Source organism: Quercus robur, chromosome 7 (assembly GCF_932294415.1).
Source record: "Quercus robur chromosome 7, dhQueRobu3.1, whole genome shotgun sequence".
In the NCBI taxonomy this organism is placed as follows: domain Eukaryota; kingdom Viridiplantae; phylum Streptophyta; class Magnoliopsida; order Fagales; family Fagaceae; genus Quercus; species Quercus robur.
This window is the reverse complement of record NC_065540.1, coordinates 43733740-43790031: the sequence shown is the minus strand read 5'-3', so window position 1 is coordinate 43790031 and position 56292 is coordinate 43733740. Positions and strand designations below refer to the sequence as shown.

Sequence of the window (56292 nt, the reverse complement as noted above, 5' to 3'; positions counted from 1 at the left end):
GATGCCTCAGTTGGCTAATAGTCTTCACCTCAGTTATATATTCTTTCTTCCCCTGCTTGGACCCTCTTGAGATTTTCTTCACAGCAACTAGCATATTTAAATCAATTAAGTGCCCCTTGTAAACGGCACCAAACCCTCCTTGACCCAACTTCTTCTCATTCGAGAAATTGTTGGTGGCTGAAACAAGATCTCTGTAAGAAAACCTTCTTGGTCCTCCTACTCTTCCCTCAAGTTCATCATTTATTGATGTTAAATTTACTGTCTCTACTACTTCCTTTTTCTTTCCTTTCCATATCAACAATATGACAAATGCAAAAATTGCCCCAACTATCAGAACACCACCCGAGACTGTTAGACCAACCACAAATCTTTTAGTTTTCGCATTCTTTCCATTTGTTTCTTTTATATCCAAACTTGAACTGAATTCCCATGACTGAAGTCTATGTCGCTCTGAATACCAACTTGTAGCAGCCGAAAATCCAACTTTGACCCATTGTGGGAGAACTTTCATCAGATCAATTTCATAAAAAAGACTGGTATTCTCCTGAGCATTAGAAGTTGTTTGGTATTTCCAAGAGACACTCAAATTTTTAGTAGAAGAATTGTAGATTATCCATACATCAGCAGTATCTCCACTGTGTAAGCTGGCATTCCAAGGGGTGTAAACAGCAGAAGCAATTGTATTGTTGTTAATCCCGACATGCTCAACCGGAGGATCCCATTCGGGGTCTGCGAAAGAGTCAAACTCAACTAGAACAATTTGGTTCTGAGCTGAATCATAGGTTGAGGTGTTGAATAGGCCTAGATATCCCCCAGCTGAATTTGTCGGGATTTCGAACCCAACAGGGGCTAGAAAGAATGCTAGCCCATGGCCGTAAATGTTCATGCCTTGGGTGTCAATAAGGAAGGAGAAATGTGTACTGAAGTCAGTGAGCTTTCCTGTGTCAGGGTCCCAAAGTGGCACCTGCTTAGCATATATTGCCTGACCAACTCGGTTTGCATAATTAACTTTGTTCATTTCAATGGCTCCAAGTGTTACTACAGCATCACCTAGACATAGTATGTTGGAGGGATCAGGCTCAAAGCGAGTTATTTGGAAATAAACTGAAGAAACAGTGGGAAGAACTAGAAGGAAGAAGTAAAGAGGAAACATGGTATGTCTAGGTGGGGAGAGAGTACGAACTATTGCGTGGAAGTCGCACCTGAATATTTAGGTTATATCAAGATATGATTCTAATTTTTATGAATGATGATTCTAAAGTTTCAGTCACCAATAATACACTTTTAAATTTAAGTGAATGGGGTTTGATGAATTTTCACATGAAACTACATCCCTCGAATAAAATATAGAAAGATTACGCTGATGCCTCGCCGGCAAAATGGCGTCAACGCACTTAATTTAGTGAAAATGATACAATAAAACAATACTTCTGATTAGTGATTAATAGTTTAGTACTAATAAAATCATCCAGAAGTATTTTTAAGATAATTGATAACCTTGATTATTGGTATTCACCTGTTACGCCACCTTCGACACCGGCGTCTGGGTAGATGACGCTTCAAAGATAACCTATATATTATCAGTAAGTCTGCTAAGACTGGTTTGATCATGTCAAAGAGTAGGAATTCATCGGTCAATAAAATGTTTTTCTTTCATTTTGATATTCTATTTCTAAGGCCACCTGAAGTTTAAAATTCATTGTTACAACCCTTACTCTTCAGCTCACATACCTAGGCAACAATACAGATTTCTTCGTAGTGAAACTAAGTTCAATGTTCTACCAAGTCTGGTTTGATCATGTCAAAGAGAAGAAATTCATTGGTCAAGAAAATGTTTCCTTAATTATGATATTAAAAATTACAGGACCAGCATTAGGTCTAGGCCTAAGGCCACTTATATTATGCCTAAAGCTCTCTATTGAAAAAACAAAAAACAAAAAAGCCTTAAAGACTATAGCCTCTTAACAGGAATCCTTTGCTCTTTTTGGCCATTTACTACAAGATGCTTATATGGTTGAATACTTGAATTCTCTCATGTACGATGTCAAGGTAATAGTTGTTCATGGTCTTGCAAGGTATGCTAGCTATCTTGTGCCTTAACTTTAGTAGTAGTTTGGATGAAAGAAGTTCCACTAGAAATTGAAGCTGTATTTCTGGTTGATTTGGCCTCAAATTTATTTTAATTGAAAAAATTACAAAAATGCATAGGTGATGATTAATTTCCCGTAAAAGACTTTCACTTTTGTAAACCAATCTCTTACATAGTAGATTGTTAACATTAGTCACAAAATCTCACAGGATTCCATACCAACAAATTTCTCTCTCCAATACCAAAATCAAAATTGGAAATAAAATTTTAGTTTTCCTTGACTATATATCCACCACCTTAATCAAGGTAAAGTGGAACTCAATAATTATATATATATATATATATATATATATATGGGGGTGTTTGAGGACCGAGGAGGATCAGACTGTGCAATAGTTTCGATAGTCCATGCCCGAAGGAGTAAATAAGCTCCGAGGATTTCGCTCACTCGAGGATGGCAGTAAAATCAAGACAATTAGTATCTTGTGAAGGCCTAGGGAGAGAAGAAAGGACAATAATGGGAAATAAACTGAAGAAACAGTGGGAAGAACTAGAAGGAAGAATAAAGAGGAAACATGGTATGTTTAGGTGGAGAGAGAGTACAAACTATTGCGTGGAAGTGGCACCTGAATATTTAGGTTATATCAAGATATGATTCTAATTTTTATGAATGATGATTCTAAACTTTCATTCACCAATAATACACTTTTAAATTTAAGTGAAGGGAGTTTGATGAATTTTCACATGAAACTGCATCCCTCGAATAAAATATAGAAATTACGCTAATGCACAATGGCGAAGTCAAGATTTCAGTCTAGGGAGGGCAAGATTAAAAGACAGTATTAAAAGAAAAATAAGTTAAATATATTAATCCATAACAGTAACAAAATAAATTGTAAATAAACAATTGTAATTACAAGTATATGTTTTATATTGTTAAAAGAAAGAAACAAAAATAACCAATTTATAGTTACTAACAGTTGAAAGAAGAGATTAATGTAAATCTGTAAAAAAAAATTTAGAAGAATAAATACGTAAAGTTTAGACATCTAATTTGATCCCTTAATATAAATTAAGAAAAAAAAATTCATCTATAAGTTTTTTTTTTATAAAAATTTTATGAAATCTAAAAATATTAAAAATATAGCAAATAGTTGTAAAGTTGTATATATGTCTTATTGTCTGATTGCTTCTTAAAATATGTAAAATTCAACATTTATTTCTCTATCCTTTTAAGTATTTAAAATTTAAGTTTATAAAAAAAATTCAGATTTTGAAATTGTAAAAAAGTTAAGAGATAACAGCATTTCATCATTCATTTATGGGATAAGTTATTTATGAGATAAGTAAGAAAGGCAAGTACAGTGAAATAGATAAAAAATAAACGGGTAAAAAACATGATACAATACAAAAACTAAGAAAAATAATAATAATATGAGGTTAGGACTTAGGCATGTCAGGGAGCTTTATCCCTTATTTTTGGTCTGTTTCTCTAAGCTGGGAGTAGGGCTGCTCCATTTTTATTTTTTATCAAAGGGGTCAAAGTGTCAAACTCTTTAAGAATGTATCACCAATACAGTAACTGCACCCCCCCCCCCCCCCCCCCCCCCCATGCTGCCTCCGCCCCTGCTGATGCCTCACAGGCAAAATAGCTCAACGCACTGAATTTAGTGAAAATGATACAATAAAACAATACTTCTGATTAGTGATTATTAGTTTAGTACTAATAAAATCATCCAGAAGTATTTTTAAGATAATTGATAACCTTGATTATTGGTATTCACCTGTTACGCCACCTTCGACACCGACGTCTGGATAGATGACGCTGCAAAGACAACCTATATTATCAGTAAATCTGCCAAGACTGGTTTGATCATGTCAAAGGGTAGGAATTCATCGGTCAAGAAAATGTTTTTCTTTTCATTTTGATATTCTAGGCCTAAGGCCACCTGAAGTTTAAAATTCTTTGTTACGACCCTTTCTCTTCATCTCACATACCTAGGCAACAATGCACATTTCTTCATAGTGAAACTAAGTTCAATGTTCTACCAAGACTGGTTTGATCATGTCAAAGAGAAGAAATTCATTGGTCAAGAAAATGTTTCCTTAATTATGATATTAAAAATTACAGGACCAGCATTAGGTCTAGGCCTAAGGCCACTTATATTATGCCTAAAGCTCTCTATTGAAAAAGCAAAAAAGCATTAAATACTATAGCCTCTTAACAGGAATCCTTTGCTCTTTTTGGCCATTTACTGCAAGACGCAAAGGTTCTGTCCACATTTCTTATATGGTTGAATTCTCTCATGTACAATGTCAGGGTAATAGTTGCTCATACTCTTGCAAGGTATGCTAGCTGTCTTGTGTCTCAATTTTAGTAGTAATTTGGATGAAAGATATTCCACCAGAAATTGAAGCTGTATTTTTGGTTGATTTGGCCTCAAATTTATTTTAATTGAAAAAATTACAAAAAATGCATAGATGATGATTAATTCATCGTAAAATACTTTCACTTTTGTAAATCAGTCTCTCACGTAGTAGATTGTTAACATTAGTCACAGAATCTCATAGGATTCCATACCAACAAATTTTTCTCTCTCCAATACCAAAATCAAAATTAGAAATAAATTTTTAATTTTCCTTGACCATATATCCACCACCTTAATCAAGGTAAAGTGGAACTCATTAATTAATTATATACATACATATATATATATATATATTTCATAAATCTGACTCTTGAACCCATAATTTATTTTATTCTCAATAAGGAAAATCGAAGTTACAAATTATAAATGAAATCATGTTTAACAAATGTGTAATAATAATTAACCAAACAAGAAATATACTTTAGCCCTTTTATGTAGTTTCTCAAAAAAAAAAAAAAAAAAAAAAAAAAAGAGCCGTTAGCCGTGGAAAGATTTCAGTGTAGAACAGAACACACGACGGTGTAGTCTGTGTCTCTTTTATTCATTTCACCATCAATCAGACAATAACAAGAACACACCTTTGTTTGTTCAATCTATTAACCTCAATATTCCTTCGCTTCTCCTCTCTCCCTTCACAACTTCCTCTTATTCTTCACACCCATCACCTAAATACTCATTCTTCTTCTTCTTCACGGCTATGACATTCATGCAAGGACCTTCAAACTCTGAAACAAGCCCATGCTTCTCTCATTGTCTCAAAAGGTTTCCTACCCATCTCTGTTGCCTCAACTCTCATGAGCTTCTACGCCCAATTCCAGGACCTTCACAGCGTCGTCCGTGTATTTAATACCTTAGAAGAACCTCATACTATTGCATGGAATTTGATCATTAAGTCCCATCTTGATTTGGGTCTTTTTCATTGGGCTTTGCTGTTATATAAAACAATGAGACGTCTGGGTGTTGCCCATGATAGTTTCACGTTTCCAATAGTAAACCAAGCGGTTTCATCGCTTCAGAGTGATGTAATGTATGGAGAGATGGTCCATTGTGTCTCAACGAAAATGGGGTTTGGATTTGATGTTTATTTTTGCAATACCATGATTGAGGTTTATTTGAAATGTGGGTGTGTAGATTATGCCCGTAAACTGATTGATGCTATGTCACAGAGAGATTTGGTTTCTTGGACGTTGATGATTTCAGGGTATGTTAGTGACGGAAGTGTTGGTACTGTTTTCAATTTGTTCCAGGAAATGATGGTAAACTCTGAACCCAATTCAGTGACTTTGATGGCAATGTTGCAGGCTTGTTGTGCCAGTGAAAGTTTGATCCATGGGATGTAACTTCATGGTTATGCAATCAAGAGTGGGTTGGTAATAGATGGGTCAGTGCAAATCTGTTTTAAAATGTATACTAGGACAGGTAGTGTTGAAGAAGTCAAAAACTTTTTCAGCAAGATTGACAGAAAGGATGAGGTTTCCTGCAATATTCTGATTTCCTATTATGCCATGGAAGGGGATATTGAAAAGTTAGTGAATATTTTTTGTGAAATGCGGGGTAGTAGTGCTGCACTCAGCATTCAGAGTTTAACATTACTTATATCAGCATTTGCGTGTAGAGATCTTTTTCAAGGAGAACAGATACATCGTTTAACCATTAAACTGGTTTTTGTGATGATGTGTTGCTGACTTCTTTGTTGGATTTTTATGCCAAGTGTAGGAAAATAGCGGCATCAGCTCAGTTGATTAGAGAAATTCCTAATAGAAACAGTCTTACGTTTAGGGCAATGATGTCAGGTTTCATTCAAAATGGATATATTAAGGATGCCATAAATTTGTTCCGTCAAATGCAAGCTGCAAATTCTGAGCCCAGGGCTGAGATCTTGAGAAGCATTGTTAATGCATGTACCCATCTGGGAAGACTGCAATTGGGTAATGCAATGGCAATCAATGGCAACTTTATAAGGAACTTAATTTACAGATCTATGGAAGAAACTATGCACCTGGAAACCTCTGTCTTAAACATGTATGTAAGATGCGGAAACATTTCATTGGCTAGAATGTGTTTTAACAATATATTGGTCAAAGAGTTAGTAACCTGGACAACAATGATTGAAGGCTTTGCAACTCATGGGCTTGGTTTTGAACTAGAACTTTTTGTTCTGATGCTGGGGGAAAGAATACAACCAAACTGTCTCACCTTTTTGAGCTTACTGTCTGCTTGTAGCCATTCTAGTCTTCTCAAAGAAGGGTGTGAAATCTATAATTCCATGAAATGCATATTTGGCATTCAACCTGATTTGGATCATTACAATTGCATTGTGGATCTTTTGGGTTGATATGAAAAGCTTAAAGAGGCCATAACCATAATAGTGAAAATGGTGATTTTTCCTGATAGAAGGATTTGGGGTTCTCTTCTTGCAGCTTGCAGAGTTCATTGAGACATAAAACTTGGGGAATATATGGAACAAAGGCTTTTGGAATTGGAACCTGATAATATTGGGTACTATACTTTGTTGAGTATGTACTGGCCAAGTGTTGGACAATGGGATGAAGTTGAAGAAGTAAGGAGGGTAACGAATAAGAAGGATCTCAAGAAGAAACCAGGGTGGAGTTGCCATGAGGCTAAAGGGATGATCCATGGATTTGTTTCTGCAGATGGATTACATTATCAAATGGAAGTGATTTACAAGATATTGGCATGTTTAAGTAGGATGATACAGGAATATATATAGTAATCTTTGGCTAAACTTATCAATTCAGTGGTGCATTCCAATGCCCATGTAGAAACATTATCCTGGTTTTGTTTCAATGTCCGCATGTTCAAATAGGAGTGGGCTTAAATGACAGGTCAACTTAATCTTAAAGATGCAGTTGGCAGAAAGGAAGAGAACTAGAATGGCATTGGCGCATTGCCCTCCACTGGAGACACACTTATTTTGCTTGATCCCAATGCCAGAAGATTATAAGAATACCATAAGGTGGCCAACCATAAGGGATTATGTGTGGTCAAGTACTGTGCATCATAGACGACTTGACAAAATTAGGTGCATGAAAAGAATCGCTTTGGTGGTTCCCATTTTAAACATAAGCGACTGAGAATGTTAAAAGGTGCACTTGTTTTCCGTACCCCTATTTTGTTTAAATGTTTTTCCTTTTCTCCAATTGTATGACTGGCTATGTAGTTAGCATTTGATACTGCTTTTGTTTGTCAAGCACTGAAAAAATGTTATCTTACAAGTAAATTTGAAGTCACCATTGGCATGAATTGTTAGAACTTTCTCATTAGAAAAAATATATTTGTTGTTTGGTTTTATGGCGCATATAATCATGCTTGCCCCCCACTCCCCCACACAAATAACGTTACTAAATAGCCCCACCCCACGTAATGTCTTCCCCAGGAAGAGAGGGAGTGCTGATGAATAACAGTCTGAAAATAACATTTTAAGTCCTGCTGATGATAATTGTTTTGATTTTTCCTATGACTTGTTAGCGTGTATGGTACTTCTCTTATGGATTTTTATGTCACCTAAATAAGATATCCTATTTGGCACTAAAATTTGATTTCAACTGGAATTTCCATTTTGTCATTTTTTCTTATTGATAATCATATCTGTAATATATACCATCATGTTCAATGTTGGAGCTTTCCTGCTTCAAGAAATTACAAATGGGAATTTACGCAATGTTATTTGTTATTTTTTCTAAGGAATACTTAATGTTATTATATATAAGCAATTATTATCCTTGTTTTGGGAGTTGCACCCAAAAAAAGAAATAAGCTAACATAATTTTCTCTATTATATCCTGTATCTTAGTCTACCAATTTGTCCCTTTCCGTCTCCTAATACTTTTGATTCATACTATGAAGATGCACCTAACCTGTGGCTAAAAATTTGTCATCATTATAGTGGAAAAATAGGTACAAAACTTTTCGTCATGCTAACTCATCAGCGTTTTATCACTGCCTATGTTCATATTACACATACATACATGCATATGTTTGTGTGTGGCGCATGTGTATTTGTGACTTTTGTATTTTGTTGGGATCAATATGTTGTTTTTGGTCATATATGTTAAACATAACTGAATTTTGTTGTACATTCAGGTTAGGAAATATGACTACAAGGGAGTGATCTGCATTATGCTTACCTCTTCCCCTTGGATATACAAACAATGTCCTTTACTCCCAAGGATGGGCACGGGAATCATATTTGACTCCTAGGGTTTGCAGGCAGGTTTTAGGTGGTGAAGCCTTGGGTTTGTTTTGTTGTTGCTTTTGTTCCTCTTTTATCTTCTATTTTCCTACTTGTTCTGCATCAGCCTGTGTCTCTTTTCTGATCACAAAAACAATTCATAAATGGGAAAAATCACCCTGCAGAACATTAACTGCACTTTCTTTGTGGATGTGGACTGAATCTTACTTGTTCTGCTGCAGTTTTCTATGTAATTGGCTTTGGTTCTATTGGCTGCTGATGTTCTGAACCTTGTTCAAGAAATTTTTGTGTATTTCTTTTCTGAAATGAAGCCAGGTAGGTGATGCGTAAGTTGTTTGCATTTCTATTGATTTCCTTTGCTGCTAATGTCATTGTTATTTGGTTTAATGAATCCTCGTGTGAAGTTTATTCAAGTAGTAATTATCCAGAACTTCTCCAGGTTTTTTCTTGGTTATTTCATAACTGATGAAATTGATTGACATAGGGGTCCCTTGTTTTCCCAACCCCGAGCATTTGATTGATCTTATCGCTCAGTTTATTTTGATGGAGTAGGATTACAAATCAGTTTTATCCATGAAAAGTCTGTCCTTGTACATTGCTTAAGTGTTTGTTCAACATGATAATCTTGTCTTTCCTCAAAACTGTTTTTGCAGTGCCTTCTTCTACAGAAGTGTCTCATGTTGACATGTTCAATTTATTCCACTACATTGTGACCATCATGATCATCACACCAGCTGTTTGATCCTGGATTTGTTGTTTGTTTTACACACAAACACAGGTGACTTAGGACAAGGGGGACAAACATAATCTGATTTAGAACTGTTGGGGCAGATCTGGTAATACTTCTGTTTTGAGGGTTTAGGATTAGGTTTTGGTGATAAATAGGCTAGAAAATAAGAGGGATAATAGGGTTTCCAAAGGGGGACAAGGATTAGTAGGGTTTAGGGATGAAACAACTTCCTGAGCATGACACCTAGGGTTCCTTGGCATCACACCTCAGAGGAGGTTGCATCACACAAACCATAAAGAAAGCTTCATAGCGATTAAATTCTGAAAAACATTCATCACTAACCTCTCTACCTCAGTAGAAAATACAACAACTCTTTAAATAGAAAACTAATACCTAATCCTAGTTGAACTAGGATTTCTTAAAACCCTAATAAGACTTGGACTTGGACTTGGACTCCTTAGGCTTTTACTACTAAATAACCAAACTTAAAATAAAACTAAAGTAAGACCCAATGGACATTAGCCCATTCCAGAATATTATGAAATTACACAATTGCCCTTGATACATAAAATCAAATAAAATATAATAAATCCTTCACTCTGCCTCCTGCATCAACAGGTCTCCATGGTTTGTACGCAAATGTAGTGTGCCAATGTGATACTTTGACAGAAAACACACAAATTATTTCACCCTTTTTATTATTTATTTGTAAGTTACACATGTTACCAATGCATCTTGAACCCATGACCTCACCTCCACTTTACTCTTACAAGGGTAGGAGGAGCCATTTTACCTAGAGCTCACTGGAAAAGAATTAAAACATCATTAATTATTTCACTTGTATTTGGGGTGGTTAGCTTTTTGGTGAAGGCTTAAAAAAAATCAATTGAGAAACTGACATCCATTTGCTTAAAACTATCTAAATATTTTCTCTGGCTTGTCTCGTGAAAAAGTTAGAAGCTACTATAGCTGAGGGGACCAATTGTTCATTTCCCTAAGCTTATGTTTTAATGGGATGTGGGACTGGTAAAACCTTTGTCTCATTGAATTTTCTTTCTAGTGTATTTTGGTTGACACATAAGGAAGTGTTTTTGAAGAATTTCTCTTCATGTTCTTTTTAAATCTTTGTTGACAGTGCCACTGAATTTACAACTTAACACTTTCGATCTTTAGCTCATTTAAGTTGTCTCTATCTTTTAATGAATTTTTTTTTTCCATTTTTGATGTAGGGAGTTTTCTTCATGTTTTGGTTGGGTTTCAGTTTTTTGAAGTGTCTTGTGACCTTAATCTTTCTGGTTTTATTTTAACTATGCTAAAAATCCTGTTCTCCCAATTCTTTTCATGCTTGTTGTAGGTACATGTTTAGAACTGTTCTCAAGTACTGTGAGGCTGTAAAATGAGCCAAGTGCGAGTGCAAGAAGCTTGATCAAAGTTTACTTGCCTTGTTTGTTAAGAGGATGACTGAGCTTGAACCATGCTATGAGCTTAAACATCGTTATGCTCAGCTCGTAGCTCATTTTCTGGCTTGCTAGAGGGTCTCCATCATAGATCTGAGGGAATATTTTCTTCTCAAACTGATCTGATTCTTTCATTTTGCGAAATGAGCATAGACTGAACATTCTTCTCAATTTATCTGTTTTTTTTTTTTTTTTTTTTTTGTTTGGTTTTTAATCTATTTGGGATTGGAGTACAACATCGACAATGCTGTGGCTCCGTTGGCTTTTCATGTATAAGATGGATTTTTCCCTATCTGGTTCCCCAACTGCAAATTACTATTGAAATAGTAGCCATTCCTCTGTCATAAAAAGCCATGCTTCCCTTTAGCAACTGTGGGTGAACATGAGGGAAAAGCACATGTTGAGAAGCCTTTAAAAAATTATAAATGTACACATGAGATGATAAAGGCCATCACAGGTGTTGCTTCCTAAGTTGTGCAATAACCTGACCCTTTATGAAATACCCATCAGCTTTTGAAGTTTAAAATTTCAAAAGATCAAGCATTAGAAGGGTTTTTTTTTTTTTTTTGGAGCTTACAAGCAGCTTGGAAGACAGTTAAGTATTGCAAGAGCTGAAGTTCAACCAGAATATTGAGACTGAAATCAAGCTCAAGCCAATCTTTAGTTCTAGAAATTTTTTTGTAAGTGCTGAGTCTTAGTAGTAGGAAGTTGTGCTTAGCTCAGTTTGGTTACACTCTTGATTTTATGATTGGTAATGTATTAGCGTACCAATTGTGTGTGAGTTCAAGTCTTTCTTTTTCATAAAGTGAGTTCAAGTCTTGAGCACTGCCATTATATGCAAAAAGTTATGAATGGTAATGTATGTGTATATACTTGCATTGACTCGACAATTAATCTTCATTTTTCTTTCAAGATTGATGTGTATTGTAAATATCTCCTTTGCTTTCATAGTTTAATCTATGTGAACTTTTTAAATATTCAAATTCTTTCTTGCTATCATTTATTAAAATTTGACACTTGTTTCCTTCTAATTGGTCTTTGTAGTTGTTTGTTGTAGAAGTGGCTGCTTCGTGAAAGTATTCTGTGTAGGCTGCTTGCACAAAATAAGGGGCCATCTTTGAAGCAAAGGTACTGGTTTTCTAGGTTTTAAGTAAGCAAGGATACTTCAGGAAGAAAGGTGTTGATCATTTTGTGACGAAGCAGGCTAAACTTTGTCAGACTGGCCATAAACAGGCTAAAAATGATTCTGTTACTAATGGTGTTTAATGTTGTGTGGGATTTAGAGGTTCGACTTTTTAGTGAGCAAGAAAGAATGGCATTATTTTCAAAAAAAAAAAGAAAGAATGGCATTGTTCCATTGTTTGGCTGTTGTAATCTCGAGTTTATTGGTTGTGTGGATTATAGGAAAAGTGGACATATCAATAATGGATGTTTTGGAGAAATGTGGTGTTTGAAGATGTTTTGGACATCTATATATATCTAAAAACTAAGACATAAAATTTAATGTTACTGTACTCTTGTTGAACCACCTCATCAGTCATGTCGTACTTTTTTTTTTTTTTATAAAATTCCTTTATGATTTTTCTATGTTATTTTATATAAAATAATTAAATATAGTTAGACAAACCTGTTAATGCTCTCCATTACTATTCAACATGTTACTATTCATTTGTTTTAAATGCATATATTTGACTATTCAACTACCCAAATTGATTTCAACTTTTCATTTCCTTCTTTCTAATTTCAAGTAATTGTTAAAATTAAATAATTCATTATCATTTTAGTGGATATATACACATGTTTACTATTTATTAGATGCAAATGTTTGACCATATTCAACTATCCAAATTGATTTCAACTTTTCGTTTTCTTCTTTCTAATTTCAAGTGATTGTTAATTGAATATTTAAACTTTTCATCTTCCTATTCTAAAAATTACCCAAAAAAAAAAAAAAAAAAAACTTATTTTCTCTTTCTCCAGCCTTTCTCCTTCCTCTTTGCCTCTTTATCTCCCTACTATTCTTTACTTTACCATTAAACTTCGTTCATCATTTCCACTTTCTTATATTTTAACTCTTTTTCTCTCCATCTTATTTTGTGTAAATTTGATATCATTTATTCCATTGAATCCATATTTTTTTCCACACAAAAACTGTGAGTATTCTCTCTCTCTTTCTCTCTCTCTCTCTCTCTCTTGATTTTTTTAAATTTCTTATAGCTCTAATTTAGGTTGATGGTTTTTTTATTTAATTTTTTTGTGTTGTATTTTTTAAATTTCCCATCATAGATCACTCCTATAATTTTGGTTGAATTTTGGCTTGGGTTAATACGTAGTTTTTTTTTTTAAAATAGAAATTTGAGTTTATATCAAAACAAAATATACATGGCTACGAATTTGAATGTGCCTACCAATGGACTTCTACTGAACGGAGATGTATTCACAATGTTTTTAGCTTCATATACTTCTTTGATAATGTGAATTTGAGAAAGAGGAAAGAGTAGGTAAAGGATGTATGATCTTTCATAATCCGCCATGTCTTGAAGAAAGTGGAGGGCCTATTAGTCTCCCTTCTATTGGAATTTTGTATAGAAAGCCTTTTAATATAAGTTCCTTGACTTTTTGTTATTTTGTAATTACTCTATAGTCTATATTGTGACAAAAAATTAATAAAGTTTTTTTATTTGTAGAGTATCAAAAAAGTCAAAAAAATATTCAGTGTAGAAATTTTGTATTGTTACATCCCATTTGTTTGGTAAAATTCCTTTTAGAAATCTTATGTGTTTTTCTCAAATCTATTAGTGATTTTTATTTTGGTCATTTTGTTACAAATAATTAGCATCTCCACCATCAAATTTTTAGTTAATCCGAATTTTCTTGGTAAGCTTTTACTTTGCTCAGTTGATCATCTTTACTGAAAAAGCCAAAAAGAAAATAAGATAAAATATAATTTACTTTATAGTATCTGTAGGGACACGAACATTCAACGGCCCAATAACGATGTTGGGCTCGCACATGAAAGATCCCTCACAATATGATTTGTAGAAAGTGGGCTTGAAAGGCTAGCGTGGGGTCACAGGGCGTTAGTCTAGCCCGGATCTTAGGGGAACTCAGGTAAGAAAGGACTACAGTCTGGATATCCAAGCCCTACAACTTCATTATTTGAGCAATTGGACTCCTCGGATCTTGTCCGAGGAGCACTAATGCCTTTCCCCGGTTTACCGGCGGTGGGGTTTTTTGAGGTGGCGTCCGTATATTGTCCGGGCATTCTCCTCCCTGGAGTTTTTCCTCCCAGGCCAGAGGGATCCCCCCTTTTTTCTAATTAGTTACCTTTCCTTTTATACTAGCCTACGTTTGCTGTCCCTCGTCCACGTGTAGGGTCAACTTTTCCAGGGCTGATATTTTTCCAGGACTGATATTTGTCCCGTCAGTCCCATCCCAGAATTGTTGGGGATGGGTAATAAAGCCTAAGAATCAGGTTCTGTTAGGTGCAGAGTCTGATCAGTGAAGGGTATTAAGGACAACTTCCCTGAGATATTTTCTGATCTTTAGAGTTTTGCTCGTATACCACTTTCGCCAATGAGACTTTGGGTCTGCTAAGGACTAAGCTGTCCTCGGCTGTATCTCCGGGCCATTTTGGGCTTCTTATTTTTGAGCTTGAGTCATGGCCTCCTTCGGCTTGGGCCTGTGGACTTCCCATAAGCAAGCGGGCCGGGCCCATAAATTATTGGGCCCCACAATAGCCCCTCGAAACCCTGCTGTCCAACATCTTGGTTGGAAAGGTGGGTTTTGGTAATACCGAGCCTTTATGGTGGCTCATTTATTTCAGCCCTTGTCTGACGCTGGCGACTCTTCACCTGCCCAGGGAGTGTACCGGTCCACGAGATGTTCCCCTTAATTTGCGCGCGATGCCCTTATGCCGTTTGGTTATCCGGAGTGCGTCTTTAATGTCTTCCTTTTACGAGACTTCCCAGATCTAACGGTTACTGATGGCGTGGGAGGACGAAACGGCGTATTCTTATTTGTAGATTTCCCTGGGGATCTGAACGTGTTATGTACCCTTTTCTTCGTCCCCTATATAAAGAGAGAAGACAAAAGGTGATTCTCTCATATCTAAATCCCTCAGGCTCTTCCCAGAGTTCACTTCTTCCCTCTGGTTATTCCCTATCCAATAATACGTCCACCATAGTAGTCAGCCATGAATAAACCATTCCTTTCCCAGAAACACCATATCCTAATAAAGCTTGAAATGGCTCGGTCAGGGCAAGGATGGCGGAGACTCAAGATTTGTCTCCCCATCTTTTTAGCCAAAATCCGAAGCAGGGACTCGTCACATCTCACTTTCGGTGTGACTGAGTCAAAAACCTCCATTATCATCATCACCCGCTCTCTCATGAGCATATCTAACATGGCACCAATGTGTTAGGAGTCAGGAATGGGGCAGGGACTAAGTGCCCCTGCTTCTTCCTCTCTTCGTTCACTGGCGCCCCCCTTTGTCTCCCTTTCTTCCTTCTCACCTTTTCCCTCTTCTTCTCCTCCTTCCTACTCATGTCCTCCATCTTCTTTATTCATCTCCTCCATCCTCTTTTTCCTTTGCACTCCTCGGCGACAAGAGCTTGCTGAAGTGCTTCCATGTGTTCCAATTCTTCTTCCTTCTCCTTCATCTTTTTCTAAAGAAGGTTCTTCTCCTGATATGAGCAGTACTGAGGCAAAGATTGGAGAGACTTTGAAGGCGAATTTAAAAGACACCTGACTGTTTACTTATCTGTATTGCGGATGCTATTATTGATTTGGCAATTCATTTTTTGTATAGGCTTGTTTAAGCCCTTCTTTGTACGTTGTAATAATTTTTCTTATTAATAAAAGTTATTGTTATTCTACTTCGCATGTTCTGTTTATATATTATAATAAATTTGCAAGCACTGCTCGGCACAATAGTATAGCATTTGAATCAATGACAACTAAAGCCAAAATACTTGCTAATAAAAAGATGCCACCATAACTTTAACAGAATTATTTGACATAGCAATGCCGACCAGGGAGGGACGACACTTACCTCAAAATTAGCCGAGATGAGGACTGAGTGTTCGATACGGTGTAAGAAGTAACTATCCGGGGACATGTCGTCCGCAAAATGAACAGTTTCCTTAAGCTATTGAATAGGGGGTCATTTTGCCATCTTAACGTACTGGCCTTAACATTTTACAGTATTTGAGCCGAGGACTTTCCCGTCCGAGTAGTTGGCGTTCCCATAGGCTTGAGTCCGAGAACCATGCAAGGCCTAGGTTCTTTTTCTAGTACTTGGTTTCCCCATAGGCTTGAGTCCGAGGACCATGCAATGCCTTGGTTCTGTCCAAAAATTTCTGTAGTACTTGGTTTCCCCATAGGCTTGAGTCCGAGGACCATGCAATGCCTTGGTTCTGTCCAAAACTTTTTCTAGTACTTGGTTTCCCCATAGGCTTGAGTCCGAGGACCATGCAATGCCTTGGTTCTGTCCAAAACTTTTTGAGTTCAATTTCTTCCTTTCATCAGGCATTTCACGAGGCGCCGAGCAGGAGGTTGCCCTCGGCAGCGGCTATTCCTTGGCGTGGGCCATAGTCCCTGGGTCCTCATGCAGAACGGGCCTGGGCCGCGAATTCACTAGGCCCATGAATTAAGAGGTGTTTATGCAGTCTTTGGCCACGCGGTACTTTTTGACGTCCCAGTGTTCGAGGTGCGCCTTTACGAGGCTCCTTTAATCTTGTGGTTGCAGCTGACGTTGGAAGTTGGGCCAGAGCCATTTTGTCTGTAGCGTTTCTTGGGACGCTGCATGAGTTGACTGCCACCACCTTGTCTTTTCAAATAAATAGGAGGGAGAGAGAGTTGCTTTATATACGCACAAATCCTTCAGTTTTCTCCCACATCATAACTCCCATATCCGGTGCTATCTCCCCTTAGCATAACATGTTTGAGGCTAGGGTTGGGGAGAAAGAACTCCCTCCGCAACAGAGGCGCCGTGTCCTCCTGAGACTCAGAATAGCGAGGTACGAGCAGAAGAAGCATAAACTCAAGAGAATATTCCGCTTTGACAGAGGGGAGAAGGTGTTTCTCCTTCTTTTAGTCAAAATCCGAAGCAGGTTCTGTTCATGCCAGGATTTTGGTGTGTCAGAAGAAAGATTCTCCGCCATCAGCGCCTCTGCCTTGTGGCGGACAAATATTTAGAGAAAGCCCCTCAACTTCCAACTCCCTGCACCTTTCCTTCAGCGGTGTCAGGCTCAAGTTGGGTTTCTTTTGCTGCCTGAGTCATGGGTATGTAAAAGTATTGAGGAAGAACAAGGTCTTGGAGCAGTAGCCAACCTCTCCTCTGACCCACCTCATCGGCTTTCTCTTACTCTCTTGTATCTTTCTTTTTGGTTATGTGGTTAGCTTTAGTAGCCAACCCCTCGTCTGTACTGCTCCTCGGCTTTGTTTTATTTTCTGTATCTTCCTACTCAATTATGTAGTGAGCCCCGACATAAGCTGATTTCAGCTTTTCATTGTACACTGTATTACTTCTTTGTTTTAGTAAAAATAGAAATTTATTTACATGTTTTGAGTACTGATTTTTTGGGCGACATTACTTTGTGAATGAGTGTGCTTCATGTGTGTGTTGCTTCTAGAATATTCAGAGCAAGATACCTTGAAACATAATCTAAATAATTCTAATTTACCAATACTACTAGGCATTATGTCGATAATTCATAGTAAGTCAAACTTAGGAAACTAACCGGGGTAACAGTTGAGTATTCTGTGATAGGCGCGTGAATACCGTCCAAGACTGATAATCTCTAAACAACCCGTCGGAGCAGTCGACTGGGAAGTAGGGAACTTCGATTGTGCTTTTGTGTACTTGGTTTCCCCATAGGCTTGAGTCCGAGGACCATGCAAGGCCTTGGTTCTGTCCAAAACTTTTTTTGTTTTTCTTTTGTGTACTTGGTTTCCCCATAGGCTTGAGTCCGAGGACCATGCAAGGCCTTGGTTCTGTCCAAAACTTTTGATTTTTCTTTTGTGTACTTGGTTTCCCCATAGGCTTGAGTCCGAGGACCATGCAAGGTCTTGGTTCTGTCCAAAACTTTTGATTTTTCTTTTGTGTACTTGGTTTCCCCATAGGCTTGAGTCCGAGGACCATGCAAGGCCTTGGTTCTGTCCAAAACTTTTGATTTTTCTTTTGTGTACTTGGTTTCCCCATAGGCTTGAGTCCGAGGACCATGCAAGGCCTTGGTTCTGTCCAAAACTTTTGATTTTTCTTTTGTGTACTTGGTTTCCCCATAGGCTTGAGTCCGAGGACCATGCAAGGCCTTGGTTCTGTCCAAAACTTTTTTTGTTTTTCTTTTGTGTACTTGGTTTCCCCATAGGCTTGAGTCTGAGGACCATGCAAGGCCTTGGTTCTGTCCAAAACTTTTGATTTTTCTTTTGTGTACTTGGTTTCCCCATAGGCTTGAGTCCGAGGACCATGCAAGGCCTTGGTTCTGTCCAAAACTTTTGATTTTTCTTTTGTGTACTTGGTTTCCCCATAGGCTTGAGTCCGAGGACCATGCAAGACCTTGGTTATGTCCAAAACTTTTGATTTTTCTTTTGTGTATTTGGTTTCCCCATAGGCTTGAGTCCGAGGACCATGCAAGGTCTTGGTTTTGTCCAAAACTTTTGATTTTTCTTTTGTGTACTTGGTTTCCCCATAGGCTTGAGTCCGAGGACCATGCAAGGCCTTGGTTCTGTCCAAAACTTTTGATTTTTCTTTTGTGTATTTGGTTTCCCCATAGGCTTGAGTTCGAGGACCATGCAAGGCCTTGGTTCTGTCCAAAACTTTTTTGAGTATTTATTTGCTTTTTTCGCGGGCCAGCCCCTTGGCCATGACGGGGAGAGCTGGCTTGGGGTCGGAAGCCCCTAGAGCTGCCCGTGCCGTTGGCACTACAGGATGTAAGCCCTGGCACAAGTTTATATCGGAGCGACCACTTCAGGTCACCGGAGATGGGGAAAAACTCGCGAATCTCCGCTTGCTAGAGGGTTGACTCATGCGCCACCGGTGCCAACGCGCAAGCCTTCCCACAGACGGCGCCAATTGTGGTTGCACGATTTTCCTGGCCCAACTTCTATTGATCAGGCCTTGGCCCAAAGCACAACCCACAATAAATATTTGTAGAGGATGGGTCAAAGAACTTAGCCTCAGTGAATCTATTCGGTCTGATACATGGACAGTATTGTTTGCAAAAATAAAAACACAAGAATGGATCTCTCACGTATGATTCTATTTCTTCAGTTCCTGATACAGTTTTTTCCGCCCCCTTCTTTGAGGGACTCTACTACATTATATAGTTCTCCTCCTTTCATCTCAACCTTACACCTATTGATCATCTAAGCATCTACTTGAGCATCTGTCCCATCAGACGCCCTCATTAGTCCCTTTGTGAGTTGCAGAGGCCAAGGTGGTACTGTTCAGGGGTCTTTTCCTCATTAATGCGGCCAAGAGGGTGGTTGGGGCGCAATTAATGTGGTGGTAGCTTTCCATGAGATATTTTGGATTTTATTCATTTTATATGTTGGGAGGATGAACTGAAATGGCTGGGGAGAGTTCCTCGTCTGGGCTTCGTGATGTCCGAGGAGGAGTTACTCCTCGGACAGGTTTCCTTGGCGTTATTGGGATTGAATAATGCTTCGTATGTGGTTTCTTTTCGGACAGGACGCTCCTCGGACGGGCTTGAATTTGGAATAGCCCATTATTTTTGGGCCGGGCCCCACAGTATCATTATGCTATTAATGTTTCTATGTATAGATACCTAAGGAACTTTTTCTTTTTGCATTTTATTTTATTTTATATTTCCACTTTATGATATATGATTTATTGATAACGATCTATTGCATAGTTATTTTTATTTACTTTTTCACTTAGTTTCAATTGTGAGGAAGAAAGAGACGTGGATCTATGTTTTGGAGAAAAATATATCTATAAGAGTTAAATTGCATACATCTATATAGTAATAAACAAAATATACATAGTTACAACTTGGTCTAATCGTTATCAGACTATCAATATTTTTTTTAAATAAAATAAAATTATTGTATTGTGTTTTCATACATATCTTATTATATATAATACCTGACTACAAAATATATTTTGTGACGCTACAAAAAAATTCTAATTTAAAACACAATTTCAAATAACACATTGAACTTTTAAAAACACACAATCTAATATATTAATTCAATAATTATCCAATAAAAAATAATTATATTATATTTTCCTGCGCACGATTTGCAACTAGTACCAATAATGGAAGAGACACTACTATGTGCAGAAAAAGAGAAGATTAAATGAGCTTTTTAGAAAAAGATTTTCAATTTTTTTTTTTTTTTGGCTGGTTTACTCTAAGATTCCTAATCTTAATAAAGCATTATGGGATGATTTAATGAGCTAATTAAGATTAGATTTTTCATTTAGAATTTTGCTAGTTTTACTCTGAGATGTTTAATCTTGATGAAGCATTATGGTTAACCTGGTTCAACAGGTTCAACAAGTTCAAACTAGTATCAAGATACGTACCTGATCTAGACAGAAAAGAATGCTTCTCACAATGATGTGAACTAAATTATCAACTAATCAAATAGTCGTGTCCAGCTAAATCTAACAAAGAGGAGGCAAATAATTTGGATCCAGAAGAGCATAGGTACTTGGAATTCTTTTAGAAGTTGTCAATACTGGGTAACAATGGGCATTTTACTGCAGGGGTAGTTAATAGGGCATTATACTGCAGGGTTAGTTCTGGTTCTGGATGTTGGTTTTGGGGTTGCTACCTTCTCTACTTACCCACTTGGATATACAAGCATTGTCCTTTCCTCCCAAAAGATGGACATGAGAAACAGATTCAATTTGCATACAGCTACCAACACCTACCATACCCCAAACAGAGCTTGAGATGGCTCACTGTTCAAGGTTGTGTCGATTGACATGAGAATGGTACCTTGCCACCCTAAAGATATTATTTATATTGCATTCCTTGAATGGGAAATGGAAATCTAGAAGCAACTATAAGCATAAGCAACTGGTTTACGGTAAGGTTTTTCATGGTATCTGCAGAACTTTAAAATTTGTCTGGTTTTGGAAAGAATAAATGAGGTTTTGCTTAAGTAGTTCCCTTAAATTTGTGTGAGAAAACATCAATGTGTGGGTAGAAAATCAGTGGAAGGGAAAATCTCTAAGGGCTGTGGTATGCACGTTGGCCTTAGGTGCTGATGTGTACCATATATGATATATGGCACCAAAGGAATGCTATTCTTCATTGCTATAAAGAGAGAGCTTAAACTAAGGGTGGAGACTAGAAGTAAGCCATTTGTAGTAAATGGGGGATTAATTTAGTTCCATCCTTGGGGAGAACTGTGTAGCCAATTAGTTTTGCCGTCTTCTTCTTTTATTTTATTTGGTTTTGGTGTATAAGGACTCTGGAGCCTTACAATTTTGTTTTCTGTTTGCTCATGTGATTGTTTCTGCAGGTGTTTTACAAACTCTATTAATTATGGAATATTGAATAATTACCCAATTTTTCTATACTTATTATTCACTTCTCTTTCTCTTATTACCAAACATAATAAAGTTTTTCAAACTTCAATTCACTTTTCCATTGCTTTTCTTTTTCTAACTTCAATAGCATATAGGCGTGCAAATCATGGTCCAAAATCAAAATCTGAACCAAGCGAGGCTGAGAAAGAATAATACATAGAAAACATCATATATGTTGGGACTGTAAGGAAAAAGAAAAAGAAAAAGAAAAATAATATTAATATAACAAACAAATACATAGGAAAGACATATCAATATGTATACATCTTTTTTTTTTCTTTTTTTTCTATTAACAGCAGCAGGATATATATTGCATGTCACAAAAATTATCAAGTCTATACAATGGGTGATAAGAGGTTGGGGGACACCCAGCCAAATCTCAGCAACACAATATTTACACACAAGATCTGCTAAAACTAGAGCAGTATTATTACAGCTTTTGTCCACCAATTTAAACTCAGCATCTGAAATTAGATATAGCTAGTTTTCACTTCGTTGAACAGAGAATTTCTGGTCACTTTTTAGGGGGAATCCATGTTAAAAGCAGCAATGGCAGTACCAAAAGTGGCCCTCAAGTTGAGCCTCCTGAAGTCCCTGCTGGTTACACAATTGTAGGGCATGCCAGAATCCTGTAAATTGAGCCTCCAGCCAGCATTGGCTCACAATCACCTCAACCTTAGCTGCAACAAAATTCCCATTAAAATCTCGTTAAGTCTAATCACTGCACATATCCCATAACAATTAACAAAAGTCATCCTTGCATTTTTTTTACAGCAATATTTACCTTGAAGTAAGGTAACTGAAGGGACTTCCATATTGGGATGTGTACTTTCTGCAGTAGCTTAGATGAAACTTTTGCAGCCAAGTAGCATTCATGCATCTCCTTGCCTCTATATACTAAAGTGGTTGCTGTATTCCTGGTTCCTCAAATCTTTTTCCATATATGTGTAGCCATGATTGCCATGACTGAATGAGAGATAGTTTCAGTGAGATAGTATTTTGTGGTGCAGCATCCAGGAGAATAGATCAGTCGATTTCTGATGAGGCTGCTGTGGGATAATGTTTATGCCTTCAATTAATTGCCATACCTTCTTGGCGTGTGGGCAAGACCAAAAAGCATGTAAACTGGTTTCAGGAACTTCATCACACTGCTCACAAGTTACTGAAGAGATAAAGCCTTTTGGAAAATACTCAAGTCTTTGTTGCTATGACATCCTGAAGAGCATGCCGTGAAAAACTTTCCACAGTGCCTGCCACATAATTATTGAGCTGTGATTGTTTGAAGCCTCTCCTAAACCTGACCTAGCCTCGTATTCCAACAAATTATACGCACTCTATACCGAAAAATCTACAAGTCTTTGTATCATCATCCAGCAAGTAACACACATAGTTTTCTCCAGATTGAGGATTTGTTGGAGAAACCACTTTAAATGTGCTTGGTGATGGCAGCCACCTATCTTCACAGATGTTAACCTGTCTTCCATTTATATCTTCCAACAATAGTGCTGCTCAACCGTGCAACCTTTCTAGCATCCGTTATACTTCTCCAAGCAAATGAGGCATTGTATGATAACCTTGCTTCAAGTAAAGAGATTGCGGGAAGAATTTGTATCTGTATATCAATAGAAATTTAACAGAGCATTACATTTGCAGGACCCCCAAAAAATAAAGTTTTAATCAATAATAAGAGCCAATTGACAGTTAATTCAAATGCTTGACTATTTTCAATCCCTAACCACTTTAGCAAGAGCCCAGGTGGGCGTGAGAGGGACCTTCCATGGCTAATTCTTCAATATGGCTCTGGTAACTATCCCTCTTACCGTTGTAGTAGGCTTCAAGCCTCTTGGACATTTGATCCTGTCCTTCCATTAATTAAATAGAAGCGCGCCAACTAGACAAGAAGAAAAATTTGTGTTATTCCTATCCGATATAAAAGAAAATAAAATAACTTTGGAAACAAAAAGATGATACAGTATGATATTAAAAGATCTGAGATTTAATCTCTGCCTACACTAAAAATCAATTGATGTCTTAGTTTAATGATAAAAAATTATTATCAGAAACGAAAACCATAGGTTAAAACTCTTTCAAAAAAAAAAAGAAAAAAAAAAATTGAGTTTGGGTCAATTTGGATATGAGTGCCAAGAGGCAAACCTTATTAAGACTCATTGTCATGGAATATTGAATAGTTATCCATTTTTTTCTATACTTACTATTCACTTATCTTTCTTTTATTACCAAACAGGGAAAAAAACTGCAAACTTCAACACTTTTTCATTACTTTGTGCAAATCATGGTCCAAAATCAACATCTGAAATGTGCCGGTTTTCTGTTTGAAATTTCTTTATGACATATATCATTGAACCAAATGCCGGCAAGGGGAAAAAATAGAAAACATTCTATATGTGAGACTATTGGAGAAAAAGCAAAACAACCGTAATATTAAGAGATTAAATTCTATAAGAACATGGTGCAAAACCCTTTATTTACACCATCCAATAATGAGCATCGCGTTAGACTTTTTAAAAGAGAACACCAAATACTAACACATCTGATAACAACTGATTAAAGCCACAAAAAACTCCAACACATCTGCACTCTCAAACCCATTCCCTAACCACAAACACCATTGGCCATGGCTGAGCAACCCTTGCTCGCTGCTGCCACTCGCCAAAGGTCACCACCATTGATCCTGTGTCCATACTTGTCTTGTCTCTCTCTCCTCTTCTCTGTTCTTGCCCCAAGGAACCCAAGGTCAAGACTCACTGCCTCATTCCTTTGCCAGTAACCACCACCGCCACAATCAGCTGTGAATCTCAGTTCCTTTGCCTTGAACACCACAACACTAGGTTTTTTCCACCGCTGATTTTGACTTTGATAAGGTGGTTGAGGTTGGGTTTGGTTTTTGGGTTTCGTTTGTGGGAGGCAATTTGATCGGAGTCACAGCCATGGACGACAGTGACGGCAACCGGTGAGAGGTGGATCTGAAGAAGATTGGCCTATGATGGCTGTTTGGTGAGAGAGCATATGAGTTTTGGGATTTTGATGAGTAGTGATTATGTGTGATACTAGCTATTCATTATTTTGCAAAATACTGATATGACGTGCTATAATTAGAAGACGTAAAATATGAGTTTTACAACACATTTTTATCAAATTCAAAATCTAATATTAATACAACAAATGTCAAGAGAAATTTCAATATGTATCTGTAGGACATTCAAAAAATAAATTTAAAAAACTCAATAAAAAGAGCCATGTGACAGTTGATTTAAATAGCTGACCATTTTGAGTCTGTGACCACTTTAGCAAGAGCCAAGGTGGGCGTGAGAGGACTGTAGCTGGTTGGCTAATTCTTCAACATGGCTCTTGTAACTATTCCTTTACCGCAGTGATGGGCTTCAAGCTTCTTGAGTGTGAATTTTAAAAGTCTAACAGTTGGATTGCATCTGCATGTTTTTATCATATCGTTCATACTCACAAAATTTCAAGAAGATCAAATATCAATTTCTATGTCATCAAACAAATGTTAAAATTTCAAGTTTTTATGATCTAAATTTGTGTATAAAAAATAAGTTTATTGATTGAATAATAAATAACATCTGATTTAAACGAAATTTGATATACATGTTAAGAACATAAAGAACATGAAATTCAACAGTTAAATTTTCAAAATTCACACCAATATATATATATATATATATATATGAGAAGTTTGAAGAGTTTTTCTCCAAATTAATTTGAAGAGAAACTTTGTTCTTAATTTTTGAGTTTAGGGTGATTTTAATATGAGTGACAAAACGTGATGCTAAGTTAGAACTAGCAATATATATATATATATATACCAAAAAATGCTGGTATAGGTCTAAATAAATAACCACAACAAACAAAAACAAAAACAAAAACAAAAACAAAAAAACCAACTCGTAACCATAGGAAGAAGATGATGACTTACAGCACAGGCGATGAAGAGAAAAAGTTTAGCCTTCCAAGTCACTTTCACTAGATTAACTATTGTCTCTCCACGGTGATATAATTTGATCAAGATCTTCAACTTGCTCGAATACCAAATGAACCCCAATTTTCTTCACCTTCAAGTTCTGGAAAGATATTTCAATCACAATTTGACAGATTCCGTTTGCATCACTTTGACTCCATACTTCTTTCCAATCGGAATCAAAGCCATTGGACAACTTGTAATGGGACAAATATTGCAAACCAAGTTGATGCGATTCAATTTTACCATAATTTTCCCTACATAAATGTGTATATTTCATTTGATATCCATTAACTTCAAATGAACATGTATTCCCAATATCCCCAGCGTATATCCATTAACCTAGTTTGACTAATCCAACTAATTCAAAACTAATAAGTCCTTACAAATTTTAAAATGAATTATTGGGAATGGCAACAGCTTCTTACAGCAGGCAATTTTCTCTATTTATGATGCATTAAAGATCAATTGCCCCAAGGTCTGGTTGATGCCTATAATAAGTTCGAAGCAAATGATGACAAAATTTGAGTCCATTTCTGGCTAGAAAGACATTAGAGAAAGAAGAAAGGAGAGTAGAAGAGGAAGAGGAATAGGAATATGCTAAGAGCACAGTCGAGTAATTGATGAGGCTGTGTGAAATGCAGCAATAGAGCTTGTTAGGAAGGTGGTTGGCTGCGTTTACAAATATCATGGATCACCCTAGGATGATCAAGTTACTCATTGCTCTTGAAGATACTGATACTATAAAGTGGTTTCATTTCTTCTGTTGCTGTCAAAACTTCAAGACGATAAAAAATTTAGTAACATATTACTAAAGGTTCTTGGGTATTTTGTTTGCTCTAGCAGAGAAGCATGAATCGACCAACAGCCCAAGAGAATTATATTAATACAACAAACCTCAAGGAAAACATTTTTTTAATGAATAATTCATTTTTATTTATCAAAACACTAGAAGAAAAAACTTCAAACAAAGCTGGATACAAATAACAGCCCAACAAATACAACACTCAAACAAGCCCTCTCTGCTACCAAAGTGCAAACAGCTACATTTGCAACCGCACTTTACAAGCCCAGCAGTGCACTCAATTGTTACAACAATACAACTGCATTTCATAAGCATACATTGCTCTAATCACAAACTGTTGAGTTAGTGGAAGCTTTATGCTTATTAGTTGTGTGTAACAAACAAATAGTAGGTTATTTTATACTTATTTGTTGTGTAATAAAATAATAGCATGTTTTGCAAAATAGAAATAGAAAACACAATCACACATGAAACACAAAGATTTACGTGGTTCAGCTTTAAGCCTACATCCACGGACAGTGTCTAACAGAATATTTCACTAAGAAAATGGGAGACTACAAAATAGCACAAAAGCATGGGACCAAATAATCTTTAATTTCTCTACACTGATGCCACGGCTTAAACTCTATAAAACCAAATAAACAAAGAAACACACATATATACACACACACATACAGCAAAAAGTAACCCTCCTTGATTAATTCTTGCCCACTTGAGACAATACCAAGGTGGGTGTGAGAGGAATGACCCTCCTTGGCTAATTCTTCAACATCTCTCTCATAACTATCCCTCTTACCACCATGATAGGCTTCAAGTTTCTTGGGTCTCCTCCTTCCATTATATAAAAGTGCCCCAACAAGCCAAGAAGAGAAATTTGTATTATTCAAACCTGATGAAAAAACTTTAAAAAAAATAGATATATGGAATAATTTTAATTTTTGAGTTTGTGGTGATTGGGATGTGAGTGCCCAAAGGTGATGTTAACAAGCACAATACTTTGAACTTTCTTTTTTCCCTCTCGCAATGCTAGTATAAAAATTGAAAAGAAAAACTCCAATTTATACCTGTGACAAATTAAATTTTTTTATCATGCCAATTTAAACCTGAGAAACAAAACCCACACTTTCATTTCATTGGATTCCCCTCCCCAAAAATAAAAGAGAAATCAAGAATCGTGAACAATAATAGCAAGAAGAATGAAGACGACTTACAGGCAAAGAAGTTGAAACATTCCTTATACCAAATTCTTTAGAATTAGCCATGCATCCAGGTAGTCTTTGGATGGGGTTCATCAATAGAATAGCCTTCTCCACTTGGTCCAACCCCATCATCCTCATCACAGCTTTGCTTATTTCTGTTACCTTCTGTGGTTGAATCTTAAAGATCATGGCGTAGATCACCCAGATCCTCAGTGTGTCCTGCTGTTGATGGTTAACTGAATCATAGTTTGATTGGGATCTTCAATGTCTTGGTAACTATTCCTCTTCCCTCCATGAACGGATTCAAGTGTCTTTGACATTTGATACTCTCCTTCCACTAAAACAAAGTTCACCAACAAGACAAACAAGAAAAATTTCTACTATTACTCCAACCTGATTATAAAAAAAAAAAAAAATTTGAAATGGTATGATTTTAATTTTTGAGTTTGGGCTGATTTTGCCGAGAGTGCTAACAGGTAATGCTAAGGTACAACTAGCACAATACTTTGAAGTTAACAATTTAAAAAAAAAAAAAAGAGAGATAGTATATGTCCCCCAAAAAAAATGATGATGACTTATGAAGTCATAAGAAGAATGATCATCACTTATTGGAAAAGAAGTCGAAAATTTCCCTTTGACTAGACTCCTCAGAATCAGCCATAAATTCTCCAACTTCATAAATCCAATTGGTTGTGGTTCCTCATTAGAGTGGCCTTCTCCACTAGGTCCAGCCCCATCATCCTCATGACATTTTTGCTACCTTCTGCGGCTGAATTGTTCAATATCACGATAGATTTCACCAGACCCTCATAGAGGGTGCAGCTGTTGTTGCTGCTCTGTGCCATAGTTAGAATGAGATCTTTGATGTCTTGGTAACTACTACCTTTGTGAATGGATTCAAGCTTCTTGGACGTTTGATTCTCTCCTTCCACTAAATAAAAGTGCACAAACAAGAAAATTTTGTATTATTTCAGCCTGATTAAAAATTAAAAAAACAAAAGTAAAAAACTAGAGATAGAATAGTGATATCACCGATATGGTATGATTTTAATTTTTGAATTTGGGGTGATTTTTATGTGAGTGCCAACAGGGAATGCTAAATATATATCTCCAAAAAAAAAAAAAAATGATAAGTTGTAAATGATAAAACATGTAAGTAAGAAGAAAGATAAAAGACTTACTCGCAAAGTAGTCAATAAATTCCCTTTGACTAGAATCATCAGAATCAGCCATAAATCCTCCAAGCCTTTGAATCCTCTTTGGCGGTGGTTCTACAATAGAGCAGCATTCTCCACTGGGTCCTGCCCCATCATCATCCTCATCATGGCTTTGCTTATTTGCACTACCTTCTGCAATTGAATCATCAATATCATGATGGATTATGAAGCTGCTGTTGTTGATGCACTGTGCCATAGTTTTATTGGGATTTTCGATGTCTTGCCCGTATATGAATTGGACCCCAATTTTCTCCACCTCCAAGTTCCGGGAAGATGCTTTAATCATAAGAGGATGAAATCCGTTCCGATAAGAAGAATAGGTCAGCCAAAGGTGATGTGATTCAATTGTACCATATTCTTTCCTAGAACCAGAAATTTCTCCCTCATTCATTGGAAATCCATTGATTATAAATAAAAGTTCCCAATCACGAGGGCATTCACGCCATTTGTTGGGTATAAAGACAACACAAAATGCAATTCCAATCGGCACATTAGACCAATTAGAAGGTACTTGTACTTTCAATTCATGACCCATACATTCATGGTTAAAATATTTCGGAATTTCACTTCCTGGAATAATAATTTTTAACTTCTTTGGTAGTGTACCACTTTGTCCCTGAAATATATAAAGCATAATGTTTAGAACTTGGAGAGAGAGACAGAGAGACAAAGAGAGACCTGCCTGGAGCATGTTATTAACGCCCTGAAGCATGTTATTGTCAACCAGTTTGAAGCAATTGAAAAATAGGAATTGCAAATAGGTGCGATCGGACCTAAAAAGATAAAATTGCAGTTCTGGCAATCTCTCTAGTGAGGTACAATCGTCTGCAACTACAGAATCAATAGTTGACAGAGCATTTTCAAATGATTGAAGACTCTTGCAACCCTCCAAATAGAGTTTTCGAAGGTTAGAGAGTTGAAACATGCTTTCAGGAAGGGAAAAAAAATTATTTCCACTTAGATCTAAGTATTCTAGAGAGGACAAGCAACCAATGTCATTGGGGATTGACCAAAGATCGCAGTGACTAAGATTCAAATTGGTTAAAGATTGCAGACCTGATAAAGAAGGCAATGATAAGCCCACCGGAACTGGACTTGTTTGCAGGGAAGAATATATAAATAAAGGCAATAATATTCTTTCCATGGTAGGATTTGTTGGCAAGTAAGATAATGAAATCCATAATGGTTCCATCGACTCAAGACTTGCTGGCTGGGAATAAAATTCAGATAACTTCCATCCATGGATATGAAGCTGTTTAGATTTTTAAGGAGAACAATGGAAGAAGGAACCTCTTTTATGGCTGTCCATCCAAATTAAGCATCCAAAAAGATCAAGAGACTTAAGCAACTTCAAACTACAAATGGTGATAGGAAGGTGCACAAGATTTATGCAATATCTTAGAGTCAATGCAGTAAGGTTAATCAAACATCCAATTGATGAAGGCATCTCTTCTATAGCTGTTTTACTCAAATCAAGCATCCGCAAACCTTCGATTATCCATGAGTTCTCTGGCAAGTTTTTAAATCTTGAGCATGTTGAAAGATCAAGAGCACCATGGAACTTAAAACCACCAGTGGTATTAGGAAGACACACAAGTTTATTGCAATAGAGTAGAGTCAATGAAACAAGGCTCCTTTGAGATTCCCTAGGTTCTCCGGCAAGTTGTCAAAATTCGAGCACCCACAAAGATTAAGACGTTGAAGCAAACTCAAGCTACAAATGGTGCTAGGAAGGCACACAAGATTCTTACAATCTTTGGGAAGAAAACTCTTCTATAGCTGTTCCACTCAAATCAAGATCATAGAGACCTTTGAGATTCCCTAGGTTCTCCGGCAAGTTGTCAAAAGTCGAGCACCCACAAAGATTAAGATGTTGAAGCGAACTCAAGCTACGAATGGTGCTAGGGAGGCACACAAGATCCTCACAATCTTTGAGAGTCAATGAATTAAGGGTCGTCAAGCCTTCAATTGATGAAGGAAGCTCTTTTATAGCTGTTCCACTCAAATCAAGATCATAGAGACCTTTGAGATTCCCAAGGTTCTCCGGCAAGTTGTCAAAATTCCAACACCCACAAAGATTAAGACGTTGAAGCGAACTCAAGTTACAAATGGTGCTAGGAAGGCACACAAGATTCTCACAATCTTCGAGAGTCAATGAATTAAGGGTCGTCAAGCCTTCAATTGATGAAGGAAGCTCTTTTATAGCTGTTCCACTCAAATCAAGATCATAGAGACCTTTGAGATTCCCTAGGTTCTCCGGCAAGTTGTCAAAATTTGAGCACCCACAAAGATTAAGACGTTGAAGTGAACTCAAGCTACAAATGGTGCTAGGAAGGCACACAAGATTCTCACAATCTTCGAGAGTCAATGAATTAAGGGTCGTCAAGCCTTCAATTGATGAAGGAAGCTCTTTTATACCTGTTCGTTTCAAATCAAGATCATAGAGACCTTTGAGATTCCCTAGGTTCTCTGGCAAGTTGTCAAAATTCCAGCACCCAGAAAGATCAAGACGTTGAAGCGAACTCAAGCTACAAATGGTGCTAGGAAGGCACACAAGATTCTTACAATCTTTGAGAGTCAATGACTCAAGGGTCGTCAAGCCTTCAATTGATGAAGGAAACTCTTTTATAGCTGTTCCACTCAAATCAAGATCATAGAGACCTTTGAGATTCCCTAGGTTCTCCGGCAACTTGTCAGAATTCCAGCACCCAGAAAGATCAAGACGTTCAAGCGAACTCAAGCTACAAATGGTGCTAGGAAGGCACACAAGATTCTTACAATCTTTGAGAGTCAATGAATTAAGGGTCGTCAAGCCTTCAATTGATGAAGGAAGCTCTTTTATAGCTGTTCCACTCAAATCAAGATCATAGAGACCTTTGAGATTCCCAAGGTTCTCCGGCAAGTTGTCAAAATTCCAACACCCACAAAGATTAAGACGTTGAAGCGAACTTAAGCTACAAATGGTGCTAGGAAGGCACACAAGATTCTCACAATCTTCGAGAGTCAATGAATTAAGGGTCGTCAAGCCTTCAATTGATGAAGGAAGCTCTTTTATAGCTATTCCACTCAAATCAAGATCATAAAGACCTTTGAGATTCCCTAGGTTCTCCGGCAAGTTGTCAAAATTTGAGCACCCACAAAGATTAAGACGTTGAAGCGAACTCAAGCTACAAATGGTGCTAGGAAGGCACACAAGATTCTCACAATCTTCGAGAGTCAATGAATTAAGGGTCGTCAAGCCTTCAATTGATGAAGGAAGCTCTTTTATACCTGTTCGTTTCAAATCAAGATCATAGAGACCTTTGAGATTCCCTAGGTTCTCTGGCAAGTTGTCAAAATTCCAGCACCCAGAAAGATCAAGACGTTCAAGCGAACTCAAGCTACAAATGGTGCTAGGAAGGCACACAAGATTCTTACAATCTTTGAGAGTCAATGACTCAAGGGTCGTCAAGCCTTCAATTGATGAAGGAAACTCTTTTATAGCTATTCCACTCAAATCAAGATCATAGAGACCTTTGAGATTCCCTAGGTTCTCCGGCAACTTGTCAAAATTCCAGCACCCAAAAAGATCAAGACGTTCAAGCGAACTCAAGCTACAAATGGTGCTAGGAAGGCACACAAGATTCTTACAATCTTTGAGAGTCAATGAATTAAGGGTCGTCAAGCCTTCAATTGATGAAGGAAGCTCTTTTATACCTGTTCGTCTCAAATCAAGATCATAGAGACCTTTGAGATTCCCTAGGTTCTCCGGCAAGTTGTCAAAATTCAAGCACCCACAAAGATTAAGATGTCGAAGCGAACTCAAGCTACAAATGGTGCTAGGAAGGCACACAAGATTCTTACAGTCTATCAAATCAAGATCAACGAGACCTTTGAGATTCCCTAGGTTCTCCGGCAAGTTGTCAAAATTCGAGCACCCACAAAGATTAAGACGTTGAAGCGAACTCAAGCTACAAATGGTGCTAGGAAGGCACACAAGATTCTTACAATCTTTGAGAGTCCATAAATTAAGCGTCGTCAAGCCTTCAATTGATGAAGGAAACTCTTTTATAGCTGTTCCACTCAAATCAAGATCATAGAGACCTTTGAGATTCCCTAGGTTCTCTGGCAAGTTGTCAAAATTCCAACACCCACAAAGATTAAGACGTTGAAGCAAACTCAAGCTACAAATGGTGCTAGGAAGGCACACAAGATTCTTACAATCTTTGAGAGTCAATGAATCAAGGGTCGTCAAGCCTTCAATTGATGAAGGAAACTCTTTTATAGCTGTTCCACTCAAATCAAGATGACAGAGACCTTTGAGACTCCCTAGGTTCTCTGGCAAGTTGTCAAAATTCGAGCACCCACAAAGATTAAGACGTTGAAGCGAACTCAAGCTACAAATGGTGCTAGGAAGGCACACAAGATTCTTACAATCTTTGAGAGTCCATAAATCAAGGGTCGTCAAGCCTTCAATTGATGAAGGAAACTCTTTTATAGCTGTTCCACTCAAATCAAGATCATAGAGACCTTTGAGATTCCCTAGGTTCTCTGGCAAGTTGTCAAAATTCGAGCACCCACAAAGATTAAGACGTTGAAGCGAACTCAAGCTACAAATGGTGCTAGGAAGGCACACAAGATTCTTACAATCTTTGAGAGTCAATGAATCAAGGGTCGTCAAGCCTTCAATTGATGAAGGAAACTCTTTTATAGCTGTTCCACTCAAGTCAAGATCACAGAGACCTTTGAGATTCCCTAGGTTCTCCGGCAACTTGTCAAAATTCGAGCATCCACAAAGATTAAGACGTTGAAGCGAACTCAAGCTACAAATGGTGCAAGGAAGGCACACAAGATTCTTACAATCTTTGAGAGTCAATGAATTAAGGGTCGTCAAGCCTTCAATTGATGAAGGAAACTCTTTCATAGCTGTTCCACTCAAATGAAGATCACAGAGACCTTTGAGATTCGCTAGGTTCTCCGGCAACTTGTCAAAATTCGAGCATCCACAAAGATCAAGACGTTGAAGCGAACTCAAGCTACAAATGATGCTAGGAAGGCACACAAGATTCTTACAATCTTTGAGAGTCAATGAATTAAGGGTCGTCAAGCCTTCAATTGATGAAGGAAACTCTTTCATAGCTGTTCCACTCAAATGAAGATCACAGAGACCTTTGAGATTCGCTAGGTTCTCCGGCAACTTGTCAAAATTCGAGCATCCATAAAGATCAAGACGTTGAAGCGAACTCAAGCTACAAATGGTGCTAGGAAGGCACACAAGATTCATACAATCTTTGAGAGTCAATGAAGTAAGGGTCGTCAAGCCTTCAATTGATGAAGGAAACTCTTTCATAGCTGTTCCACTCAAATCAAGATCACTGAGACCTTTGAGATTCCCTAGGTTCTCCTGCAAGTTGTCAAAATTCAAGCACCCAAAAAGATCAAGACGTTGAAGCAAACTCAAGCTACAAATGGTGCTAGGAAGGCACACAAGATTCTTACAATCTTCGAGAGTCAATGAATTAAGGGTCGTCAAGCCTTCAATTGATGAAGGCAACTCTTTTATAGCTGTTTCACTCAAATCAAGATCACTGAGACCTTTGAGATTCCCTAGGTTCTCCGGCAAGTTGTCAAAATTTGGGCACCCACAAAGATTAAGACGTTGAAGCGAATTCAAACTACAAATGGTGCTAGGAAGGCACAGGAGATTCTTACAATCTTTGAGAGTCAATGAATTAAGGGTCGTCAAGCCTTCAATTGATGAAGGCAACTCTTTTATATCTGTTTCACTCAAATCAAGATCATAGAGACCTTTGAGATTCCCTAGGTTCTCCGGCAAGTTGTCAATATTTGAGCACCCACAAAGATAAAGATGTTGAAGCGAATTCAAGCTACAAATGGTGCTAGGAAGACACATAAGATTTTCGCAAGAATTTAGATGAAAAAGAACAAGCTTTTTAAGAAGTCCAACAGATGGGTGAAGCTCACGTAAATTTTGACAATATGAAAGTGTTAATTTCTCAAGATTTAGGACTCCAGTGAAATCCGGGGATATAATCAGGCCCGATTCTGACAAGTCGATGAACTTCAACGTGTCAAAATTCTGTTTTAAGAAGAAAAAAAAAAGTTAAAAAAGAAGTCAAGTCAATGAGTTTCCTAGTGTCGGATTTATTGAAATTTAAATGCAAAGTTGTGAGGATACTGAATAACACACAATTACCTTTAGTCCTATCCAAAGTTGTTCAATTCTGCTCTCTGGCAAATGAAGCATAACAAGCTCATCTAGCTGAAAAGTTGATGGTAGAGAATTTGAAGGATAATACCTCCAACAAAGAACTCTTAAAGAATTTGGAAGATGTTGAGGAACATGGAAAACACCATCAATGCTAAGAAATTTAAGATTGTACATCTGCGAAATAGCCTCAGGGCTCCAACATGTCTCTTTTACTTCATCATCATAATTACGCAAAATATGCATGGCTTGAACTCTTTCTATTCCCTAATAATCAAGAAGGAATTGGTGAATTGTGAAAGAACTTATTAGCATAAATATTTAAATATCAAAATTGCTGAACAAGAAGATAGGGAATGAGCTCAAATTCTCTAAATAAACTCTTACCTTATTTTTTTTCAACACGTTTTCAATGTCCTCATAACGCCACAATCTACTACGCTTCCCACAATCATTAGGGCACTCTTGACAAACTATGTTCTTACCCATTTCTTCAAGTAAATCATGCATCCTCAATATACCTTTATCATCAATTTTCAAGAGAGATTTATCAATGAGTTCCTGCAATCCAATATCAGGGTGAAGGCCAAGACTATCTAGTACTTCTACTATATGATCCTTCTCCTCATGATTAAAGAAGCATGCAATATGCAGGAATATTTCCTTATCTAAGTCATCGAGTCCATCAAAACTTATTTGAAGTACATTGAAAACTTCTTTCTTAGGATTTTCTTTGATCCTCTCCAATGCACTTCTCCATAAAATGGTACTTTTCCCAAACAAGAAGGAACCCAAAACCTTAAGAGCTAAAGGCAGACCAGCAGCATATTTTAAAACTTCTTTGGACATCCCTAAATAATCATTTGGGGGGACGTGCTCTTCTCTAAAAGCTTTTGAGCAAAAAAGTTGTAAAGCATCTTTATCATACAATCCTTTAACTTCATATGTTTTATAAACTCTATGCGTTTTCAACATATGCACATCTCTTGTTGTTATGATAATTCTACTACCCGGACCAAACCAATCATGCTCCCAAGCTAAATTTTCTAACTGGTCTAATTTATTTACATCATCAAGAACAAGAAGAATCCTTTTACGACATAACCTATTCCTGATCTTGAGAACTCCATCATACTTATCTCTAACTTTCAAATCTGTTTCCTCCAAAATATTAGAAATAAGTTTCTGTTGTAGTCCAACTAAACCATGTTTTTCAGAATTTTCCCTAACATCCTCAATAAAACTATAAGCTTCAAATTCTTTAGAAACCATATGGTAAACAACTCTAGCAAGAGTTGTCTTACCCATTCCCCCCATTCCCCAAACCCCTATAAAGCGAACATCGTTTGACCCTATAGCTAATAACGACTCCAATTCCACCATTCGAGAGTATATTCCTACCAGGTCCCTAGTAATGTAAGGGAATGCATCATATTTCAAGTGAAGTGATATCCATCCCATGATGTCTTTGATGTCTTCTGTCTCATACCTGCAATGAAAAAGGTACAGTATGCATTGAGTTTGAACCACCAAGAGTTCACGCAAAAAAAAAAAATATAACATATATGATGTTCAATTCGGTTGAGTGAAACAAAAATTTGTAAAGCGATCCACTGAGGAAAAAAATTGAAAGAAGTAGAACGAAACATGTATGTAGATCTGCTTAAGGTTCCAAATAAAGTTATATATATGAAGTGGGTCATCTGAATATATTTAAAAGAAATAAATAATTAGTCAAGTTTAATTACCTAGTATTCTTTAAATGAAATCCAGCGACATTGCCCACTTCTTTCAAAGCTTCTCTCCATTTCTCCACCCTCTCTTTGTTCCCCTTTTCTTCATGTTCAATAAATGCTTGCTCAAAAGTTCGTTTCCGTGTATCGGATGGATCCACATTGTGAAAAACAGGTAGAATTGTCATTCCCGTCTTTTTCTTGCAGTGTATGATGTGTGCAAGTTCATCTAAGCACCAAGCTGAAGATGCGTAGTCTTTTGAGATAATGACGATAGCAAATCTCGACTCCTCTATTGCTTTCAACAGCTCTGGTGAGATGGGTTTTCCTCTGTCAAGGTTTTTATCGTCTTTAAAAGTGTGAATGCCTTTTTGTCTCAAAGCTTCATAAAGATGACCCACAAAATTGTAGCGGGTGTCCTCGCCTCTGAAACTGAGAAAGACGTCATAATTCCATCGGGCAGCAGCAGAAGAAGAAGAACTTGGGAAAGATGACGAGTCCGTTTCCATGTCCACTAAAGCCATTAGAAAAATAGATCTGCATGCAAAATTTAAAAAAAAAAAAAAAAAACAAATAATAATCAATTAGAAATTTAGAACCGAAGAAAGATTAAAAAGAAAATGAATTAGGGAAGAAGAAATTACTTGATCCCCAACCTGACTTGCGTAGTTTTGAAAATGCGTCGAATCCAATCTGAAATTTGCAAATGAAGAGAGAGAAGACTGAGAAGAGAATTTGGAGAGGACCTAGAAATTTGGAAGTGATGAAATTTCAGTGCTCCTTTTAGGAAATATTACAAGAAACTTCCACTGCTCTGTTTTATTATATTTTTCAGAGTACTTCCACTTCCTAGAAATTTCAGTGCTCCTGAGAGAAAACAAAGAACTAAAGCATGAGTGTATTTTTTTATTTTTTTTTTTTGTTTTTGAGAAGAGCTAAACGATGAGTAGATCCTGAGAAGGCGAGAGGGTACAGTGAGAATGGAAGAAAGTAAGAGGGAAGAAAAGAGTTTGGACAGGTCAGTGAAGAAGGTAAAGAATAAGAAGGAGAAAAAAATAATATCTGAAAAAGTTGAAAAGTAAGACATCAAGGGCCCGTTTGGTTATAGAGTTCAAAAATTATTGTTTAAAAAGATGTGAAAATTGTAGTTTAAAAAGTGTTATTGAAATATATGTTTTTAGTGTTTATAAAACAAAAAAATGTGTTTGGTATCATGGTTTAAATAACATGTTTCAGTGTTCAAAAACATAAAATATGTATTTGGTATGTGTGTGTTAGATGGTAAAAAAAAGCTGAATAAAGTACAAAATAAATATTTTTTAAATTAGCAAAGTACAAAAAAAATATAAAATATTGTTTAAATGCTGCCGGTAGTTCACCTTAATTACGAAAATGCCACTCAGCAATGTTTTTTGTTGTTCAAAATCACTCCCAAGCTGATTTCAAAAACTATTGTTTGAAACATATGTTTTGAGCAATATTTTTTAAACAATACTTTTTGAAATCAATGACCAAACATATTTTTTTTGTTTTTGAACAATATTGTTTACCATGGACTCTAAGAATTGGGTTTTGAAATATTTAGAAGGTAGGTTGGATTTGAGGGTGGATAAAATGAAGACGGCAATTCATAGTGCAGTATCTGAGAATATTAGTTTTCTAGGTATGGAACTACAGGCAGTTCCACCTTCAGTTTTGCATCCTCCCATGAGTGAGAAAGCAATTAGGGCACGGAAGAAGTACCTTAGGCAGAAGGAAGTTAGAGCTTTAGAATTTAAAAATGCCAGAGAGAGGAAAAGAAAGATACTGGGGATGAAGATATTGCAGCATGTTTTTAAGAAGTTGAAGCAAAGTGATGGGTTTAAATTTGACTTTCAAATTGAAAATGAGGTTCGAGAAATCTTCAGAACTTGGACTGATGAAGTGGTCCATGATTTCTTGGGTTCCTTGGAAGAGCGTTGGGAATGGCATCGGATGCTTACAGCAGGCGATTTTCTCTCTTTAAGGCACATTAGAGGTCAATTGCCCCAAGAGCTGGTTGATGCGTATGATAAGTTCGAAGAGCAAGTTGACAAGTATTTGAGTCCGGTCCAAGCTAGAAAGGCATTAGAGAAAGAAGAAAAGAGAGTGGAGGAGGAAGAGGAACAGAAATACGCTAAGAGCACGGTTGAGGATTTGACAAGGCTGTGTATGAAAGTTGATGCACCAGTAGAACTTGTTAGGAAGGCAGTTAAGATGGCTGGTTTTACAAATAACATGGGTCGCCCTAGGCCGATCAAGTTACTCATTGCTCTTGAAGATATTGATATTATCAAGTGGTATGCAGGAGTAGGGAGAAGGTGGCTTGATTTCTTCTGTTGCTGTCACAACTTCAAGATGGTTAAAACTGTAGTAACTTATCACTTGAGGTTCTCTTGCATTTTGACACTAGCAGAGAAGCATGAGTCAACCAAACGTGAAGCCATTAAGCATTACACTAAAGATTTGAAGGTCTCTGATTTTAATGGAAATGAAGAAGTGTACTTCCCCACAGAAAGAGAGGTTAAAATGATGGGAGATCAAAATCTTTTGGATCCAAGGCCTGTTGATGGGGCTTTATCTTTGGCTTTGATCAGGTTGGCTTCTGATGAGCCTTCATGTTCCTGTATCGGTCATTTCTGTGACAGAATGGATACTGTTTATTATCGGGTATGGTTACTGCAGAACCGTTTGAATGTGAATCCATCTGTTGAGGACAAATGGGTCCCAGGGATGGGTGCAATTCATGAAAGTCTCAATCGGAAATGCCTCCCTCTCTGTTCTCATCACATAAATGATTTATATATGGGGAGTATCACCCTGCGAGACATTGACTGCACTGCATTTGTGGATGTGGACTGAATGTTGCATGTTCTGCTGCAGTTTTCTACATGATTGGCATTGGTTCTGGTGGCTGCTATTGATGTGAACCTTGTTCTAGAAATTCTTATGTATTTCTTTTCTGAAATGAGGCCAGGCAGGTGATGTGTAAATTTTTTGCGTTTTTATTGATTTTCTTTTTAGCTACTAATCTCATTGTCATTTGTGGTGATGAATCATCGTGTGAAGTTTACTATAAACCATTATAGAGAAACATATTCAAGTAGTCATTATCCAATACTTCTCCAGGATTTTGGATGGTTAGTTTGTAACTTCTCTAGGTTTCTGTGAAAGGCATCCTTTATTTTCCCAACCCTGAGCACTTGATTTATCTCATTGCTCAGTCTATTATGATGGAACAGGATTACAAAACCATTTTGTCCCTGAAAATTCTGTTCTTGTGCCTTTTTTTTTTTTTTTTTTTGATAAACTCTGTTCTTGTGCCTTACGTATCCTTTCAATATGATAATCATGTCTTTCCTTAAACTGTTTTTTTGGTGCCTTCTTACCTTCTTCTATGTAAATGTAAGTATCTCATGTTGACATGCTCAATTTATTCTACAGCATTGTGACTGTCATGCTCACCACACCAGCTGTTTGATCCTTAATTTGTAGTTTGATTCTTAATTTGTAGTTTGATTCATACAAACCCCACAGAAACCCTCACAAAACCCCAACTCAAAGCCTTAGTTCTTACTCAATACTCACATGTCACATTCTCCAATCTTGTCTCAAATGTCCTTGCTTTGCCCAACGTGCTCCTCACTGCCTGCCAAAACATCACAACTCCACAACCCAACAATGGCCTCAGCTCCCTTGACTCACAGTCCCTTCTACACTCGGTCTTGAGGCGGTTTGATATTGAAGAAATGGGCCGCCGGCTCTGCGAGAATCGGTTCAATATTGAAGCTTGTTTTTTCACAATGATGCCCTCAAGAATGGAAGTTGAGTCCTTGGTCTTGCCCAACTTGAAATTAAAGGTTTTGATTGAAGCTATTAGGATGGTGTTGGAAATTGTGTATGATGAATGGTTTGTTAATTTTTATTATGGTGAGCGTGTCGGTATGGGACGCCACACCGCCATTAGGTACCTTAAGAACTCAGTAGAGAATCCTAGTTGGTGGTTTAGTGTCACATTTGATTGAAATTTTTTTGATAATAGGCATGTAAATAAGCTGTGTTTGTTTATTGAAGAGAAAATGAAGGATGGTTTCTTTGTCGGTATTACAAAGAGGTTGGTTTGAGTGTGAGGTGGTGGGAATTGAATTGGGTGGTTGTTACTTAGGAAGGGGGTTTCCTCATGAAAGCGGGTTGTTTTCGATTTTGATTAATATTTACTTTAATGGGTTTGATAAATAAATTCAAGATATGTGTCTTCAGAAAAATCAGGAGAATACAAAGTTTGAATCAGAGGAGCTTATTTCAGTGTCTGGCATGTTTTACAAGCCAGCCAGTGAAGATGTATGTGGTCAGGTATTTGGATGAAATATTAGTGATCACTTCAGGTTCAAAGATGTTTAGTTCAAAGATGTTGACCATGGATTTGAAGCATTGGGTTTTAAAATATTTAGAAGGGGGGTTGGAGTTGAAGGTGGATAGAATGAAGAAATTGACTACACTTTGTTTGCAGATGTGGACTGAATGTTGCTTGTTCTGCTGCAGTTTCCTATGTAATTGGCTTTGGTTCTAGAGGCTGCTGATGTTCTGAAACCTTATTCAAGAAATTCTTGTGTATTTCATTTCTGAAATGAAACCAGGTAGGTGATGTGTAAATTGATTGCGTTTTTATTCATATCTTTGCTACTAATGTCATTGTTCATTTGTGGTGATGGATCTTTGTGTGAATTTTATCTTAAGAACATAATAGAGGAGCTTATTCAAGTAGTCATTATCCAAAACTTTTCCATGATTTTGGAGGGTTATTTTGTAACTTCTCCAAGTTTTTGCGAAAGGCGTCTTTTGTTTAACCAACCACGAGCATTTGATTTATCTCATAGCTCAGTATATTGTGATGGATACATTGGATAAGATTACGAAACCATTTTGTTCATGACAATTCTGTCCTCTTGCGTTGCTTAAGTATCCTTTCAATATGATAATCTTGTCTTTCCTTAAAACTGTTTTCTTGGTGCCTTCTTACCTTCTTCTATGTAAGTATCTCATGTTGACATGCCCAAAATATTCTACAACATTGTGACCCTCATACTCTCCACACCAGCAGTTTGATCCCTAATTTGTTTGATTTATACAAAAACACTTGGTTCTTCACAATGGATACAAGACATTAATTAATTTTTTTACTCTTATTATTTTTTATTTGTAAGTTACACAAACTAAAAGATTTCCTCTGGCTTGTCTATCGAAAAAAATTAGTTACTCTGGCAACTAAGGGGACCATTTGTTTGTTTCCCTAAGCTTCTTTTGTTTTAATAGGAAATAGGACTGGTAAACCTTTGTCTCATTGAAGCTTCTTTCCCATGAGTTGCCCATTTTTGGTTGACCCATAAGAAAAGCGTTTCTCCAGAATCTGTCTTCTTTTGTTTGATGTTTGTTTGTTTGTTGTATAGTGTCTCTTGTGATCTTTCTGGCTTTTATTTTAACCAATACTAGAATTCTCCCAACTCTTCTCATGCTTGTTGTAGGTACATGTTGAGAGCTGTTCTCAAGTACTGTAGGGCTGAAAAATGAGCCAAGCTGCTCGCAAGCAGCTCGATCAAAGTTTGCTTGGCCTGTTTGTTAAGCAAGATGATCTGAGCTTGAACTATGTTCTGAGCTTAAGCATCATTATGCTCAGCTTGTCAGCCCATGATCTGGCTTGATAGAGGGTCTCCATCATAGATCTGATCTGAGGGAATATTCTTCTTCTCAAACTGATCTGAGTATTTCATTTTGGGAATTAAGCACAGACAGCACATTCTTCTTAATTTATCTGTTTTTTAATCTGTGGGATTGAACCACCACATAAAAATGTTATGGGCTTTTCATGTATAAGACGAATTTTGCCCTCTTTGGTTCCCAAATTGCAAACAAGAGATGAAAAGAGTAGCCATTCCTGTCATAACAAGTCCTGCTTCCCCATTAGCAGCTGTAGGTCACACATAGGAGAAGAGGACACATTGAGGTACCTTTTTTGGGAATATACATAAACAACCATGCTCCAATGGACACGTGAGAGAAAAAAAAGGCCATTGCAGGTGTTGCTTCCTAAGCTGTACAATAACCTTACCCTTGTTGTAGAGCCCATCAGCTTTTGAAGTTTAAATGCTCAAAACAGCTAGCATTTAGAAGTTTTTTGGAGCTTGCAATCAGCTTGGAAGACATTCAACTATTGAATGAGCTGAGCTCCAACCAGAATGTTGAGACTGGAATCAAGCTCAAGCCCATCTTGAATTCTAGAAATATTTTGCAAGAGCCGAGTATGAGTAGTTGGAAGTTGGGCTTAGCTCGGTTTGTTTACAGTTCCCATTGTATGATTGGCTACCAAAGGTTTGCGAGTTCATATCTTAAGTACTGCCATTTTGTGCCAAAAAAAAATTATGATGGGTGATGTATGGGTATATACTTGCATTGACTTGACAATTAATCTTCATTTTTCTTTGATGATTGACTTGTATTGTATTTACCTCTTTTGCTTTTAGAGTTTAGTCTACGTTTGGCACTTTTGAAAAATGCAATATACTTTTTTTCCCATCGTTTATTAAAATTTTCATAGTCAGTATTGAACACTTGTTTCCTTTTAATTGGTCTTTGTGGTTGTTCATTATAGGAATGGCTTCTGTGGGGTTCTGTGAGTCATCTTTAAATCAGAGGTACTGGATTTCAAGGCTTTAAGTAAAAAACAATATTTCAGAAAGGAAAGTGTTGATCATTTTTGTGACGAAGCAGGCTGAGCTTTTGGCAGACTAACCATAAACAGGCTGAAGAAGATTTTGTTACTAATGAAGTGTAATGTTTTGTGGGGTTTTGAGGTTTTTAGTGAGCAAGAAAGAATGACATTGTTTCATTGTTTGGCTTTTGCAATATCAAGTTTAATGGGTGAGTGAGGAGAAATGTGGTTTCTGAAGATGGAAGGTAGTTTCTAGAAGATAAAGATGATATATTGTACTGTGTACAGAAAACGAAGATGGAGGGTAGTTTCTAGAAGATATACATGATATACTATACTGTGGATAGAAAATGGTAATGAGAAATAATATGGATAATTAGATTAGATTTTTCAGTATATATTTTGCTGGTTTTACTTTGAGACACATAATCTCTCTCTCTCTCTCTCAAGAAGTGGTGTTTTTGCATTTGACCAGACTATTCTACTTCCTATCCATGAGACATCTCGAAACCCCATAGCTTGATAATGTGGTGAATTGAACCTTAGACCTTCGGATGTCATATCCCAAACCTAACTCAACAAGTTCAAAACACTATAAAGGTGTTCGATAGATTAATAGTGTGGTGAATTGAATCTTGGACCTTCGGATGTCACACTCCAAACCTAGCTCAACGAGTTCAAAACACTATCAAGGTGGGCAACTAGTCTGAACAGAAAAAAGAATGTTTTTCATGATGATGTGAATTAGATTATCAAGTAATCAAACAATTGAGATTGAATTATTTGGCACTTTAGAAGCGAAGAAAATTCTCAGTTTGCTTCAGATATAAATTTTCTTTTGCTTCTTTCAGTCCAACTAAATCTAATAAAGAGGAGGCAAATAATATTCAATCAAGAAGAGCGTAGGCACTTGAAATTCTACTAGAAGTTATTGACACCGAGTAACATAGGGCATTTTACTATGGTAGCTTATTGTGGACTAATAATCTATCCCTTTTCATCGGTAATGAGATATTGTGTAAGAAATGGAAGGTAGATTCAGATGTAGTCCATTCGAGTTAATTTTTACAAATCTGGAAGGATTAACAATGGCAAAGTAGTATTACTGAAGTTGCTTGGATGGTTGTCACCATTTACAGATGCTGTTATAAGTGCCATAGAATGCCAAATTGGAACTGTCCTCGTTTGAATTGCAAATTACTCAAAGCTAATTCTTCCCCACTTACTAGTGGGATTTGTGGAAGAAATGACGGTCATCTACGAAATGTGTTATAATCTGCATTACTAGAGTTGTCCAAATTTCTATTTTCCAACTCTCAAAATGTCCAACATCTTTTGTAAACTTGCCTTGGTGGAAAATGAAAAAATTCCAAACTAGTCCATAGTGATGTCTAGGGGCTACCACCTCTCACATTAGTATATACTTTTCTTTTCCATTGATCTTTGTTGATCATTTCACCAGATTACATGGTTGTATCTGTTACAAAATAAATCAAAAGTATTTGCTATATCTTAGCATTTTAAAGCCATTATGGAAACAAAATTTTCATTTTAACTTAAAATCCTAAGTGAAAGTGGAGATGAATATACTTCAACTAAAAATGTTGTACTGAGTACATAAAACTTCCACTTTTGGTGGGTTTGGAAGAGGTTATGGTACGTAATCTTACTCCTCCTAATTTTCTTTTTTGGAGGGGTTGATTCCTAGCTTGAACTTGCGACCTATCACTTTTGGTGGAAGGCATTTGCAATTGCACCAAGGCCTGGCCTCTAGGTGAATGTACTAAAACTAAATTTGATAAATTTTGTACTTCACAGGGTATAATCCATCAGTGTTATTTTCTCGATTTTTTTGGCAATTGGCACATTTTTGCTAACATTTTTGTTATGTAGCTCAAAAAGCAAACATATTAGATAAGTAGCATCTTGTGTCTTTAGCGACTCAAGTTCAATGAAGAAACTCGAATTCAAGACTCGAGTCCTAAGTGGTGGCAATTTGATGTGGATTAAAATATCCACATGGAACTTGAGTCTTAAAAACTAGACTTCCTTAAAGACCAAATTTCAATTCCTCACCAGCAAAACCAAACCCAACAAAAAACAAATCTGTGAATGTCTCACCTGCCAACCCAAACCCAACAAGCACGCCGCCACCTCATCCCGATTGGAACCTGCAAATCCAAACCCAACAAACGCACCACCACCTCATCCCGATCAGAACCTGCTAAGAGAGGGGGAAAGTTCATGGGTTTTGATCTAGCGTTTTGACCAAAACAGATAGGGAATGGGGACAAAGTGAGAAAGAACCACCTCGATGGTGAGCTTTATCCTTGGAGGCCTAGTTTGGGCTTGATCTATAGATATAGCTAGAGAGAAGAAGAGAGGTTCAGAGAGAGAAGAACAAGAAGAAATTTTCATGTCAGTTTCTTGATTTTTTTTCTTGGTTTTCTTTTGAGGAAAGACTCAAATTCCACGTGGAATTTTTCCACATTAGCTTTGCCACCACTTGGAACTTGACTTTTAGAGACTTGAGTTCCTTCACTGAACTTGAGTCTCTAAGACTTGAAATGCTACTTAACTAATATATTTGCCTTTTGAGCTACATACCAAAAATGTTAGCAAAAATATGCCAAATGCCGCAAAAATCCATTCTTTTCCACACACACACCCTAACAAAATGGGGTAATTGAAAGAAAACATGTCATTTCATGGAAACTTCCATAACATACATTAAATAAGGTCCAAAATAATGCTCATTCAAAGATTCAAGTGTTTTTTATAATCAAATAATACACATTCTTAACATCATTATTACACAACAAAGAGGTTTATAATATCTCATTACATAAGAAAAACCCAATCAATTTAGGATGAATGAGAGTTTAGCCTATAAGGACCAAATTTTAATTATCAAATCAAGAAAAAATAATTATGATGAATCAAGTCAATAACTTAAATTGTTCAACTAGCTTAGTTTAACTTGACTTTGACAACTTCCTTATCATTGGGTTCAAATTTCTCATAGTAATGACATCAAATCAAACAATCAAATTTGAATTTCATATTTTAACAACAAAAAGTTTTAAATAAAAAAAGACAAAGAAAAAAGTTCATGTTTTGTTCACGTATCAGAAGAAAATACCATATCAGCCAAAAGTTAGTGAAACAGATTGAAATTTAGGTCGAGGTGGGGGATGATTCATCCCGATAAATAACTTGAACAAAATGGAATTGATAATTTTTCTTCTGCATGGACTTTTTGGTGGGTCTCTAACTCTATTCAAACACAAAAAGAAGGAAAATAGTGGAGTATCACAAATACAACCAAGTTTGACTAATCCAACTAATTCAAAACTAATAAGTCCTTAAATATTTTAAAATTAATTATTGGGAATGGCACTGGAAGCTTACAGCAGGCAATTCTCTCTCTTTAAATCATTTACCCCAAGGTCTAGTTGATGACTATAATAAGTTCCAAGCAAATGATGACAAAATTTGAGTCTGTTTCTAGCTAGAACGGCATTAGAGAAAGAAGAAAGGAGACTAGAGGAGGAAGAGGAACAGAAATATGCTAAGAGCACAATGGAGGAATTGATGAGGCTGTGTGTAAAATGCACCAACATAACCTGTTAGGAAGGTGGTTTAAATGGCTGCTTTTACAAAAATCATGGGTTGCCCTAGGCTGATCAAGTTACTCATTGCTCTTGGAGTTACTGATCCTATCAAGCAGCTTGATTTCTTCTGCTGCTGTCACAACTTCAAGATGATAAAAAAAGAAGTAACTTACCACTAAAGGTTCTATTGCATTTTGTCACTAGCAGAGAAGCATAAATTGACCAACAGCCCAACAAAATTATATTAATCAACAAACCTCAAGAGAAATTTTTTAATGAATAATTAATTTTTATTGATCAAAACACTAGAAGATAAAACTTTAAACAAAGCATGACATACAACCAACAGCCCAGTAACAATACTTAAAACAACCCTGTCTGCCACCAAAGTACAAATAGCTACATTTGCAACTACACTAAACAAGCCCGACGAGGCACTCAAACATTACAACAGTGCAAGTGTGCAACTCTATCATAGTGGGTTTTGAAATATTTAGAAGGTAGGTTGGATTTGAGGGTGGATAAAATGAAGACGGCAATTCATAGTGCAGTATCTGAGAATATTAGTTTTCTAGGTATGGAACTACAGGCAGTTCCACCTTCAGTTTTGCATCCTCCCATGACGGAGAAAGCAATTAGGGCACGGAAGAAGTACCTTAGGCAGAAGGAAGTTAGAGCTTTAGAATTTAAAAATGCTAGAGAGAGGAATAGAAAGATACTGGGGATGAAGATATTGCAGCATGTTTTTAAGAAGTTGAAGCAAAGTGATGGGTTTAAATTTGACTTTCAAATTGAAAATGAGGTTCGAGAAATCCTCAGAACTCGGACTGATGAAGTGGTCCAAGATTTCTTGGGTTCCTTGGAAGAGCGTTGGGAATGGCATCGGATGCTCAGAGCAGGTGATTTTCTCTCTTTAAGGCACATTAGAGATCAATTACCCCAAGAGCTGGTTGATGCTTATGATAAGTTCCAAGAGCAAGTTGACAAGTATTTGAGTCCGGTCCAATCTAGAAAGGCTTTAGAGAAAGAAGAAAAGAGAGTGGAGGAGGAAGAGGAACGGAAATATGCCAAGAGAACGGTTGAGGATTTGACGAGGCTGTGTATGAAAGTTGTTGCACCAATAAAACTTGTTAGGAAGGCAGTTAAGATGGCTGGTTTTACAAATAACATGGGTCGCCCTAGGCCGATTAAGTTACTCATTGCTCTTGAAGATACTGATATTATCAAGTGGTATGCAGGTGTAGGGAGAAGGTGGCTTGATTTCTTCTGCTGCTGTCACAACTTCAAGATGGTTAAAACTGTAGTAACTTATCACTTAAGGTTCTCTTTCATTTTGACACTAGCAGAGAAGCATGAATCAACCAAACGTGAAGCCATTAAGCATTACACTAAAGATTTGAAGGTCTCTGATTTGAACGGGAACGAGGAAGCGTTCTTCCCCACAGAAAGAGAGGTTAAAATGATGGGAGATCAAAATCTTTCGGATCCAAGGCCTGTTGATGGTGCTTTATCTTTGGCTTTGATCAGGTTGGCTTCTGATGAGCCCTCATGTTCCTGTATCGCTCATTTCTGTGAAAGTATGGATACTATTTTTTATCGGGTATGGTTACTGCAAAACCGTTTGAATGTGAACCCATCTGTTGAGGACAAGTGGGTCCCAGGGATGGGTGCAATTCATGAAAGTCTCAATCGGAAATGCCTCCCTCTCTGTTCAAATCACATAAATGATTTATATATTGGGAAAATCACTCTGCAAGACATTGACTGCACTTTGTTTGTGGATGTGGACTGAATATTTCATGTTCTGCTACAGTTCTCTATGTAATTGGCATTGGTTCTAGAGGCTGCTGATGTTCTGAACCTTGTTCAAGAAATTCTTGTGTTTTTCTTTTCTAAAATGAAGCCAGGTAGGTGATGCATAAATTTTTTGCGTTTTTATTGATTTGCTTTGCTACTTATGTCATTGTCATTTGTGGTGATGAATCCTAGTGTAAGTTTATTATAAGAACATTATAGGGAAGCTTATTTCAGCAGTCATTATCTAAAACTTCTCCAGGATTTTGGATGGTTATTTCGTAAATTCTCCAGGTTTTTGCAAAAGGTGTCTTGTTTTACCAACCCCGAGCATTTGATTTATCTAATAGCTCAGTATATTGTGGTGGATACATTGGATAGGATTACAAAAACCATTTTGTCCAAGAAAATTCTGTCCTCATGCGTTGCTTAAGTATCCTTTCAATATGATAATTTTTGTCTTTCCTTAAATTGTCTTCTTGGTGCCTTCTTACCTTCTTCTATGTAAGTATCTCATGTTGACATGCCAAATTTATTCTACAACATTGTGACTGTCATACTCTCGACACCTGCAGTTTAATCCTAAATTTGTTTGCTTTATACACAGACTCTTGGGTCTTCACAATGGATAAAATACATAAATAATTTCACTCTTTTTATTTTTTGTTTGTAAGTTACACAATAATTAAAAGATTTCCTCTGTCTTTTCTGGTGAAAAAGCTAGTTACTCCTTTAACTAAGGGGACCATTTGTTCATTTCCGTAAGCTTCTTTTGTTTTAATGGGAAATAGGACTGGTAAAACCTTTGTCTCATTGAAGCTTCTTTCCCATAAGTTACCCATTTTTTGTTGACCCGCAAGAAATGCATTTCTGGAGATATATCTTTATGTCTTTTTTTTTTTTTTAATAATTTTTTTTCTCACGCATTTCTGGAGATACATCTGTCTTTTTTTATAATTTTTTTTCTCACGTTTTGAGTGAACAGCACTAAATGCAGTTTAGTGCTGAAGTTTCTTTGGTTTTTTTTGTTTGTTCATTGAAACATCACTCAATGCTGCCGAAGTTACAACTTTGCAGTTTCGATCTTTAGCTCTTTTAAGTTGTTTGTTCATTGAAACATCACTCTTTTATTATTTCACTACGGATGCTCGTTGGGCCGTCCCCTAAGAGCACATATAGCGGACCCTAACTAATCTGTCGAGGATCCATAGCCAACCCCCAAATTTTAGGAATAACGCTTTGTTTGTTGTATCTCTTACTATTGATCTTTCTGGATTTATTTTAATTAAAACTAGAAAACCTGTTCTCCCAACTCTTCTCATGCTTGATGGTAGGTACACGTTGAGAGATGTTCTCAAGTACTGTAGGGATAAAAAATGAGCCAAGCTGCTCACAAGCAGCTTGATCAAAGTTTGCCTGGCCTGTTTGTTAAGCAAGATGACCTGAGCTTGAAATATGTTCTGAGATTAAGCATCATTATGCTGAGCTTGTCAGCTCATGATCTGGCTTTGATAGAAGGTCTCCATCATAGATCTAATCTGAGGGAATATTCTTCTTATCAAACTGATCTGAGTCTTTCATTTTGGGAATCAAGCACAGATAGCACATCCTTCTCAATTTATCTGTTTTTTTTATTATTATTTTTTATCTGCGGGATTGAAGAACCGCATAAAAAATGCTATGGGCTTTTCATGTGTAAGGCGGATTTTGCCCTCTTTGGTTCCCTAATTGCAAACAAGAGATGAAAAAAGTAGCCATTCCTGTCATAACAAGCCATACTTCCCTATTAGCAGCTGTAGGTCCCACATGGGAGAGCACATAATGAAAGCCTTTTTTGAGACAATAAAAAAAGGCCATCTCAGATGTTGCTTTCTAGCTCTGCATTAAGCTTACCATTGATGTAGAGCCCGTCAACTTTTGAAGTTTAAAAACTCATAGTTAAACGAGACATTTAGTAGTTTTTTTGGAGCTTGCAATCAGCTTGGAAGACAGTCGAGTATAGCATGAGCTGAGCTCCAACCAGAATATTGAAACTAGAATCAAGCTCGAGGCAATCTTGAGTTCTAGAAATTATTTGCAAGAGTTGAGTCTGAGTGGTAGGAAGTTGGGCATAGTTTGGTTTGTTTGCACTCCTAACTGTATGATTGGCTAACCAAAGGTGTGCGAGTTTAAATCTTATTCACAATAATTTTGTACAAAAATTAGGAAGGGTAGTGTATGTGTATATTCTTGCATTGACTTGACAATTAATTTTCATTTTTCTTTCATGATTGTTGTTTATTGTATATACCTCTTTTGCTTTTAGAGTTTAATCTATGTTTGGAACTTTTGAAAAAGGCAATATACTTTTTTCCCCTTATTATTTATTAAATATTTTTTGCTGTCATTATTTAACACCTGTTTCCTTTTAAACTGGTCTTTGTGGTTGTTTGTTGTAGGAATGGCTGCCTTGGGACTGTGTGAAAGTGTTCTGTATAGGCTGCTTACAGGGAATAAGAGGCCATCTTTGAATCAGAGGTACTGGATTTCAAGGCTTTATGTAAAAATTGGATATTTTTGGAGGGAAAGTGTTGATCGTTTTGTGACAAAGCAGGCTGAACTTTTGGCAGTCTGACCATAAACAGGCTGAAGAAGATTTTGTTACTAATGAAGTGTTATGTTTTGTGGGCTTTTGAGGCTTGAATGTTGGTGAGCAAGAAAGAATGACATTGTTTCATTGATTGGCTGTTGCAATAACAAGTTCAATGGGTGTGAGGAGAACGGTTTTGAAGGTGGTAGGTAGTTTCAGAGAAAAGTTAGATGATAAATTGTACTGTGCACGGAAAATGGTTCTAAGCAATGAGATGGATTAGAGGATGATTTAACGAGCTAATTAAGATTAGATTTTTCATTTTTCATTTTTCATTTTTCATTTTTCATTTTTCATTTTTTTTTCCGAGATGCCTAATATCTCTCTCTCTCTCTCTCTCTCCGCCTTTTGTTTTTTAAAATAAGGAAATGGTGTTTCAGCTTTTAACCAAACTATTCTATTTCTTGTCCATTAGACATCTTGAAATCTTCATGTACTAATAGCGTGGTGAATTGAACTTTGGACCTATAGGTTTTTGTCACACCCTATATAGAAAAAAGAATGGTTGTCATGATGTTGTGAATTAGATTATCAAGTAATTAAACAGTATAGATTGAATTATTTGGCAATTTCGAAGGACAAGAAAATTCATAGTTTTCTTCATATACGAGTTCTTTAGTTTCTTTTCTTTAGGTGGATAAAGTGTCGAATTTCAAACCACAAATATGTAACTTAAATTTCAGCCAAATCACAGGTAAGTTGTAATTTGCCCTATTTATATATGTGTGTGTACATTGTGTAGTATGACATAGGAAATGATAAAAAGTCGACGAGTTTGCATGACAAAGCTTTCCACATATTCATTCACTATAATGTTGACAAATCTTTAGTAACAGGCTAGGAGGAATCTTCATAGTATAAATCAAAATTATTAGGAGAAAAATGGACAATTTATTAGACTAACTGACTAAGATACCAGATATAATAGAGAAAATTATGTTAGCTTCATTCTTCAAGCAGTCAACTCCCAAAACAAGGATAATAGTTGCTGATATATAATAACATTAAATATTCCTTCAAACAAATAACATTTAGTAAAATTCCCATTTGTAATTTTTTAAGCAGGAAAGCTCCAGCATTGAATATGACAGTATATGTTACAAAGATGATTATGACAGTATATGTTATAAAGATGATTAGCAAAGCAGACAAATTGGAACTTGCAGTTGAAATCGAATCTTAGTGAAAAAGTGGACACCTTGTTTAGGCAACTTAAAAAAACATTAAGAAAAAAACCATACACACTAACAAGTCATAGGAAAAATAAAATAATTATTAATAGAAAGTGACTTAAAATGTTAGTTTCAGGCTGTTTTTGGGAGGGGGGGGGGGGGTGGAAAGTATGACTAAATGCACTATAAAACCAAATTACTGATATTTTTTCTAATTAGAAAATTCATAAAATCCATGCCATTGGTGACTTCAAATTTAACTGTAGGATGAATCTTTTTTTTTTTTTTTTTTTAAAATGACAAACAAAAGCAGTATTAAATGCTAATTACATAGCCAGACTTACCACTGGAGAAAAGGAAACACGTGTAAACAAAAGAGGGGTATGAAAAACAATTTTCCCTTTGAGCATATTCAACTACCCCATGTCTAAAATGCGTACCACCACCTAGGAACCACCTGAGCCAATTCTTCTCATGCACCCAAATTTGTCAAGTTGCGTATGAATCACATTGCTTCACCACACAATCCCAGCTACTTGGCCATTTATGGGTTTCGTATAATCTTTGAAAAAATCAAGCAAAACAAGTGTTTCAGGTGGTCCTTTCTGCCAACTGCATATTAAAATTAAGCTCACCTCTCATTCAGCCCCCTCCTATTTGAACATGTGGATACCAAATCTAAACCAGGATAATGTCTCTACTTGGGTATTAGAATGCAACACTCAATTGATAAATTTAGCCAAATACTACCATACAAACTCCTGTATCATCTGACTTAAACATGCCAATATCTCATAAATCTCCTCTATTTGATGGTGTCATCTTCTGCAAAAACAAATCCATGGATCATCCCTTTAGCCTCAATGCAACTCCACCCTGGTTTCTTCTTCAGATACTCTCATTCATTACCCTTTCTACTTCTTCAACTTCATTCCATTGTCCAAAACTTGCCTGTAGATTACTCAACAGAGTATGATACCCAATATTATCAGGTTCCAATTCCAAAAGCCTTTGTACCGTATATTCCCAGAGTTTTATGTCTTCATGAACTCTACAAGCCGCAAGAAGAGAACCCCAAATCCTACCATCAAGAAAATCACCATTTTCAATATTAAGGCTAAGGCATTTTTAAGTTTTCCATATCGACCCAAAAGATCCGCAATGCAAGAGTAATGATCCAAACTAGATTGAATACCAAACATGCATTTCATGAAACTATAAACTTCACGCCCTTCATTGACAAGACAGAGTAATTCCAACCCCCCCCCCCCCCCCCCCACCAAAACAGCATTAGACCAAAAGGTTTTTGGGCTTCAAAACCAAGCCCATGAGTTCCAGAGCCTTCGATCATTGTTATCTAGGCTACAAAATCTTTGACCAATATATTATTAAAACACATTCTAGCCATGAAATGTTTCTGCATCTTACATACATGTTTAAGATAGAGTTTTCCAGGTGCTAAGTTTCTTCCATAGATCTGTAAAATAAGATCCTTATAAAGTAGCCATGGATTGCCTTACCCAATTGCAGTGCTCCCAGTTGGGTATATGCATTTGTTAGAATTATGATTAAGTGATTAAATTCATTATTTCCTAATAGTTTAAGCTGTTCAAACAATTAGTAATTTAACATGGTATTAAAGTAGAGAACTTGAGTTTAATCCCTAACTTTACTCTACCTCCCATTTAAAATGTTAAAAATCCCACGTGTTAGGCACACACTTATTAAGGGGAAGTTTAACAAAATCAAGAATGCTTCTCAAAATCTCAACCCCAGGCTCAAAATTTGCAGCCTGCATTTGAACAAACAAATTTATGGCATCCTTAATATATCCATTTTGAATGAAACCTGACATCATAGCACCACATGTAACATTGTTTTTTTTGGGAATTTCTCTAAAAAATCAAGCCAATTCCTCTATTTTCCCACACTTGGCATAAAAATCCAACAAAGAAGTCAGCAACACTCATCACAAAAGCCAGTTTTATTGACTAGACAATGTATCTGTTCACCTTGAAAAAGATCTCTAGACTTCGCAATTGCTGATATAAGTATTGTTAGTCTCAATGCTGAGTGCAGCACTACCCTGCATTTCACTAAACTTATTCACTAACTTTTCAATATCCTCTTTCATGGAATAAAAGGAAATCAAATTATTCCAGGAAACATCATCCTTTCTGTCAATCTTTCTGGAAAAGGATTTAAACTTCTTAAATACTACCTGTCCTAGTATACAATTTCAAAACTGAATTTTGCACCGACCCATCTGTTACTAACCCACGCTTGATTGCATAACCATGAAGTTGGCTCCCATAAATCAAACTTTTACTGACATAACAAGCCTGCAGCATTACCATCATAGTCACTGAATTCAAAAGAGACTTTACCACCATTTCCCGGAACTAATCAAAAGCATTACCAACACTTCCCGCACAAACATGCCCTGAAATCATGGACATCCAAGAAGGCAAATCTCTCCGTGACAATTCATCAAACAATTTACGTGCATAGACTACACACCCGCATTTCACATAAACTTCAATCATTGTATTGCAAAAATATACATCAAATCCAAAACCCATTTTGGTTTAAAGTTAAACACAATGGACCATCTCTCCATATATTACATCACTCTGAAGCAATGATTTACTATCGGAAACTTGAAACTATCATCAGCAACACCAAGAAGTCTCATTGTATAATATAACAAGAAAGTCGAATCAGAAAGACCCAAATCAAGATGGGACTTAACGATCAAATCATGGGGGGCTCCACTTGGAGATCAGGGGGTCCCCTGAACTGGCCAAATATATATAGTTTTTTTTTTTTTTTTTTTTGACCAACGTAAAATAAAATTTTGAACACTTGATCCTAGATTTTTTTTATTTTTTATTTTTTTTATTTTTTAGACTAGGTAAAATAAGTTTGAATATAATTTTCTTAACAATATCTTGACATTTTTAAACACAATAAAGCCCAATAACAAATCAATTTGATCAAAAATCTAGAAGAAAAAAAAAAATCTAACAACATAAGTGGAAATATGTCAATCTTAATTTCTTAAACCTTAGAAAAAGCCCATTTAAATCTAAACAAATTTAAAATAAATCAATCAAATGGGAGATCAATGGATGAATGATTGCTTGCCTATATACATTAAAAAATATGTAACTCGTAAGATTGATAATAAATAAATCATGTAATGATTTCAAAATATGAAACATCATAGAAAGTAATTGTAAACCTTTATTTATTTAGGTATTTTGTGTTTTGTGATGTCGATATATTCAATATCTCTTTTATTTTAAATTTTGTATAATTTATGTTTCTTATTTATCCCCTTAAAAGATAATCTTAGAGCCACCATTGGATCAAATTCCATATTCTTCAAAGGTGTTAAGTACCCAGACGACGATGTGAAGGTCATGGAAGTGGGCGTAGAAGCTCATGAGCTTTGAGGCAACAAAGATGAGGAAACAGACTTTTTGAGACAATGAGAGAAGAATGAGCTTGTCTCAAAGTTTGAAGGTCCTTGCATGAATGAAATAGCCATGAAGGGAGAGAAGAGAAGTGAAGATGATGAAAGATATGACGGAGAAGCGGGGAAATATTGAAGTTGAAGATTATTGAACAAACAAAGGCGTGTTCTATTGTTGTCTCTTCGGCATGTTTGGTAGATTATGAATAGGAATATGTATTACAAAGAATACAAGAC

At 36.6% G+C, this 56292-nt stretch overlaps 5 protein-coding genes, 1 long non-coding RNA gene and 3 pseudogenes across 6 annotated transcripts in view; 4 read left to right on the top strand and 5 right to left on the bottom strand.

Moving 5' to 3' along the window:
• Positions 1-1239, bottom strand: part of LOC126693565 (L-type lectin-domain containing receptor kinase IX.1-like) — a 2046-nt gene extending 807 nt beyond the window's left edge. Inside the window, exon 1 of the mRNA XM_050389563.1 lies at positions 1-1239. This exon is cut by the window's left edge and continues 807 nt beyond it. Within this exon, the coding sequence (XP_050245520.1) occupies positions 1-1153 (1153 nt within the window). The 5' untranslated portion in view covers positions 1154-1239.
• A 3897-nt stretch (positions 1240-5136) lies between these two features.
• LOC126693564 (pentatricopeptide repeat-containing protein At4g35130, chloroplastic-like) lies at positions 5137-51677 on the top strand (annotated as a pseudogene).
• Positions 21724-27832, bottom strand: LOC126693574 (uncharacterized). The gene is made up of 5 exons (XR_007645428.1): positions 27499-27832; positions 25441-27176; positions 23222-23376; positions 22270-23097; positions 21724-22165 (listed from the first exon to the last, which is right to left on the bottom strand). It is a non-coding gene; the product is annotated as an uncharacterized LOC126693574 (long non-coding RNA).
• Positions 28102-30409, bottom strand: LOC126693568 (uncharacterized). The gene is made up of 2 exons (XM_050389576.1): positions 28668-30409; positions 28102-28417 (listed from the first exon to the last, which is right to left on the bottom strand). The coding sequence occupies exons 1-2, from the start codon at positions 29893-29895 to the stop codon at positions 28161-28163; spliced, it is 1485 nt and encodes a 494-aa protein (XP_050245533.1). The 5' UTR covers positions 29896-30409; the 3' UTR covers positions 28102-28160.
• Positions 30451-37697, bottom strand: LOC126691465 (disease resistance protein RPV1-like). Its single transcript, XM_050386508.1, has 10 exons — positions 37289-37697; positions 36660-37158; positions 35299-36400; positions 34900-35178; positions 34491-34782; positions 32590-32999; positions 32400-32445; positions 31807-31973; positions 31152-31380; positions 30451-30725 (listed from the first exon to the last, which is right to left on the bottom strand). Coding segments are annotated over exons 1-10 (3300 nt in total). The 5' UTR covers positions 37290-37697.
• On the top strand, positions 38196-43216 carry LOC126693571 (nuclear intron maturase 3, mitochondrial-like). Its single transcript, XM_050389584.1, has 3 exons — positions 38196-39643; positions 40107-41299; positions 42185-43216. The coding sequence occupies exon 1, from the start codon at positions 38196-38198 to the stop codon at positions 39522-39524; it is 1329 nt and encodes a 442-aa protein (XP_050245541.1). The 3' UTR covers positions 39525-39643; positions 40107-41299; positions 42185-43216.
• Positions 39714-41232, top strand: LOC126691464 (nuclear intron maturase 3, mitochondrial-like; annotated as a pseudogene).
• On the top strand, positions 47509-48774 carry LOC126691463 (nuclear intron maturase 3, mitochondrial-like). The gene has a single exon (XM_050386507.1). It carries the CDS (start codon positions 47509-47511, stop codon positions 48772-48774), a length of 1266 nt encoding a protein of 421 aa, XP_050242464.1.
• Positions 51678-53169: 1492 nt separating the features above from the next.
• On the bottom strand, positions 53170-55359 carry LOC126691462 (pentatricopeptide repeat-containing protein At4g35130, chloroplastic-like; annotated as a pseudogene).
• Positions 55360-56292: the final 933 nt, after the last annotated feature.

What these genes read in the sequence shown, in the direction of transcription:
- LOC126693568 (XM_050389576.1), bottom strand. Translation starts at nt 29,895, where the DNA reads ATGGAACCATTATGGATTTCATTATCTTACTTGCCAACAAATCCTACC. An exon ending in ATTTATTGACTACTTTGCGA is followed by an intron (nt 28,418 to 28,667) that starts GTAAGTCTTTTA and finishes ACTTTTATTTAG; the next exon opens with TGGAAGGAGAGAATCAAACG.
- LOC126691465 (XM_050386508.1), bottom strand. An exon ending in TTTCATTTAAAGAATACTAG is followed by an intron (nt 36,401 to 36,659) that starts GTAATTAAACTT and finishes TTTTCATTGCAG; the next exon opens with GTATGAGACAGAAGACATCA. An exon ending in ACGTGTTGAAAAAAAATAAG is followed by an intron (nt 35,179 to 35,298) that starts GTAAGAGTTTAT and finishes CTTGATTATTAG; the next exon opens with GGAATAGAAAGAGTTCAAGC.
- LOC126691463 (XM_050386507.1), top strand. Translation starts at nt 47,509, where the DNA reads ATGAAGACGGCAATTCATAGTGCAGTATCTGAGAATATTAGTTTTCTA.
- LOC126693571 (XM_050389584.1), top strand. Translation starts at nt 38,196, where the DNA reads ATGGACTCTAAGAATTGGGTTTTGAAATATTTAGAAGGTAGGTTGGAT.